Raw genomic sequence first — 63,829 nt, forward strand, 5'->3', positions numbered from 1 at the left:
ATTTTTGTAGCAAGAATGTCATCCACCGTCCTGGCACTTGAACTATTTACAGATCTCCCGAACAAAGATAATGATGTCTTTGCATTGTGACGTATGCGCATGATACGCGCATGCTTAACAGCGAACTTTTGGTACGCTTTTGGTACGCTTTTTTTTTTTTTTTTTTTTTTTTTTTTTGGAGCACATGGGGGGGGGGGCATTTCATCAACGAGTTCGTCGGAGGTTTCCACCGACAAATTTGCTATCAGCCAATCAGACGCAAGGATTTCAGTAGCTTTTAACAGTTGTCAGTGTAAATCACTTACAAAAAGTTTCATGAAACGGTCCCCGGGAAGTGGTCCACTTTAGGCTCGGTACAGTACGGTACGGTAGGGCCTACACTTTAGGAGCGTTCGAGTACAGTCTAGAATTTTTCATGTTCTTGGTCGAACCAAAAAAAAAAAGAAAAAAGATAGAGCTTAGTTAATACTATGAAGACATCGATAACTGAAATTTCATGTTTGATTATTGCGGATCCAGCATTTTCAGCATCTTCTTGAAAAATTTATGATCGACTTTCACCAAACTTGGCAAATTTATGGGGATATAATCTCAATTAATTGTTGAAACGAGTCCTCCTCCACCCCCCCCCCCCCCCCCGCGCACATAGACATAATATAAACATATCACCATAAACAGATGTCATCTTCCAAGTTTGGTGAAAATCCGTTTTGGAGTTTACAGGAAAATTTAACGGTAAAGGTTCATGAGCAATTTTGTTAGACATCGAGATTATCTATATATCATCGGTACGTAATACCGTTGAAGTAATGATACATGATTTTTACATTTCCCGGCGAGATGTTTTGCAATTCCCGGCGTTTTCACAAATCCCGGCGTTTTTACAAATCCCGGCTCCATGTGGTCACAGTTCATTATTCATTATTCATCATTCGTTATTAGTTCGTTATTCCGACGTTTCGGAAATACGAAAATAAAAATAAGGTTCATCTGAAACTGAAAAACTCTCTGTTAGCTGAGAGTACATTATTCATACTGGCCCAAACTCCTGGAACGATGTCAGAAACGCTTCTTCCATATATTCATTTAAAAAGAGCTTTTTATCCTTCAGTTGCAAAATCTATATAATTATTGCCACTTATTCTATTGCTACTATCACCAGACTGCTGTTATCACCGCTTTATCGAGATTTATCTCTCTTCGAGTCATTCCTGCAAATTTCTTTATTATCCTATCCCTCTTCATTTTGCACACATATTCATCTTCTCGATATACTTCGTTATGTAATTTACTTACTTATCTCTTTTGTAACCCTTGTTGTCAAATCAGTCTTGTCTCAAATTATAGCTGTAGCCATGTCAGTCTTGTCTCTTTTACAGTCATGATATTGGGCTTCTGAACCTATTTTTGTTCTGATTTTTTTAAAGAATGGCCCACATATTTGTCTTTTTCAGTGAATGCCGCCATTTAATTGTTTGTGCCTTACATATATTATGTTTTGTTGTTATGATATCATGTGAGTGTTACATATAGGCCTACTCTGCTCATTTCATTATATATCGTTCACATATTCTTTTATTACCAGGGGAAAAAAGAAGAAGTGTATGCTATGTTCTGTCGAAAAATAATGTCTTCATTTGAATTGGAATGAATCCTGTTTGGGGAGTCGTGCATTTTGACATACAGGTGCAATGCTTTGGAATGACCTTCTGATTTCATAGCGTCAAAACACGTCAACGGCTGCATTTAAGCTCGTTTGATCTGTTTGATTTGTTACGATGTTATTGCCTTGTTTTGGGTTGGTCATGTGAAAGGCACCCCAGTCTTACAGCGCAATGAGCATCAGTTGTTTATGGAATAGTAGTTATTATGCGTTTCACAAAAAGTAACTAGAAATTGTGTCTATAGAGATGAGTGGTTCATTATCTTGTCCATTGAGTATAATGGCAAGAATATTAACTGTAACAGCAGCAACGACAAAGAGAGAATAATGTTAAAACAATAATTCTATACAGGTCGTTTTTGTAACTAATTTCCAGAGCGGCAATATTCATATTGAGTGAACATGTTTGCGTAGTCGAAATGCCACATCTATTAATGTACACGGCCACTGAGATTTTATTTCAATATGGTCAACACCTAATTCAGGGGCCGCGGAACGTTTTTCATGGTTGGGGGGGGGGGGGGGGGGGGGGCTGCGGGACCTATGACGGGGTCCAGGTCAATGGTAAATCGGCCCTGAGCAGATTATTAGGACGGACCCCTTGGAAATCCATGGATGATGATGATGATGTTGTTGTTGTTGTTGTTGTTGTTGTTGTTGTTGTTGTTGTTCTTGTTGTTCTTGTTCTTGTTCTTGTTCTTGTTTTCACCAAGTGGAGGGGGAGGGGTGCTGCACCCCCTCCCCTCGTCAGCGGCCCCCCTTATCCACCACATTGGTAGGCCTAATTTTCGTAAAGAAACCGGGTTCATGTACTTACAACTTTAGGCTATGGACTAGAATTGCGATTTGTTTTTTCCCCTTCGATGAGATATTGTTCCATCTTCCAAAACAAGAAACAGGTAGCCTGCTATGTTCAAATAATACGAGAAAAAAAAATGGCAAGCACGAATATCTGAGAATACAATGTGCCTCGTCGCGTATTAACAGCCACGACGTATAAACCCCGTTTAGTTGAGGAAATTGGCAATCAAACTTCGCAAAGTATATATTTCCACGGGGTCGCTATTTTTACACCTCTGACATTCATGTTATCGCGTTCTCTATTGAGGTGCCGAAAATATCGGCATCGGAGCTTGTTTTTCCTGTGAAACTCCCGGCTCGAAATGTGTAGCTGTGTGTGATGTGAGGCCAGCTGCCTGTAGCGGCCTAAAACTGAATCTGAAGAAAATATTTTGGTCACGAAAATTATATTCCCAGTTGGGATTATTATTAACTTCTTTTTTTTCCTCGATGGGGGATCAGGTGTAGTTTCCTACCTCAACCTAATAGATGTGCACTGTTCATGTTCGTATATTGTGTTTATTGAATGATCGTAAGTGAGTATACCTCTCTCAGATTCATGTGCACACAGGCATATATATATATATATATATGTGTGTGTGTGTGAGTGTATATATATATATATATATATATGTAGATACATACACACACACACACACACACACACACACACACACACACACATATATATATATATATATATATATATATATATATATGTCACTTTAATTCATATGTTGATATCAGATTTTCAATATTGCATTTTATCACATGCATTAGTTCCCAAATCCTGCTCGAAACAGTCCCTTTAGCATGTAGGGTAGCACTGAAATGTTGATAATGAGCTGTATTAGAAAAGAGGTGTAAATAGGAAATCATTTTGATGCTTTCAACTTTGTAGTGAACATGTTCTACTTGGGTGTCAAAGATTTAGGCAGAAATTTATGCTTTGTCAGTTTTGAAATGTTCATTGATATCTTTATTTCATGAAGTGACGCACCTCAGTTTTTTGCTTTAAATGTAGTTTGGGAGATTTTGCTCCAAAATTCATATTCTGGAAAATATTGTGCATGCAGATGCAGGCAATAGAATTATAAGTACCTCAAAACGATCATTCTGATTTGGGAAGATATACTAGTAGTTTGTGAAAACATTTAGAATTTTGCATACCAGTAGTCAAATTACCATAATTGGATTGAGAGAGAGAGAAAAAAAAAGGAGTTTGCATCACCAGACTTAACTCTGGATTCTCTGAGCTTTTTGTTGATACCTAATGAATGTTTCCTCATGTTACTGTTCCTCATGCTGCTGTGGGCAACTGTTTTATCCATTGCATATATGTATATATCTGTGTATGTCTCAACATAACACACATAAAGACACAGACACACAGATATGTATACACTGCACCAAATTATAACACAATGTGTAGAGTTATGCATAATGTTTGTTAGACATGTTAACGGTTTGTTTCTGTGTTTTGTTTTTTTCTAAATAATCCAACTCAGTGAGGTATCAGACTTCTTCTTTTTTCAGTTAATGAGGGAGATATTTATGGCAAAGTACCAAAAGAAGAAAAAAATATGTTCCTGAAATTCTTTTCTTTCAAACTTCTAATGAAAAATCTGTTTCTCTGTTATTCCCCACTCATCCTTTTTCTCTACTCAAATTTTTTTTTTCACTTTACACAAAGTTATTTGAGGTTACACACTGATCCATGGATACACCTATTAAAAACAATCTATTCCACCAATCATATATGTGTATATATATATGTGTGTGTTTTTGTGTGTGTGTGTGTGTGTGTGTGTGTGTGTGTGTGTGTGTGTGTGTGTGTGTGCTATCACCACATGACTCACACGCCCATACCACACCATCACACTACGAGCTACACACATAAAAACAGAAATGCACATATCCACTCCCTACCTCTTCATATACATATAGGTGTTGGTTTATTATTTCATTCAGTGTGTATGTTACAGCCACAAAAGAAGAAAAAATAAAGAAAGAATAGGAAACATACAGATCAACAAACATGCTGGGCACAAGAACAAAAGAATCAAACAAAAACAAAACCCTACACAGAATAGTTTTAACAAGTATAGTGTCTAAGGAGTGACAAGGATTAATAGACAGGATTAATGTTCATATCAGTTTTGGTTACATCCAATGTCGGACAAGAAACCATAGTGCAATGACCATACTTGATTATATATGCAAACCATTTTGTCTTTTCCCTCAGTGTTTCTTGCCCTCTTGTTTTTGTGATGAAGTTTTGAAATTGATGCCAGGAAGTGTGCAGCATATCTTATTACATTTGCACGAATTGGGACCATTTTGAGCCAAAACCAACATTCACGACAGACAAGAAGACTCTTTCTAGAAAGGGATATCAATATCACTGCAACAGTCAGATCCTGTTCATTAATTTTTATATATGTTTTTTTTTAATCGAGACTGAACCTTGGTTTTGCTGAGAAGAAACTATCATAATGATGATTAATAATAATAATGATAATAACAGAAATAATAATTGCACAATCACCTTGGAGAAACTCTACATATGAATGACTTTACTACTCAGAGTATTTGTCCCCTTCACCTCTCCTTGAAATCTGTGTTTTTATTCCTTACAGCTTATTATACCATTGACCCTTTACCCAAAGACACTTTACAAAGATACCGTGCTTTCACTCAAACAAATACTACACCAACCACTTCTTCAGGTATACCTGCAAGGAAAAGAGATATCTGTAAAACAAGTAATTTTTGTGTGTACTTTAATTTTGTGAATTTCATTTCTTGTCTACATTATACTGCATTGGATGCCAGTGGCAATTCGCGAAAATTTTATGCTGCGAATATTTGCTTTACAGTACTAGTATGTGTTTTTCGCTTAAGTGAACACTTATCCTCACTTTACGATCACAAAGTGCATTTAATACCATCATGTTGCCCCTCACCCTGGCAGTCTGTAACTACATTTTTAGTGGCATCATTTGTGCTAAACAAAACATTCCCTAAACTTAAAATTGGTAGAATGATGTCCGCAGATATTTATTTTAATTTCCCCAATAATTCTTACAGTATCTTTGCATTTATTGATTAAATCTGAGGAATTGTCGCAATTAAAGATGTCAACTTTGAAATTGCAAAACACCATTCAAACATTTTAGGGTTGTACTGTGGCATTATTTTCATAAATCAAGGTAATACTTGCTAGTGATATCAAAACAATAAATAATGATAATAAGGAAAAAAATACAGTTGAACAAGTAATATCTTCCTAAAGATACTCATTTTCTGAAGTCAATTTATTCATTTAGACCAAAAAAAGTAATTTTTAAAAGATGCATCAAAACATGATAATCTAGAGGGGTAGAACCAGGTAACTAATTACCTGTAAATGTCCGTAGCTATCACTTTCTTCTTCGGGAAGTTTAAAGGAAGCCAAATTAGTTTTCTGGCATGTGTACCTACTTTAAATATTTACGTCAGCACTCTTTTCATGGAAACTGGAGAAGTACATGGATTTGTCATTGCTTGCTAAAAATACAAGAGAGAGAGAGATAGAGAGAGAGAGAAATAATGCTTCAGAGATGAGGCAACAGAGTTGACTATGGTGCCAGTTCTATGCTCTGGACGGTATATCATAACATTACGTAGATGAGACAGAATGGTTGAAAGCATTAAAGACAACTTTACCCCAGCTCTCCACAGTAAGATGCCCCATGCACATAAAATCTGGCCAGGATGTTGTTAATCACGATAAAAGTGAAAGTTAAACTCTCACACATTTGCTATTGCGTGCATGTGCACAAAACACACCAACACTACAAATGAGGGTACATACAAACACAGAAAGTACATTCATATATATATTTTTTTTCCATTATCTTTTTCTTCTTTCACTTTGCAACAGTAACATAATTTCTCAACAGCTCAGAGAAATACAACAGTAAATGTTTCAAATGATAAGTTTTCTTGACTATTTACAGGTAGACTTATTTTGTTTCTTGTCTACACTTCTGTTTCTTTAAAGGGGAAGGGGGTGACCAGCAAAGGACGGCCATTTTCATCCACCACCTTTGCGCTAATCTTCCATCAACCTTGTGACGCGGTGCACCGTATGCGCACACTTTTGTATGTACACAGACTCAATTTTATGTGGTGTTGACTGTTGCAAATGGTGATGACTTACACCACTACAGTGATGACAGTATGACTCCTTTTGAGAATTACTGTCTGGATACAGAGAGAATGCATGCAGGCGTTCATCACACGTGAAGTGCATGTCAGTTTTAATGAAAAAGGAAGACAATCGAAAAGATTGTCTCACTTCTTTAGAATGCCGCCTCAATCCTACTACAAATTATCATTTTGGTCAAACTCCTTTACAGACAGGTGATTTCCATGCATTTTTTTTTTAAAACATGGTTTAAAAAAAGGAAGAAACACCACAATAATCAAAATCAAAATCAAACAGCCATAATAAACCCACTGATACCACAACAACTTTCATATTCTATGCTCATCTGGTTTCTATACCAAATATCTGTTTGGTAAAACAAAAAAGAAAACAAAACAAACATCAGTGGCAGAGAAGAAATGCAAAGAATTACAACAACATGTGTAATAATGCCACACTAACTATGGGCTCTGTTATAATAAGTCAATGTGAAAACACTGAAAACATTAATGAAATAATACCAGGTGCACGCAGTTATGCATACCTCTGTGGCATGTTTTCCTGGAATTTCGTTTTCTACCCACATGGCGTGTCTTTATTTCCTTTTCTGTCATCGCCTTTCTGCAACTTTCTTGCTGATTTTTTTTTCTTTTTTCACCCTTAGAATCCACACAAATATACAATTTGTCATATGCTGTAAAAATAATGATAATCTCTCTCTATATCTGTACAAGCAAATACACGTTTTGTGATAAAATTAGAGCCATTCTTCCTCATCAAAGTCACGCACACGAATATGATCCATCTCCTCAGCACGCAATGTCTGCCGGCATAGACTACAATGTCGCAGTTGACACATTTATGGTCACGAAATGGCAAGTCAAAATGCAATGATTAAAAGCTATTATTTAGAAAATAATAATAATAAATCTGCATGTGCCACAGCAATACATATCAGTCATGGTACAGATATATTGCAGATGATGCTATATGGTCTAGAAATCATGGGAGCTAACACATCCCACCCAATTCTGCCACAGAATCTTCAAGATAAACTGTCACAGAATTCTGCATCCTCACCTAGTGGTAATAAGAAAATTTAAAAAAAATCCAATAAAACAATGTCACATCAAAACTGGCTACGGTGCGCAAAATAAAGGTCATTGCAAAACTTCTACATGATCATGCGAAACAGTGCATTGAGCTCCTGTGGATGCAGTGGGAAAAAAAATTACATTATTCATTTAGTTATGACAAGTGACCCTTTAAAACATGCATGCAATCTGGGTTCTTGTGTTCAGCACCCCTTTAGTAAATTATAACTGAACACACAGCCATTGCTCACTTCATGATCGACTAAACTGCCTTAAAAAACAAAGTGAATGAAAGAAAGCTGACGGAACTCGACCAACATTACACATATGTCATCACATTATTGCATGCATTGAAGGCTTCTTATCACCTTTTGCCTCTAACATCCCTCTAAAGACAATCTATGAACTCGTTGTAACAAAATAGTCCATCCGAGCCACACACTTTTATCACGGCAGAAGTGCAGAATGACGTCGCATGCTTTCATTTACAAAATCAGTGATTTATAGTGTAATATCTTGCATATTTAGACTTCCTCAACCTATCTGGAAGTATACAGTAGACGGTCATATCTCTTTACATCTAATATTCTCTAATTCATTCATAATTACATATCGGAGTTGCGGCAATTACATCCTTCATTAGTCTATCAACTTTTTTAAAAAGTAGTTCTGGATGGATAGTTTGCTGACTGGAAAGCAAAGTGGCATATATCTCAGATGGCAGCGAGAGAGAGAAGTTTGCTTCTCTGGTCTTCATTCACATTTTTTCTTCTCTTTTTTGTTTATCCATTACAGCTCCTATAAATATTTCATAGTACATTGCCTCAGTTCAGACTCCCTTCATTTACGCTACAGCCCAGTCACCTCAAAGTTACAATCCCCTACTGTAATCCATCACCTAAGAAGCCATAGCTATGCAGCGACCAGCACTGCTATTTGGCATGTCTCGCAAATTCCTCTGCGCAAAAAAAAAAGAAAAACAGCACCCCCGTCTTTTCAGGACAATCAACATTATCTACTACAAGGAAAACAAATCCCTATGTTGAAAAACAAAAGACAATAACAAAACTGTAATTACTCACATTCAATAAGAAAGCATGCATCTTTAAAGTTATCTAGATAGAATAGAGAAGAAACTTCACATAGCATATAAGTTGTATGAACTGTGAAAAAAGGCACATGATTTAATCACTGCCCTTTTATAGATAGAGGGCACTGTTCCACTTTTTAAAAATTCATTTATTCTCGATCCATTCGAATGAATAAGAAGTACATAGAAGCTTCGTGACAGTCACAGCTCTTACAGCCATTGGTAATTTGCTGAAGACTTTTAACACGACTACAACATAAACCAGTTATGTTTTGCCACAAAAATTTCTTCTCTCAGCAAACTTTGCTTCCCAATCTCAAACTGTCCATCGCATTACAATTTGCGAACTGTTTTAAAACCAACGATGTCTTGTAGACAGGGTGGCATGCCACCTGCTTCAAAACTTTCGCTGTCTCGCCGACCAGCGGGAGACCACAGTTGTCCCACTCCTCCCTTGCCGTGGGAGTCGGGGAGTGGGGGGAAAGGGTAACGTGGCGGGAGATGTCGATTCATTCACGTCCATGCGTGCTGTGCGCACCTGGGGATCCGACACGCTGTCACAAGGTTACGATAGGAAGTCGGCATGGTGGTGGTGATGCTGGGGCTGCTGAAGGGTCTCGGGCATGTCATCGAGGCTCGTCAAGCTGGAGCGGCGGCTGCTGTGCAGCGAGGTTGCCATGGGAGACTGGGAGAGCAGCGGGTCACCGGAGGGGGAGTCGGCATCGCTGGGCAGGTCATCCATGGTAGGCGTGGCCTCGCCCAGGGCACTGTAGTTGGCAGCGTCAAGCCCGTTTGCATAAGTACTGGCTTGGTTCTGCTGCTCCATGTGTTGCAAGTAGACCTGGTTGTCAGGCTGCAACTGCTGCTGTTGCTGATGCTGCTGCATCTGTTGCTGCTGTTGCTGCTGCTGTTGTTGCTGTTGATGTTGCTGCTGTTGTTGCTGCTGCTGCTGATCTGAGGGGTCAGTCTTGACTTGGAAGTCGATGTCGGAGCCCTGGAGGCGCATGAACTCCGCTGCGATGACCTCTGTCCGTGTGTCTGGACTGAGGGCTGCGGTGCTGATGTTGAAACGCTTGCACTGCATTTCAAGTTCCTGTGAAATCCAGGCACAAAATACGACATGATGGTGGGGTAAGAAAACCTTCCAAGTGTCATATCCAAAAATTACTCTTCTGCATTAACTTTTAATCTTAATATTGACATTTGTAAGTGTTCCCTCCTTCCATCAACTGAAAGCCTTTATACCTTTTTCTCTTCATCTCCTTTAAGTTTCATCTTATTCTAAGGCATTCTCTTCCTTGTATTTTAATTCAATGAAAAGTCTCCATACACTTCTTTTCTCTTCTTCATCTATTCCATAAGTTCACCTTTTCTCCAACTATTCTCTTCCCTACCATTTCGCTTGGAATCTTATCTATTATCCCACCTTTCCCATCACCATTATCATCACCATCATCATTATCATTGCCAGGACAACCATCCTCCAAGCCTGCAACGATGAAAGCTGGAGCAAATTGATTTTCATGTTGATGGTGACCTTAACAGTATGCTGGAGTTAAATCAAACACACTGTTGTATCTACTGATATTCTCACATAGATTTACATCATATGGACAAAAACAAGAAGAAATCTTTTGCTCTCTTCCTCCCTCCTCCCCTCCCCCTGCCATCATCCCTTTTTTTTCCCCTCCTCTGTCCATTACATTCCTTCCTCACCTGTATTCTGAGCATCATCCGGCGGTTGATGGTCTCCAGTTGCTTCTGTCGGTCCTCCACCAGCTTGTAGCGGTTCTTCTCCTTCTGCATCTTGCGGATGTACTCCACGGAAGACTTTAGGATGGTGCCCTTGTTCTGCCTCTGATCACTAATAAATGCACACACAAAGATAACAGACATTTGAGATTCATACGCTTTCTGTCCACTCACCAGGCTTCACTTGATTCTAGCACTTAACCCTTTCTGTGCCAGGGACTTTGGACAGTGTGTACATTGCTATGGAGTTTTCTGTGCTAATCACCACTCAAAGCTCACAAAGGCCTGAATTCACGAAGGTGGTACAAATGAAACCATGGTTTAAACCATGGACAAAAACCATGGAGCGCCAAGTGTCGCATGGAATATAGCGTTACGAAATTGGTCATTTCATCGACAAAATGACCGTTTCGTTAACGAAATCATCATTTCGTGGAGGAAATGTTCATTTAGTTACAAAATGTTGTCATTTTGTCACAAAATAATTATTTCATCGACGGAATGGCTGATTTAGTAATGAAATATTCCATGCGACACTTGGCGCTCCATGGTTTTTGTCCATGGTTTGAACCATGGTTTAAACCATGGTTTCATTTGTACCACCTACTCTATACGCCATCTATTTCACGAGTCTAAATTTTCGCGAATCAGGAATTCGCAATGATTGCACGAGTGGTTAAATTCACGATCGTGGAGTCTTGTACTGAATGGAGAAATGTACACGCATACATCACATCCACATCTGGATCAGAGTCAATATTTTCGTGTGTCTTTAATTTTGCAAATAGCACCCGACTTGCGAAATTTGCGAAAATAAAAACCTCGCGAAATATTTGGCATATACAGTAACCCTTTCTGTGGTAGGACTTCGGACAGTGTGTACAATGCTATGGGGTTTTCTGTGCCATTCAGCACTCAATGCATGTTGAGGCTTAACCTCCCTCATACAGTATGCCATAGCCTCGAAATGCTACTAAGCCTTACACATCATACAGCTGCCAGTGGAAGTGTACCATTTATCAGAAGATCACTTAAAATCTTACCGTTACCGGAGACTGTAAAATGTCTGTGCTTTGATATTTGCCCCTGTGAGTTCCTTTTCTAATCTATTCTATAATCTCTTTTCAATAAAAAGAAGGACCATCACAGATATTCCATGCCTCTCATTCTCTGTCTTCCAGAGTTAGAGCACATTGATTAAATGAGCTTAGTTGTGTGAACAACTTGCTCTGCACTGCAGAGTTGGCATTGCATGAAAACAACTTTTAACAGTATTTCCCAAATTCATATCAATCTGGCATGTTGAAGGCTAAAGTCAAGACACTACACCTAAGACTTTTGAGGCTACTTACAAAAAAAAAAAGACAAATAAATATATAGGTCTTTAAATCACAATCACTTTTCTGATGATGACATATGTGTACAATTACATTTGCAACCATAGCTTGATACAAGATGCATGCACTTAAAATATGTATGGGTATACAGGGCTAACAGCTACTTTTTAACAAATAAAGGACCTAAAAATGGTTGAGAACTCACGGATCAATGTGTTTGGGGATGAGGGTACCAAGTTCCTTGATGCGGTCATTGATGTTGAATCTTCTCCTCCTCTCGACTGCAAAAAGAACGTCACAAGAAAGATTTCTCGGTCACTTATGAGCAGTACAATGCCAAAGTACACAAATACAACTCAATTCACATGTTGCAAACTCTTGAGTGAGTCTGTTTACAAGAGTATCTCCTAAAATAATGCAACAGGGCCCCGTTGCATGAAAGATTAGATCAAACATACAGTGAATGTCAGATTATCAATCATGAGTCACTGAATGCTCAATTCTGATTGGCTGACAACTGATTAACATTATGTACCTTTGATTCTCTGACTAATATTTGATTAAATCTTTTTAGGCAACAGGTCCCTGATTACATCATCATACATGTCCAAATTTAGTCATGATTTCTTGGAACAGACAAGGCTGCACTGTGAAATAATTTCTTCACTGTGAGAATTTCATCACAAGGGGCCAAAAAGAAACTAATGTCATCATTACCATTTCCTGTTTGACTATCCCAATATCTCTTACCATTAATAAGACAAGATCCCCTGTATGTCATGAAGTTTGAGGACAAAAATGTCAATGTGATATGTGTTATTATAAAATAGGTTCAAGAACATATTCAATCACAAGCACTGAAATGAGTCACATGTGCGCTCTTCATTTTCTTTAATACTAACCTGCACAGGCATGCAAAAAGTGTGCAGTAAAAAAGCATACACACGCTCACTGACAACACAGTGTACATACTGTAGCAGTGCACAGTCAATCAGTTACAACCAAGCACTCAATCACCTTATTTACTGCTAAAAATTACCAAGTTAATGTTCAGTGTCTCTGAAACACTTCTTCGGACATCTTGGCATTTGAGCAAGTTCCAAGCTGATTGGTACTCTTACTCGTCCACAGGTAATTAACAAATACAGGGGAAACTCGGTATAACGAACACTGCTATAACGAGATATCGGTTATAACGAGGAAATTTTCTCGGTCCCAAATTTCCTTCCACACAAGTCTATGTAAAATGCTACTCTTATAGCGAGATCGGCTATAACGAAATAACTGCTATAACGAGATAAATTTTGTGACTTCCAAACAAAGAAAAACATAGTAAATCAAACCTGCTATAGCGAGGTAAAGCAAAATGCCTTCGGTAAAGCTTTACTTCGCCTGTGCTATCATCTTCTGAGATTGTAAAGCTTGATGCGCCAAAAACTGTCTTGTACACACATAATCATTTTCTTCAGTGCACTCCAGCTAGCACTGCATGTTGTACGTGTAAAGTGTGTGTGCACGCACACTGATACATGCAGAAAACGTGGTGGGACGGCCATATGTATACATGACATCATCATGACGTTTAGCAGGTGTGAGGCAATCTGATGCTGTGATTGGCCTTCTACTTAGGGAATTCCCCGTCTTCACACACACGCAGTCATAATGTACATACAGAATGTGTCACATACACACACAGCATTGTGCAGACCATATTCAAGCTTTCCACACAACACACACCCATACGATAACCACATACCAATCCACAGACGATCTTGATACAATCGCAAGCTATATATATTTACAAATTCAAACACCTACAATTAATAAGAAACATATTCTTGATATTGGATTTCCTTGGCGAAAAACATCTTCTTACCCATAAAGGTGAGTAATTCCCTCACACACAATATCAAGTTATCAGTATTGATTGAAATATGATGGGTAGTCCCACATGTGCAAATTAATGTCATTATTTTATGCCTTCTTTTATGTCTACTGATATAACGAGATATCGGCTATAACGAGGAAAATGACTCGGTCCCGAACATCTCGTTATATCGAGTTTCCACTGTAGTTCATAGGCCCATTTTATAAAACATATAATGCACAGGTTTAAGTTTGTGACATTCACAGAGATGCAGCTCACTCTTGGGTATGTCATTCTCAATGTCATGCAATCTATGCACTCAGCTGTGCCTCCGCATGCTGACAGCATTGTAAGTGCCCTCAAGTGTGCTACTACATCTCCACTAACGCACTCTCACCTGTGCATAATTTGTATACTGTATCTAGTGTGGTCCAATCTCTACCTTTCTATCTCTACTCTTTGTCCGTCTCTATACTCACTCATGTTGTGGTTGTCTTTCTTCTGCCGCTCCTTGGCGATGGCGCGGGCCTGCTCCTCGGAGAGCGGCACCGGCTCCTGCTTGACCTTCGTCAGCTCCGGCGGGCACGAGGAGGACTGCTGGTTGGTCATGAAGGGCGCCATCTTGTTGTTGCTGAACGGCGAGTCTGGGAAGTTGTGTGTCACAGGCATCTAGAGGAAGGAGCAAGATGGTGGACGGAACGAACATGTCAATACTCTACACTTCTTACACGCACTTGTCAATGTAAATCTGTTTACCAAAATACATGGCATACACCTACACATAGTCTCACATGAAGAGTTACAATCGATACTTTAAAATTCGCAAAATTTTAAAAAAATAAATAAATCAAATGAAAACCTCCAAATGGACAGTCAAACTACCCAGGTTCTGATCTATAATACTGTGCAGGATCATCTATATCAAATAGAAGCTGTAAGACCCTCTACAGCAACCAGCGAATACACTTTGGTTCAAATTACTGCCACATTTTCACAAAGATTCCAAAAGTGAGCTTGGGTCACCCTAAAGGGAAATAGATTAGGTTGAGCGAGTTTCCCCGCCATAACACTGACAAACAATCTCTGTATCAGCCTATGTGTATGTAAGTGAAATTGTTATGACTACCAACTTACTGAAAAAAAGAAAGAACTAATGATAAAATGTAACTAGAGACTTAGGACTTTACGATGCATCTAAAACATGCACTGAAGAGCATGTGCTAGATAGAACAAACTCTAAATGATACCATGTGTGTGTAGATATGTGTAAGGATACACCTTGCAGCAGCACAAGGATGTAACAGTGCTGAGATGTACGTATACCTCTAGGAAGATGCCGCTTCGCCTGCCCAAGGGCCTTGGCATTATTGCCTGAACACGCAGCTAGCACGGCCGACTTTGCAAACTACGAAGGACTTTTACTGGTGCCCACACATCAACTATCATCCGGACATTATACTGTTTATGCAGGTACTTCGCTAATGCTGCTGCTGCTGCAACCATCAATTATGTAAAACACACAAAATGGGCGCAATGAGAAGAAAAAAGACGTGTTACGACCCTTTAAGGTCATGCTGGCTCTACATACAGCTACAGGTGGTATCGGTGTAATCCTGAAGAGTGTTTCAACAGGGTCGAACAGGACTGCACACCTAGTCAGCAGTCGTGTGGACTGGCAACTACACATGTACCTGGAACTATTATGAGTGATTAATCATTAATCACACCAATAATCCCAGATATACATAAGAACCCACCCAAAGATTAAGACCCCTTCCCCCCCCCCCCCTCCCCCCTTCAGCCATACCACTCCTGCCCAAACAGATGGTGGCACGGGGCTTAACACCTTAAAACACTGAATATGTTTGCACAAGCTGTGCTAACTGCATGGTGACTATTGACATAAAAATACTTAATCATGGTTTGGAAATGATAACCAAGATGATTCCGAACATGTAAAAGATACCGGCATGTCAAAAGTTCATTTCTTTTAGTCTTTTCCCCCCCTTCCATAGGCATACACACTTTTTGTAATTCTACTCGGCTGATTCAGCCATTCCTTACACCTGTACGTACTGTAATATTTGGTATTATTCTCATTGTAGTCATGAAATCATTGTTTTTATCATTCTGTATAACTGATGTACAAAGTTCGTGGTTGATATTGAGCCCTTTTCACTTTCTTTGAATACACAAATAAACTACAAAACACTATATTCACGTCACTGGCTTTGCCTATTGCCTTGATCTGTACAAAATGTGTCCATTGGATGTAGAATGTATGGTACAAAGTTCTGTATACGTAAATTGCATCCACAAAAAAAAAGTTACAAGAATTTGTGCTCGTATGTATATCAATTATTTCAATGAACTTTTTTTTTTTTCAAATCAATTAATCATTATTATCATTTTTTTTTTCTTTTAGAAACAAGCCTTACCTTGAATTGGTGTGCCAAAGAGTATTTATGAATGTGGTACTTTAAATCTCATTGAGGAAGGGCTGATTTTGCTACAATACGCATTTCCCATAGACACCTGCACGAGTATGTACCTGGGACTAATGTTTAATGGGTTAAGAGTCTGTTTACATGTCTGAGCATGTACACACTATGCATGTTTGTCTGTGTCTGTGCGAGTTTGTTTGTCTGTGCCTCTGTGTGAGTGAATGTGTATGTGTGTCCGTACATCTGCATAGATATTAAGGTGTGCACATGTGTTGATGTATATTTGCTGACCTGTCTGTATGCATATTTGCTGACCTGTCTGTATGTATGTGTTTGTACATCTGTCTGTCTGTCTGTCTGTGTGCATGTGTGTATGTGTGTGTTTGTGGTGTGCAGGATCTGTACACGTCCTTCCTGTAGACCTGGATGCTTACTGTGCTTGGCATAGAGAGCTTGTTGGGATCTTGCAGGAACTGACTGAGTGAGTCGTCTCCAAGGGTGGACTCCAGATTAATGACCTCATCGAGGATGTCATCCACCTAAAAAAAAACACAAAATAAATTAACAAACAAATCAAATTTAAAAAATATGGAAAATGTATGTGCGAAGAACCCACAAAGATGAGAACTTTGATGGCATTGATGAAGATGCGCAATGTGATACACGAATGGAACAAATCAACGTGCAGTGCAGGCTATCTGAGCGTATAGGATTCCCTGATACAGGAGAAGGCAATATTCGTTGGGACAATACTACATAATTCATGTACATTTTCTGACTTCACAGAGCTTGTTTGTTAAATACTTGTTGGCATAGCATTGTGGGAAAGCAGATATTGGACAGAAAAAAAAAAACTTAAATGGTTATTTACGCGAGTAAAAATGGCTCTTTAAGCAGGCACATCACAAAATGAGAATCTACATCAATACAGTAAAACTTTTATTGCCCACACCATTTCAATATATCGTGTAAGCATGCTGAGCTTTGTGTGAACTAGGAGACTGTTCGAGTCACGGCTTTTCTTTCAAAGACTCCGTACGCATCTTAACACACACAGAATTCCATAACATATATATTGTCTCATATGATTTTTTTTTTCAATGAAAAAGACAGCCACCTTTCATGAATCTTAACCAACAGGTAGAACTCAATTCCTAAACACATACACAATCTTCATCACATCAATCGTCATCACAGATGTTGTACCTAATACATCTCTTGCACACCATACATCCCAACAAACCCTCATCCAGCGCACCTTGAACCAGGACCTATACCACCACCCTCTCTAACAATCAAACGGTACAGGTTCACTCTGATAAAAACACATCATATTCATGCTACACCACACAGCTGCGGTTTTGCAAGCGTACTTACAAAATGGTGCCGGTTGTACCAATTCATCTCCACTCTTGTCACTGCGTGGCCTCGAACCAGAATAATGAAAACAGCAATCCCCTATCCAACCCTATTACAAGCTCCTGTCTCTCCCCCTGTGAGCTGCTTCTAGCAATTAACTACTGGTCACGGTGTCTATACACTTTCGTAGTTTGGCCGCCTTTGGAATAGATCTCGTTATAAATCATTTTAGCACGACATCCTGTTCATTTCTTCTTCCTTTTCCTTCTGTGAGCTCCAAAGTCTTAAACCATACCTTTTTGTCTTTTTCACCACCCCCCCCCCCACAAAAAAAAAAATTATTCAAGATGATAACGGCCCAAGTGATTTGATAAATGTATTTTGCAGCAGTTACCAGCTAACTCCATTTCCAAGTCTTGCGTATCTTGAATACAGTATACAGAGTCAAAAAAGGGCTTTCATTGCTACACTTTGCACATGAGTAGAAACTGGTCACTCGGATTAAGCTTGTTCATTAGACCATAATTGGTAATGTATTCATATTTTATGCATGCCTTGTTCACAAAAGTTGCCCTTCACAAGCATTCTTCTTATACCTGGCCGTGCGCGAAAAAATTAGTCGTGTGAAAATATCCACTTTTACAGTATGAGAAAGGATTGTGGAACTACAAAAATTATTTCAAGAAGAGTAAAAATCTGAGAAAAGTACTCATTGAACAGAGCACACTGTCGCTACCACAAATGCACTCTTTGTAATGAAAACAAAGTAATGAAAACACTAGCATTTTTTAAAAGTACCGTCTTTGCATACTGAATCACACACACACACACACACACACACACACACACACACACACACACACACACACACACATAACTCATATATAATTCTTGACAAGATTTTATTTTGTAGAGGGATAGAATGGAAGTTGTACACCAAACATGAACATATCCTCTCTTGTTTCAGGGAAAGAAATTTGCATAATATACATGTATGTACAATACATTATGTCTTTTTTTCCTCATCAAGGTACCGGTAATCTCCTTGGTATAGTCGGCAATAAATATGGGCGGGGTGACAAACTGGGCGTCCTGCCTGACCGCTCAAATGGAACAGCCACCAGTGCATCGTGATTTAGTGAATCTTATGCCCTTCGGCTCGGATGAGCACAATATCTGGCTGGTCAGTGAGCATTTTCTCTCTTCTCCTGAACCAAAAAAATATATATATAAATGGTGTCGGAGGCCTGGGGATGGTCGCGCCACCACCACGCACAGCGCTCACTCGGTAAATACCCTGGAATGAATAGCAGGGGAGGGCTCTGGCGGGTGCATGATGCATGAGCGCAGTTCTGCGCAGTTCCGGACATCATCCGGTCGTCCCAAGATGACTGCATGGAATTCCTTGGCCCCAATTTAACATTTTTCATGCCAGAAATGGAATGTGGCCAGGATGTTAACCTCGTGAGTTGTGCAGCAAAGTAATCCTTTCCTGTTTAAAAGATGTCCTTTTCTCCTCTCCCCCAAAGATTCTGTAAATGAGAGCTACTAATCATGCAGAAAAGTTTTGATTCAATAATTTTCTGCCTCTCAATCTGGTCATAATAAAGATGAGAGTAAGTCCTTCAATCACTCCTTTCTCTCTTTTGAAGGCTCCCAGTATCTTCCGGTTGTCTCAAGACCATTTCACTAAATTCCCTGGCTTGAAGTTAGATTACAGCAGTTAGGACAAAGTTTCATAGCATGTTTATCTCAAATGTTATCGAGCAAATAATCTCTTCCTGTTTAGATCGAATCAAGAAATCTTAACCTTTAACAAACAAAAAAACAACGAACAAATACAAAAACAAAAGGAAAAGATAAACATCTCTACCACCCCCGATATCCTTTAAAATTTGACTCTGTGCAACCCAAGTTTAAAGCTGAGATATCTTCACTCAGATTACTTGACAAATACAGCAAGCATTGAATTGACCAGTGTTTTAGTAGTTGCCATAGCAAAAGAAATCATGGGCATATAAACTGCAGCAGGATTTGAAACCACGACCTCCTCAGAACCAGACAGGCACTCTTTCCACTAGACCACCGAGCTTCCGCCTGACAGCCAGTGCTGGTTCTAATCCTTACAGCATGCAGCGGGTACTATGTAATTACCAAAATTTATGTAATCATTGCATCATACTGTCTATATTGCAAATAGTTGACATATTGCTCTACATCAATGTAAATATGGTTCATACAAGGTTTGAATCCTACTCGAGTATGCATGCCCATGATTTCTTTTGTCATGATTTAACTATTAAAAATTTGGTGCTTAATAACATCGATGTAGGACAATTTGTCAATCAGTTGCAATAAAAAAAAAACTTGACGAAGGAATTTAATCAAATTGAATCTTAACTGTGGTCAGGAAACAAGTACTGCAAAACGAGGAATATTCGCGTGCATTTTGATTTCGTGAATTTCGCGAGCGGCAACATTCGCGAAATTAAAATGCACGCAAAAGTTCTTACCTACACAATATGCATTGGATGCCAGTGGTAAGTCGGAAAAATTTCATGCTGCGAGAAAGGCCGTCGGCCTCAATTCGCAAAATTTCATGCCGTGAATATATCGTATTTTACAGTATACTCTATGAAATAAACAAATACATCGCCCTATAACGTGTTATGCCCTATACAGCTTGCTGGTCACACTGGATTCAATCTTTTCGCAGAGAAAATTTGCACTAAAACTTCACATGACAGCAAAATGCCAATCACTGGCAATTTATATGTTCCCACACAAAGGAGTAGAACACATCTGGGCAAATTTGGGGGAGATTTACCAATTTTATTTTTGAATTATTGTTTGTGCATGGTACAGTATGTAACCTATTTCCTTACAAGACTGATAGTTGCAAATCAAGTTGCACGTCATGAACGACAGCCTAACGAATGTTACGTGAAAAAAAAAAAAACTTCAGGGACTGCTTTCATGCTGAATAAAGAGAAGAAAAATCCCATCACTATCTGCAGAAAACAGCAAAAATTAATATGAATAGATGCTCCTGTGATGTATCATCATAGATGGAGGGTGAAAAAAAAAGAAGGAAAAATCAGATGAGCAATACGAGTGAGGTTGAGATATATCTATTTTACTTGGTCAAAGATGAGGCAAGCTAATCTGAAATTTAATGAGTATTGTACATCTTGATAAAAAAAAAAATCCAATGGAGCTAAATGCGTGGTAAGGGGGGTCAGTGACTTTTGTTTGAAGCGGTGACCAGAAAATCCCATGCAGAGAAAGGAAGGCCATCCTTTCATGATCTCAATTAGGTTTGACGGTATTCATCTATCCCCTTAATTAGCTGATGCTTCACTGCCAGTCTGTGGAAATGCTGCTATGAATTTAAATGAGAAAAAAACAAACAAAAACCTGCCCCATTGTACATCTAAACAATGGCAGCCAGCCAGCATGAAACCAATGGGGTTTCGTGAGCATCTTCTTTTCTGATTCCCTACCAGACAGTGCATGTCTACACGGACGATGGATCGTTACACAAGTCGGGGAGACTGCACGCTCACTGCCGCGACCTTCAAGGGACTGATATTCACTATGATACAGTATTTACTGGCGATAAGGTCGCAGTGTTGTATAAAGAGCAGCTTTGATTATTATTATTATTATCATTCTTTGATACAGTAGGATTTTATGCCGATCAGAACTCTCTCCACTTTTTCTGAATTTACTGTTTTATAGCATGGTCTTATCGCAGGCAAATACAGTACACTCCAACACCTTGGATTTTGAGGGGGTAGGGTCAAATGAAAACCTTATCCCATCCTTACGATCTGCATTATCAATCACTAAAAGTACAGGATAAAGATTATAGCAGGTTTTCTTTTTTTTGTTGTTAAGACTCCACACTCCATGGCAAAAGTATCGGCCAGACTAATTCTCGATTTACCAGAAACGGAGTAAGAAAAGAAAAAGAAGTACAAAGTGGAAGGAAGTGGGAGTCATCGAGAGAATAGTCTGTATTTTAATGACAGGAACGCATCGAACAGGCATTACCCGAAAGGGAAAGTACGTTCAGTAAGAGAGAGAAAAGAGGGAGGATAGGATAACCATCGAGACTTTGCGTTCAGAAGCCAAGAAACTCGATGCACGTAGCTTTCCCTTTGCACATAGTGCGTGTTCACACTTGGTCAAGGCAGCAAAGCTAATTACGGGTCAGGGTCCACGCAAGATTTAAAAAAGAAAAAGATAAAAAACAAGAAGAAACTGAGGGGCCTTCAAGAACCCCTGTCTGTCTCACAACTCTATTTTAATTTCTCCTGCATGCATAGTTTCCTCTGTAAGGGCTGGTAGTTTATCTCAATGTAGCATGCAGCTGCTCAAATTATGGTATCAAAAAAACAATCCTGTGGTTTTTCCAAAGTTCATATGTACACGTATATAGAAAACTATAATTCATTTGAGACATTACAGATCTTAAACATTTTGGGCAGCAATTACATTAACCTAATAATGTATTAGAAGAAATTACGACCCCAAAAGCGCTTTACAGAAAAATGAGAAGTAGGAACAAGGTGAGCTACTAGTGGCTTTTACTCCAAAGGGAAATATACAATATTAGGCCAATGATAGTCGGACATGGCCAATAATTCATCAATATATCAAAAGGATGTGTATGCAGACATGAGTATATCAATTTTCAAATAAGAATTATAAATGCCCTTGAAAAGTAGACATTAATTGTGATTAGAGAAAACACAACTGGGGAAATCCTAGCAGACATAGCAATATAAGCTGTCAATCGGAAAGAGGGGGTGGATAGGAAATCTAAGGTATATTTATTAAGAAAGTGTTCCATAAACTTGAAATTTGCATGAAGATGCATTCGCTATGTACAGATGAGAAAGCCCATAATGAAGATTGATGTCCGTAAGGTTAACTCTAATAAGCTAATGAGAGGCAATAAAATGATAGAAACGAATTACCTTCCACTCCCTCATCTTTAGTGATGTCCCTCTCGCAGACTGTTCCCTCTTTGGCTCGTTCTAGCCCTAAAAGAACACTTTGGACGATTCTAGACCACAAAACATTGCCTTCTGCCGGGCCCAGACCAAATCCTATCTGGTTCCTGCAGCCAAACACCACTCATAATCAGGCTTCATTGCACATTTTCGGGCAGCATCAAGTAGCAAACTGTAAAATGGCTGCTATTCTCTCGCATTATACTCCCGAGGATATTCCACTGACAGTGGTCTTTGACCGCACAAAGATCCTTGATTCAGAATCCAGAGTCTACAACTATAGGCAAACAGTTCAATGTTTTAATTCTGTACCGCGCACAACGTATGCACACTCCAGCTTTATCCTTGGCAGTGTTTGGCAAATTTCCTCCCCCAAGATAATGAGGTCATGCCATCCAAGGTAATTTGTATGTGTGGATGAACAGAACAAACAGTCATGGATCACAAACATGCATGCACACATACACACACACACACACACACACACACACACACACACACTCACACACATATGATTTGACCCTAGAGATGGCCTACACTTAAAAGTATGTAAATAATCAGTGCCAATGACCCGATATAATCAGCAGGCTACCATCAAATGACCTCTGTGTGAGATGGCAGGATTCCAAACAACCAGAGTCTTCATCAACTGGTAAGATAAGAATTTCCATTAAACCATAACCCTTTGCAGACTAGTCCCAAGTATTTTCCGCATGGGGTCCATGGGGAAATACGTGTTGTAGAAAAATCAGTCCATCTTCAATGGGTTAAACAGGGTATAGCTGACTGATGCTATACTGCAGACTGCATACAATCAAACATGGATTCTACCAAAGATTAGATTGAAAGTTGTGATATTGCCGGACTTGCCCAATGAAAATGGCCCATCGAGGTCTTTGGACAGACCCTAACACTAGCATGATTTCTAAAGCTCCTGCACGAGCTACTTCACCTTCGTGCTTAATTCATCTCCTGCATGTTCAAGCAAAAAAGCACAGAGATGTGAGAGAAATGAAACATGGGTACGTGGATACAGAGATGAAAGACGGCGAGAGGGAAGAGGGGTATGAGAGAGGAAGAGCCAGAGAGATCGAAGAACCAAAAAAACTCAAAAAGAAAGGGAGAAGATGAAAGAGAAAGGAGGGGGAAAGAAAACTCCCCCATTCCCTCCTCCCTTAGTAAAGTGAAAAAGTGATGAAAAAAGAAGATAACATCGGAAAGAATGAACACACATAAAGAGAAAGAGAGACAGAGAGAGAGGATAATGAAGAAGAACAGATTCTCACCTCTTGCGATGTCGACATGGGGCTGTTCGGGACGCTGGACTGGGAGCCACTGATGCGCCGGTTGGAAGGCGAGTGGGAGTTGGCGGGCATCATCCCCAGCATGTGAGGGTTGGGCTTGTTCTGGTTGGAGAGGTACTGCTCCACCTGCCGCCGCTGGTTCTGCTGCAGATGGAAGCGGGTGGGGTTCTCCAGCTTGGTGTTAACCTGCAAGGGTAGCGGGGAGGGTGGAGGAGTGAGAGGGACGGATGGATGGATGGAAGGATGATTGGATAGACGCAGAGGAACAGAAAAAAAAAGGGGGTGGGGCAGAGAGAGAACACAGAAATGGATACTCCTGGTTAGTAAACTTACATATAGAACACAGTGATGCATTCAGAATAACCTGTAAAGTGAGCACAAGTGGAAAGTCACACAAATTTTTCAAATACCATCAGGCATCTCTGCAAAGGACCATGAAGGCGATATGTACACCTGTGTGCAATTTGCATTTACTCATTTTGTTTATGGTCACAGACATGACTTCAAGTATCTAAATTTTGAATTTCAATCCGAGATACAAATGGCATTGTTGCTTTACATGAAGTTATTACATGAATGCAAACTGACAATGCACTTGAACACTGAAAGAGAAAATTTGTAAAACGTTGACATTCTGTAAAGGAAGGTAAACAGTGAGATTAGTGTACGTGTGCAAGGAAATTTGTAATGCTACATCAAACACTTATGGACTGTTGTTTTTCGCGTTGGACTGACAAGGAGCACATAAAAACCTGTTCAAGTAACAAGAAAGGACAAAGGATAAGGAGGAAAAAGGCTCTGGATTAGAGACGGCCATGAAATCAGCAATAACTCTGGACACGGAACACTGACTGAAGTCCTGAAAACAGAATTGAGGGAGGTATTAGGGCTAGAAGATACGACAACCAAGTGTACCATTACCTTCATGACTTGAAGTCAAGACCAGTAACTGGACGATGAATTGGGCATCTCTGCTATTTATGAATATTGAGGGCTTTACTTTACCCCCCCCCCCCCCTCCAAAAGGGAAAGAAATGAGGGGAAAAAATAAAGGGGGATAACAGAATTCCTCGAAAAGTGACTATTTCATATTACCAGTTAACCCAAAAAATCCCACTTCAATATAATGTATCCAGTATTAGTGTTTACTTCCTTTCAGTATAACATATGAGTATTTCATGATATTAAAATTCGTAGTGGATGTAAACTTTCCCTTCCTAATCACCCAATCATAACAACATGTGGATCACTTCCGGTTTCCTATTTTTCCCCTCTTGAAAACGAAAGTGAAAAGATAGATGAACCTTCCCCCCGCTGAGATAACGGAAGTATCTAGAGTGATCCTGAACAGCAACACAGTGAAAGTACAATTGCACTTTTCTCTTCAGTATGGGGTGTGGTAGGGGTCTGGTGGCTACGATGGCTTTAGGGAAAGACAGATACTGTATAAACTTGTGGAATATAATTGAGCAAAACTTGACAGTGATACTGGACGAGATCTCAGGAGAGGGTATAGAGAGGAAGAAAACCTGGACAGACTGCGCGGAAGCCATACGTCGGCAGGCCCAGCTACTTTGACTACCCAGGAAGTGACAGATTTTCCTTTCTTTGTAACTTGAGAGATATTTTTATCAATCGAAGGTTGTCTGACACAAGCAATCAGATGTACAAGTCACTGACTGTCACTAAAAACTCTAAAAAGAACTACACAGTCTCAGCAATCAAAATAACCATAAAAAGCAGAGCTTTTCTTTCGTTCATTCAGGGATTCGCCCTCACTTCCCTGGTTCATTCGTTTCATTTCACTTACAAGGGCATTTACTGATTTTAGGGGTTAAAGTGCTGACGTGTTCCCAGTAGTAATTATGTCATCACTTTACCAAAGCAAGGTTTCATAAAAAGCGAAGCTTCTTATGTAAATGCACCAGGAGAAGACTTTTTAATGGGTATTACATAACAGGACCAGTACATCAACAAACATTTATCAAGAAGTAAAAGCTACATAAACGACCGTCATATTTCTCCTTCTGCATCCCAATTTGACGCGCAACGCTGAAAACTCCAGGCACAGCACAGCAAACGAGGGCAGCATGGAATACATTTCCACACTCCACGAACACTCGACTTTGTTGTGAACGGACGTGCTCCGCCAGGGAATTTAATTGAAAATGAGAGAACAGGAAGCGCACTGGATGCCTTTTGGAGACCGTGTCCCGTACCCACATTGCACCTCACTACTCTGCAGTTCCCGGCTGTATTTTTCCGCTGTACTCTTGTCATGGCCCCAAGGACACGCTGTTTACATATATCTTCGTCTGTTTTCTCGTTCCCGTGCACAGACGTCAATTTTCGCCACTTCCCAAGCACTTGTTTTTTCCTTGTCCCAGTCGCTGACCCAAGCCAATTACGACTACGTGGGGATGGACCTAGATAATTCTCGAAATGTCACACGAAGGGCACATAAAAAGGAACATCAGGAAATGACGAGCATGGGGATATGAAGGGGGGGGATTGTTCTTCATTAATCACGGAGGATGTACTGCAGTAATAACCTTTAATGCTACATCTAAGAGAAGCATAATTGAGCTTTTATCACTACTCTATTTTGTTTTCCTTTTCTTTTTCTTTCCAAAGGCTCATACCATCAGTTTTATGAAGAAAGGATGTATGTAAACTGTGGGAAAGACTTACAGATTGTCACCATGAAGGAAATTTTCTTTCGGAGGCGCTGAATCACAAACATCGTAACTGTCAGCGACACAATTAGCTTACGGGGAGCTCAACGTAATGACTTCTGACAGATCTTCCTGTGGTAGTCGAGGTAAAGACAAGGGCCTCCCTCTATAAATTCATCATAGTTTTTGAATGACACGCATCTCAATTCGGGGAATAAAACCAAGCAGCTCACGTTTGGAGTTCCACGTAGTGGCTCTTGATGCAATAAGTTACTCGACAATTACCCGACAAAGAAAACAAATGACCACTGAACGTCTTTGAATGTGGTATCATTCGGGACTTGCCCATGAAACCACCAGGAATTCATCCCAGAGTCACGGTGCGGTGAAGTTTGCTATTCTTTGCTCAGGAAGCTGTTAATCAAACTCCCTCATAATTCAACCTTTTGCTGAGCTCTCATCCTCTAGTGCATTAGGCTCTCATACAAAGAGAATGTACTAATTTATTCCTATAAACGAGTGAACATATTTTACTGAAAATTAATTCTCAGTTGTCTTTGAACAATGGCCTCATACCACTTAATTGCACTGGAGGCTGCAGAAAAGTTTACGGGCTTGACAGTTTAAAGTAAAAATTTCATGAAAATTTTCATCTTTTGAAAGTCTTACCGAACATGTCATCTCATCGAAACGAATTATTCTTACGATTCATCAAGTAAAAACATTTCTACTCTGAGGTTGAGGTATCTCATGGATACAAAATAATCTGGAGATGGGACATTTCACTGTCGGTGACAGCCTTTGTCCACCACTGGAATGTTGTGAAACTCGTGCACAACAAATTCACCGCTTCCTATGGTTAAAAATTCAAGGAGGGAAACAGCTATGTCGCAGCCTGAAATGGTGACTCACACACCTTTAGTATGCGAGGACATGAAAGCCGGTGGCTACTGTCACATGCGCAAGAAAGACTGTCTGTCTTGAATCAAAAGATGATTGGGGCAACTTATGTGAGCTCAATGAAACTCCTTAGAAATTCTTTCTTGTACATGCACAAAGGGCAAATCAGGAAAGATGTTGACATACAAAATTGTCATGAACATAAGGCTTGGGGCTTGATTACTGAAGGAACTATCTGAAACAGTGCCATGAACAGTGCAGCTACATTGACAAACTCGTACGAGAGACTTGTGAAATTTGATGGTGACAGCACCTCCAAATCCTCGATATCAAACTACAGGTCAGCCAGACTGTCATATCAGAAAGGGGGAGAGGGAAGAAATAGGGACAAACCACATCTATATAATCTGTTGCTCTTTTACAGTTGGGGTAGGAAAGGGGGAAACAAATACGGGGGGGGGGAGGGGAAGAGAAAGGTACAGTAGTTGGGTGTTTGGTTGATAAACTATTAAGGAGCACCCAGCTGAATCATACACTAGCACTCGCCCTGTTTGGGCAACATTGACACCTCTCTCGGCCCAGCAGACAATCACTTAATCCCCTTCTTCCTGCAAAAAAACGAATCAAACTCCCACCAGTGTGCCTTTACGAACCCTATAGTCAATTGTCATCTAAATGGTATCCACACAAACACACAAAGAAAAAAAATATGGCCTGAGCTGCTTTCTAACAGCATGAATCTCGTGCAATTTCATGCCTTTTCATAACTTTCTTTTTCACTATTGAAAATGAAAGTGCTGGGAATCAATTTCAATGTTACCAGAAAAGTAACTTTTGTAATGAATCAGCTAGTTGCACTCTCTGCACATAGGTATATGAAGACAAACATGAAATGGTGCTAAATGCATAAAGGCATGGCTAAATCAGTGTCCGATAGCAACAATGATTCGAAGTCCGCTGTGACATAGAAGAGAATGGTGAGATTACTGTGTTTGACAGTGTCACTATGCTCATAGATCAATTACAGCTACTGGACATGGGAAGCGGGCTGTTGAGGCCTTGGTGACCTTTTCTTGAACCCTAGCAGAGCCAGCTGGCCATGTGTATGGGTACAACTTGTTTTTTCCTGCTTTAAATGTTCCCATAATCCCCGGCATCAGTGACCTGTCCTGGCTTACGGCTCAGTCATCAACCAGTGTCTTACCATGCCTTTGTGGGAGAAGTCTGGATGTTCATCGGGCGTGGTTCTCAAGACGGGTTAAAGGAGGTCATAAGCACCTTGGTTATCATAATCCCCTCTCCTTCTTCATCACCATCATTATCATCCCCATTGCCCCCCCCCCCCCCCCCCCCCCCATAGCAAGACTGTCACAAAAGATTAATAAAAAAGAAAGGGAATGTGGTATCCTTGCCAGAAGTAATACCCTCTAAACATCGTCCAACCACACAATATGCTTACGGCTGATTGCCTCTAAAAATAGCATCACTCCGTTCAGAAATTTTGATGAACATGAGGGGGATAAAAAAGAAGCAGTAAAGGTCATGACCTTGATGTCATAATCTCATAGCTTTCTTTCCCTTCTACTGACGACTCAGCGTCAGAATCTGCTAAGTGACCGTGACATGATCGACCGCAGCAACGATAGTGGGGTGAGAAAACGGGAGACAGAAGCCTGCAAAGCGGGGCGTCTTGTCTCTCATAATGTTTTCTTCTTCTTTTTTTTTTTTTGGTACTATTTTATAAACTGTACAGCTGGCCTCTCAGCAATATACAAACACACTCATGTCTTCTAAAAACAATATTCTTGCCTCTTAACATCACAATTCACAAAGTCAACCAAAAAAAGGGGGGGGGGGTAGTCAATACTCTACAAGACCCTTAATCATGTAGCACCACACTCATCTAAACCTGATGTGAAATCCCTCCCATTCTGTGTGATTAGTATAACATCTTGGACAGCTTGCCAAAGATACTACTCACATTCTACCTGTCCACAAGATTCCACCAACCAAGTAGTACCTTATCAACTTTGTATGTTGTTGATTTTGGTAGAACAACAACTACAAAAAAAAAAGCATAGCATAACCCCAATCAATAAAGTTTCTGCTAGTAATGAACAAACTTACCTCAAATCATCAAATCCTCCCTACACTGAGTAAGAGCATTCTCAGTTCCTAGCACATTTACATGTGCAAGAAAAAGCAAGCAAGCAAACTAACCAACAAACAAAGGCATTCAAGAGAAGAGATGAAAACACTGAAGGACAAACTCCTGTCATGGTCAAAATAATGTTTTTTTTTTGGGGGGGGGGGGAGGGAAAGGGAGGGTTACCACTTGTGTTGCAATGAAGTGGATGAAAGTATCATCAAATTTTCATATGAGCAATTTTCATCCTGTTGTTGATTTTTAAAGCCTACTTTCATCAATGAGCTATCTTCAATATAGGCGCTCTTTATAATTTTTTCTATATTGCTTTTATGTTTCTGGTCATGAACACATTTTTGAAGGGAAACTGACAAGATGATCAGCTACAATGCATTTACCACAGCAAACGACAAAACTTGGGCAATTCATTGGAGTTCAACAAACCAAAGAGGGCATTCGGTCCTAAGTAAAGATGAACATGTGTATGTTTGTGTTCGGATTCATCCACGTACACACACGCACACAAAGCGAATAAAGAACTTATCAGTCACATCAATGAAGATCTTTGTGCTTCAAAATACCAAGAAGATTAAGTTCTGCAGGCAGGCAAAACAAATACTAAGCTAGCGGACCCCCATCCCTAGCTCTCACCCCCTCCCCCCCCCCCCCCCCATCTCACCACATGCCAGTCAACGGATTAGAGACAGAGAACAGAAAACAAATCAGTGTAAGTAGATTAAGGATTGTAAAGGGCTAAACATTCACAAAAAAACAATTTGCCCAAGAAACCTCAAAGAAGATTACACGTTTTAAGACATGACAGAACGCTGACGGTGGTTACAATGTCACGGTAGAGGCTGTGTCATTCACATCTATGACCGGTTCATAGCACCCCAAGTTACTTCCAGATTTTGGCAACTCTACGCACCCAGGGCAACCCTTAGGAGGTCAATGTCCTCTAACCCTCTCGCACCAAACCAGCACCGTGTCCTCGCTCACTGATTTTGAGAAGGAGTCAAGCACCTTCCGACCACCGTCAAACAGCTTTTGGACTTCACCAGTCTACACCAGGGTTCAGCCGGTCTGGTCTCCATTCAAAACGGATCGACTGTGAGTGAAATCCTGCTAGTAACTGGCAGCTTTGGGGGTCCAGACAACGGGCTTAGCTCATAGTCATCTTCACTTGATCCTCAACAAAGAGGAATGGCGGAAAGGGTAATGATGCAAAGACAGGAACATCACCGCAAGTGAAAGGAGGAGGAGAAGACGGAGAAGAGATGAGCACAGAGAGAGGAGGGAAGGTAAAGTGAAAAGATGAGTAGCGTGAGAGGAAGTGTAGAAGAGATGGGACACTTGCATATCAAAATGATAAAGCCCCACATCTCCCCCCCCCCCCCCCCAGAAAAAAACACTGGAGAAATGGTCTTTTAAAAGCAAGATATAAAATGCTCATCTGAACAAGCTGTTAAGAAGGAAGTCGGTCATTCACGTGGAGATGTCGTGGTCATACTTGGTCCACTGACCTTTTACTCCTCAACATAAAGGTCAATCCCTGATTTCTGATTTTAAAAGAAAAGACTTTAACCAAAACACAATTTGACAGATTTAAAACTCTGGACTTAATCCCACAATGCACCATAAACTCCCTCATCTAGCAAAATAGCCACCAGTACAACGCTAGAACCTAAACTTGTATTAATACATGTAGTAACTCTCTTCTCTTGGGCTTTCTCGTTTTGCAAGGCATGGAAGATTTAATCATGCACTAAACATTCGTGCTAATTTGTGATTTGCCATTTCAATAATAAAGACTTTACAGAAATGATAGCTTGTGTTCTATTGATAACAGAACAAAGTGTGGCTTGTCTGTAGAATTTCACATTATTTACCTTGCATGAACAAGTTGGAGATATCAAATTTATTTGTTACTTTTTTTTAAATGAATACCTATCTACAATTTTGACAGTGCTAGGGTGAAAAAAGGGGCGAGGTTTGAAGGGGAGTTGGAGAGAAAAAAAGGGGTAAGAGTATGGAAAGGGTACTGCGTGGGATGGCCAGCAAGGTTGTGGGAGTGGCCCGTTATGAAAGATCACATGAAACGAGACTTCATTCCACTAGGGTCATCTGATGCCAAAGAAATTGGTAAAAAAGATACGATGGGGCCTTTGTTCGTGGATATTCTTATTATGTGTTTGCTCCTTTTTGTTTCTTTTGCCCTCTTGGGGTACAGATTGGATGGATGGGGGAAGGTCGCTTCACCCCACTATTACGGGTTTAAAGTAAAGCCTTGAGCCAATGTCTGAGCGCAGTATGTCACATGTTCACTTCTGTAGGCATTTTCATTAGACAGGCCTGAATGGCCACGCCGCAAAATACATTTTCAAATAGAGACAGACATAAAGAAATGTGATGCATGCACAAAAAAGAATAAAGGGCTTCTTTCAAGTCATAATTAAGCTTCACTTATTTATCCAACCATACCTAAATAGACCCACCACCCAACTTATCCCTGGTGGTCATTTTGGATTATTTTTCAATTGGTCGGTTCATAAATACATATTTGTCTTTTTTTAGGGGAATTTTCAGTAATTTTACTGTTGTTATAAAAAGCATCAATTAAACAAGGACAGGCTTTGTATCTGTAATCGTCATTGCTCAACCTATATTTGCCATGAAAGTGCTAAGAAGCATTTCCATTTTTCTTTTTCAGTCTACCCTGGAAGAGAAAAAGAATTATCACCAGCACATCAGGGCATTCAATTTCAATCCCTGCAATAACGATGTTAAGAGATCATTCCAGAACATACATTAATCTGAATTCACTGCAATTTATCATTTACATAGTAATTCCTCTCTACAATATTTTTTTTGGGGTAAAACACAAAACTGTTTAGTCTGAGTTGGCTCACTCATAAACCAGTCACATCTTCTTCTAAAAATGCTCTCTTCTCTAGTTAGAATGTACAATGTAATATAATTTGTTTTTGTCACAACCTCCCTCCCTTTTCCAAATCAACGACAGTAAACTGCTTTGCCTCTCAGAGCCGCAGTATCATTTTTCTGTCACTTGTCAAGGTTCCGACATCCGTTGGCAGTTTCAAACCTGTCCTGGTGGATTTTCAAACAGACAGACAGCTTTTAGGGGAACAGCAAACATTGCAGCAGCGATGACTTTACATACAGTGTGCCCGGAGGAAAGATGGTTAGGGAGGGGGGAGGGAAGGGGGAGGGGACTCAAAGAAGTCGAAGCTTGCTCCTAAATTTAGACCAAACTCCCTCACTTAGGCCCGCAGGGACCCGCAGGTCTATTTCGGACTCATCATTCAGGACTATATTTAGGGGTGAGTAAATTCATGACAATTTTCCAAATGGGGCTACTATCAGTGAGATAAAAACACACTAGGGAGCATGCCAAAGAAAAGATTGGATATTGGGCACAGGCATACAATTACACACGATATAGGGAACACGGTAGGGGGGGAGGGGGGTGGGGGGGTAGAAAGAGTTTATGTGGTTACAAAAAGGTTAGGTAAGTGGGAGTGGAGGAAAAAAATTAGAGCAACCTGGCAATGAAATCACCTTTAAGCACGCTGGAGGAACTTGAACTCAGAGTCACCTTCGCAGAACTGCTCAACAAGAGCAAAGCTCTTATGTTTTGCTTTGCTTTTTGCCTGAATAGCGTTATCATGCCGAGAATCCACTGCTACAGTATGAATAAGTACAGCAAAATATGTTGCAGAGTTGATGCAGGCGAAGCAGGGAAAAATTATTCAACAGTTTGTTCTGATAATCATACTGGACTTATCCTACCATGGATTGACTAATTACTCTGATAAGTGGAAAGTCAAAAAGATAAAGGCACTTCTTCAGAAATATTTTGGTTTAGTTTCTGATTATCATGAAATCATAGTACCGCAACTCCATTGTATCTATTTTACTGGTAAAGAGCAAGACTGTTGAAAAATCAGAGTGGGTTAAATTTTGAGCAACTTTTATTCACAAATTAGCCACAATCTAATCAAACAGTATCCATAATTCTTCATGCTACATTCCAGATCCCCCTCACCCCCCCCCCCCCCCATCTTGCACAACCTGCAAATAAGGAGACACAGTTAGCTGAATATCCTTAACACATCTTCCTAATGGTGACACAACCTATAAATTGGTATCCAATGGAGGTACAAAGTTAATTTGTTTCATAAAAAGTGATTTCATCCCTTTGGGAAGTCTAAACAAAAGAGAGAAAAGACAGCATGGAGAGACCCCCCCCCCCCTTCCCATCAGCCCCCTCCCCTGTCTGTTTTGCCTACCTGCAAAAACTTTCAGCAAAAGGCACAGTCTCCCTCACCATCGCCTCATCCTGTTGCCAGGCAACCACCATTATTCGCACAACTCACTTGTGGCATAGACTGCCACGTCGGGGGCCGGAAACGCTCTTTTTTGTATGTCTATCTCGTTTCACAAGGTTTGCCCGTTGTTGTCAACAGCCAGAAAGCTGGAACCGCGCTTTTCTCCTTTTTCTAATGGCTGATGTCATCGCCAATTAGTTCAACAATGGCAAAGCCACACAAAGCAATGGCCGCATCCCATAATTCAATGGTGGGGAAAAAAATAAATCTGCAGGTGCTATTGTTAAAAACACCGATGAAGTGATCCATCAAGGGATGATTGGCAAGGCCATAAATATTGAGGTATTTTGACCATAACGTAAATAACCAATCTAACACACACAAATGATACAGAATTACAAATTGAATCTCATCCCTGGAGAAAGGGTGACCAATTAAAAAAATAAAAAATATGGTCATCAGCAACACCGCCCAACGATCAAAGATGGTTGAGTATTGAAAGACTCTGGTTTGCCCATGACACCACTATCTCGCTATTGCACCAACTTTACCCATGACATCCTTGCATTACTCAGGGGTCAGTTCGACCCTGCTACTGAACTTCCTGTTATTTAATTTTCTCTCCGCTGCAGCTACAGCTTGAAAAACCACATCCAATATAAGAGCACAACTGAAATGATATAATGCAGGAGAAAAAAAGACAACTTTCTACTACATTTGTTTAAAAAAAAAATAAGAAAAAGAAACCTAGTGAAATAGAAACTAAAAGAGTAAACATATCACTTTACCATATGTCTTTCATTTAGTACAGCTTTTTTTTTCACCATGAGCTTACTAAAGTTGTCAATGTATTACCTTTTGTACTAAAGTGGCACAGGAATGAATATCTAAGACTGACAATAGATATGTGCACAGTTTAAAAAAAAAACAACTGGAAAGAAGAGGAAGAGGGAGGGCGAAAGGGGGAAGGGGAAGGGTGAAGGAAATGGGGAGGGGAAAACTGATCCACAACTCTATAGCAAAGATTCTAATCAATTACAAATCTTTAATGACCACATAGGGCATTACACTACAGAAAGAGTGATCGAGACAAAAACACCATTTTCTTTATAACACGGCAGGCAGAGAAATAGTATTCAAACATATTTCCCTGCAAAAAAAAAGCTAGATATTTTATTGGTGCATATCAGAAAAGAGATGGTGGAAAAAATACCTTAAAACAACTTGACACATTCCCACTGCTGGCTTACTTCTGACACGTAATGGTCCGAGCAATAAAAAGGGATTTTTTTTCTCCCTCTCTCTACTCCAAGACTGAACAAAATATGAGTTTGTGCAATACACAATGGCTTAGGGTACGAATCAATCTTAGCAATAATAAGATAAGAATCTAAATGGCAGCACATGTACAGTGTGCACTAAAAAAAAGAAAGTGAAATGATTCATGATCTATTGCACCTATCACAAGTAACCCTGATTTACATCATATTTAAAGACCCCCCCCCCCAAAAAAAAAAAAAGACGAAAAAAATCTTAAGAAAAAAAAAGCTGAATTAAATGCAGAAAACTAGACCTCAAAGGTATAACTCTTAAACCTTAAAAAGCAAATGGGCTTTCTCACCTCCACAGGCCAATAGTTGTTACTATACCACATGTTGGCTGACTATCGGACAGGCAGGATAGTACAAAATTTGTAATTGGGAGCAGGTTCCACCAAGCAACAAGTCTCTTGCACGACAAATGCTGTGATCCCCCAAATCCCATCCATACCTGCTTATATATCAATCTTTCCACCCCCATTCAATTAAATTACACAGTTTTGTCTAAAACTAAAAGTCTCAGGAATAGTAGGAGGGGCATCCTGGGAAAAGATAAAAAAAAGAAGAAGAAGAAAAAAAAAAAGGATGTATGCATGGCTAGGTAAAGACCATCCTTAAATTGAAGACGATTCAATATTGCTATGCAAATGTAGCAAACATTCTGCATAGAACGCTGCCCTGGGGTTTCGTGGGCCGGTCCTGCATGGTTCACAATGTCCTTTCAAGATTACCAACCAGGCGTGGGTGGACGGGTGGTCAGCGTGTGACCACTGCAGTTGGGAGTAGCACACGCTAGCATCGTGGCAATGGTACAGTGCATGCAGAGATCTTTTTTTCCTCAAATCACCGTCACACACCAGTGAATATCGCCCACACAGCAAAAGCACTATGATTCTTAATCCAGGCAAATCCTCCTACCAGCACGCTTCAGGATACACATGTAGATGACTTAGCAGGATCATTTGTGGTATCACAGATATCCTAACACATTTTATCTTATCAGAGATTGAAATTCTATCTTTTAATTTCTTATTCTTTGAACGACCTTTTCAATAAATTTTACACTGGCTTTCAGATTCCTGTATATTTGATTTCTCTTTCCTACACTGGAATTTAAACAACAAAAAAAGTTGTAGCTATCAGACTTTATTCTTTGTCTGAAGTGCAAGCTGAGATAGTGGTCAGACACTTTCCTACACCTTGACAGATGAAGAATCGGGATTAAGGGAGAAAGGGATAATCTCCAAACCGAATTCTTTGCACTGGTTGCAAGGAAGCTTTAGTCCCATCTTAGGCATGCTCTGCACAGCACTAAAGAGATCATTGTCATGGATGACATCCTTGACTGGTCGTAGGTTTTCATGTCCATCCCCCCCCCCCCCCCCCCCCCCACGTTGGGCTGGCTTCCTGGATGGATTTTCTGTCTCTCTTTTTATGTTAAACTACATTGTAAAGGATTCCGTTTCACTAGACATCGGCCTGGTAAGGGTTGAAGAGTCAAGTACATGTGGGCAGACATTTGGACAACGCAGAATACAAGAAATTTCAAACCCATGAAAATCAACAGGTCAGGCATGGATATTCCTCGATGTGTTTGATTCTTGGTCCCCAATGTGAAGATCGAGCCATTATGATATGATGCTCAGGACTTCTTACATCTGCGGCCAGCCCTTAATCTCTGCGTCTCGCCAGGTGTTGCCATTTTGACGGATCCAAAATCGTTCGGGGGAGTCCAGGAAGAAGGAATTACGCGAGATTTGGAATTGTTATTCGTGTGCAGACACAGTGTCTACAGGCCTGACGTACCCTGCAAAAAACGGTGAGAGGGGCACAAATGCTGTAAAGGGACAAAAAAAAAAAAAGCAACGACAACTGCCTCTTGGTACAGGAAAGGGCTGGAGGGAGGGAGAGGGGGAGGGGAAGGAGTGGGGAGATGAGAGGGAGAGGGGAGGGGAGAGGGGAGGGGGAATGATAAGAGATTAGACTGTGGCTTGAATGTTGCCGATGCGTATGTGATGCTGCTCATGTGCTGTCTGGGGCTCAAGAGAACATTACAGCCGAGGGAGCAGCGGATGGAAGTGGAACATTATGTTGGTAAGGTCAACCGAGGGTCAATGTCTTCTTTTCACTTCTCATGGACAAACACATTTCAACCAGCCCCCCCCCCCCCTCACCACAACAATTTTGTTACTGACCCATAGTGCTCAGAGAAGATGTATAAAGCAGTAGACAATTCAACTCTCACAAAAGCAAATTTGTGGAAGACATGATGCGTAATCAATTGTTATAATTCTACTTTTTCATCATCGCAAAAGCCCAGCTTGATTTCTACCTGGCCAGATTTCATAATGCACTTTGCAATGGCTGCAACCAACAATAACTCTGGTTCATTGATGCAGTGGCTCAATGGCTGGGAAAGTATTGATGACTGGTGAGTATTTCAGTCATTGCCATGGCAACACAATCATAAATCAAGATAAAAACACATCCTTGCCTGTGCGGAACTCCAGAACTTTCAACAAATACCACAAAACTTAACATGGAATATTGATTGGGAAAGCCATACACAAAGTTGGATTTGATTTTTCTCAACAGTTATTTTTCAATCTTAAAAAAGGAAAAGATTATTACATCACTTCATTTTAAGGAGTTTTTTTCCCCAGCAATAAATTGACACAAAACTCAAACAGTATGATAAATATCACACAAGATTGTTTTTCACGAGTGCTTATCCATTCAGGCTTTCTATGACCTGTAAGAGTTTTAAAAGTAAACACGTAATTATCAATGTGTATAGATTTTGCATATCACATATAGCAGTGTGCCAGTACAAAGATGAGTAGTACTTCATATTCTTTAAGCAAATATTACAAATACTCGTAATACTACTATTTACACTAGTGGCACTCATACTGCAAGGGAAAAAAGTTATATTAGAAAGATTTTGTATTACAATTGTAATATCAAATCATATCATATCAAATCATATCATAAATCCCAAAATAAATCATGACTTTAGAGCATGATTAGTGCACAAAATGGTATCATAAAAAATAACAGCATGCATTCATTTCTTTTCCGTCACTTCTCATGACCTTTTTGACAAGTGCATAATATTGCTGTCGGCTAACAAATGAGAGTGATTTTGTACCTGTCTTGCATACATGGCTCTGATTGGCTGGCTGAATTTATTCTTACTCGAGATCCAACCAAAATCTTTTAGTGCCACAGATCACATTCTATGACTGAATTCGATAATTTAAGAAAATATCAGCCAGGAGAAAGTGAAATATGGAATCACAGACAGCTCCTACTAAACAACAGCAAAAAAAAAAAAAAAAAGAATTTGATATAACATACCAGTTTTATGTCTTAATTACTGAGTAATCTATGAACTTTTTTTAACTGGCCAACTTCCCTTTCTAAGTAGTATGAAGAAATGGCAAAAGAAGAAGTAGAGAGAGAAAAATGATAAGACAGACACGCTTCATCAACACAGCAAGCAATCATTTGTGAGCTAAAGCACCAAATAAACAAACATAACCATGACAGGAATGTTTTTGCACATTGCACATCCGGAAGGGTTGGGGGGGGGGGGGGGAGAGAAGTTATGAAAACAAAGTAAAACATAAACAAAATTGATGACTGATTGTGGTATCTTAAGACCGAATCATTCCACAATATCAAACACTTCCAAAGCATCCATCCATTTTTAAAGAGGAATTCCATCTGATCCTATGCTGCTTTGTCCGAAAACAGAATCAGAAAAAAACAATAACTTAAACTTTTTTTTGGGGGGGGGGGGGGGGGGGGTTTAAAGAAAAGGAAATTGGCAACTCTGTATGATCTACATGAAGGTGTTCAGCAGCTGTCAGTTTGTACACAGAAAATACCAATTTAGATTTTGGGGTTTTTTCCAAGAGAAATTTTCTCCAGACCTGTTCTTGGTGCATGTCTAGAGAAATACATTTTTTGTGTGTCCTCCTCAGTTGATCAGTGAATAAGTCCTGGCATGTGCCCACATACTCAAGAAAAATGAAATTAGTCACATTTTGTAGACAAAACAGACTGAGAACCATTACTTTAAGACAAAGAGATCATGCAGATATGTTAGTAGTTTATCTCAGTCTCTAGACCTTAACTGTTATGTTACTTTTTTTAAAGAGTCTGATTTTTTTCCCAAAATTTTTACTGATCTTCTCTGACTTTTCTGTTGTCATACAAAGCAACAAAATATCATGATGGATTTTTTTTCCTCAAAGGAAAGGAATGAAAAGGGGGTTAGGAGCATAGAGTTACTAGAAGCTACGAGGGAAGGACAATAAATAACTTGGAAGAGAAAGTGTGTAATTCTTTTTCAAGCACTTCATTTGCATGTGACATCTTAGAGATCTTAACCTCATCATCACAAGTCATTTAGAAAATATATGTAAAGTGATGGTAATGAAAAGGAAAATATATAAATCAAGCAAATTTCTCACTCCACTCCAATGAAATAATTTTGCAATAAAAATTTCAAATTTGTTCTAGGCAATACTGGTGGTACAAGAAAACCTGATGTGTATTTCAAGGATTAGCTGCCTGTTATAAAGCAGAAAAAACAAGCAAACACACAGAGAAAACAGACAAACAAGCAAACAAATGAATGGACAAACAAAAGCAATACTGTCCTCAATAACACATTAGCATTAAAACTTTGTGAATTCTGGCAGAGTTAAGACTAAGGAGTGTGCCCATTGAAGAGAGACAATAGAACCAGACTTTGTATTCGGTGTATTTAGGAAATTGCACGGCCTTGGTGCTTTTTTATTTGCTCACCAAGTATTATATTCCTTACTTCCGGAGAAGATGGACTGAATACGGATAATCCTTAATCTGTTCTGCTTGCGATGCATGACATAACTATCCTCTCTGTCCTCCTACATAAAACATCATATGAATGCCGCAATCAACCCCTTTCAACTGGTGTTTCTAAATAAAAATATATTTCTGACAACACACAGCAGTGTTTTTCTTTCTGACAACACACAGCAGTGTTTTTGTTGTCTTCTCTCTTAAACCTTGGACAGATGAAATCTATTTCTTTCTTTTTTTCTCTCTGGATCCCTTGGGTGCCTGATATACATACAACAAAATTTATACGAAAGAATGGTTGGATGTTTAAAAACAGCTAGAAATTCAGAACCCGTTTGAACGGCTAGGCATTTTATGGAGGACTAAATGCATACAATGATCACCCTTTTTAAAGCTAGCAAAGATGTTTACCCTTATTGAGGGGGGAGAATAAAATAGACCAAGGAAAGAGACAAACATGGAGATAGTAAGATACAAAACCAAACAAGCGGCCAGAAAAGTAGATACTTTGAATGGTAAAACTCACAACAAAAACTTCATTCTTTGGCAGATGACGACCACGTTACTAAATCTACAAATACAAGGAGTTATCGTACCTACCTGGCCAAAAGGTCTGTATCAAACTTTGGAAAACATGCATAACTGAGATGGTCAAATTTACCCACATCATTACATGAAGTTTATTTCTTTTACGTAGTCACTTAGACACTCAATAAGTAACTTTTTTTTTAAAACAAGTTTTGAAGTACAAGCTAAACTTTCATGCAATAATGGAAGAGAACCTTTCATCTTGATAACGTGTGAAGATCATGAGGTGTCACTAAATACATGTGTACACACAAATATATGCAAGCAGACGACTATATCTGCATCCGGCTGAGAAAGCAGAACAACGTGTTGCAAGTAAAGCAGACGGGCAGACCGGAAAAGTTGCGATAACACAAAGACATACCTGAGGGTGTGAATGGGAGCCATAATACGGCAGCATGACAGCTATTCCACCATACATTCTTGACGTCTCAAGCCCTACCAGCGAGCCGAATAACGCAGAGAATCACGCTTAGAGAAATGGCGGTTCAAAAACAATGAATTTACAAGGAACAGAAGCGGTGGACGGGCGTTGCGTTTCTCTGTACAGCGAGGATAGGCAACATGAAGGTTGGCGGATGATAGATGAAACAGAAGAAAAAAAACCAAAACCTTGATGAAATAAGTCGATGGAAGAACAAGTTTGTTTTGCTTTGTGTTTGTTTTGTTTTTTGTGAATGTAAAAGAGGAATGGATATAAAACCCCAGCTACCAGCGCCGGGTTGACACGATTGAATGAAGAGGGGAGCACCGCGACAGCGAGTGCTTGCAACAGGCTGCGCAGGAACACGGTCCCGACAAGCGCGGTTTGCGCCTGCGCAGTTCCCTCCCCCACAGAGGCACCAGAAATAGAACCAATGAGGTCATTTTCCTCCCCCTAAATTGCCCACTGCCTGTAGCGGCTATCCCTCTCTCCAGCGCTTTATTATTAGTGCCATTCTCCACAGAGGAACTGGGGCAAACTCTCATTTCCCTACGAGCCAATCATCAACTCCCAACCTGCGCGAAGGGGGTAGTTTGGGGTGGGGGGCTGGAGTGGAGAGCACCAGGCAATGTTTTTCTGGCAGGGCCCATCAACTTGTTTTTGGAAAAACAATTCAGGTACTCACAAAGCATGTTTTCCCTAGATTTGGATGGTCAGGGGCAAACAAAAAACATAAGGGAATCTCGAAATGAAGTCACCAGCCAATTCTGCACCAGCCTACAGACCCCTCGGTCGCTGTGGTCAAGAAGACATGGATGCCATCCATTGCGGAATGCCAACTAATGATGAATTTCACCTGTTTTTCTGTGTCATTTGTGCCCTCTCCAAAACGTTGTCCGTTTTGCGGGAAAGCATAAACAATTGAGCCAAAAATCTGTGCTAAGTAGCAGGCCGAACTACTGTCAGCTAAAAGTATCTTACATGTTTCTGAGCCAACATTTTACTCCAACATCGTATCGGCCTGTGCAAACCTGTAAGGTGATGTGAAATTCCCCACTCCAGTCCACTCGGAGTTTGCACTGCACCAACTTGATGTAACTCTGAAACACGTTTGAACACATATCTCTCATGACTATGTTCGCTTGCAGATTGGAAAACACAAATTAGAACTTGTCTATTAACATGGACGTTACTCAAACGCACTTTCAATCATGTTTTGAGTTGACGATTACCGGTAGGCAAGCATTTGAGAAATGTGATCAGAGAAGCTTGACTCAACCTTGCTTTATTGCTATAAGAAAACTGTGTTTAGTGTGATGAGGAAAATTATGTCTTCAAAAATAAAAAAAGATAAGTTAAACAGAATATTCTTCTCCACAGTTTTCTATAAATCATGGTCAGAGTGTGTGAATGAAATCCCCCTCCCCTTCTCAGAATGGTTGGACAATCAAGGAAAATTATGGCAATTTGAAAATATTACCTCGTCCATTTTATAATAATAATAATAATGATAATAATAATAACAACAATAATAATAATAATAATAATAATAATAATAATAATAATAATAATAATAATAATATTTTAACCATTGTCATTATATAAACACCATTCATTACCATTATCATGGTTATTTGTAATATCATCATTATCGTCACTATTATCATTATTTTTCACTACTACGATTCATATTTCTATTGATCTAAACACAAATCCGTCAACCCTTTGCAGCTAGATGTCCCATAGGACTAAGTTGGTCTTTGTCAAAGACACGCAAACAAAATACACACCAGGGGGGTGTTTCATCAATGTTTGTCAGTGCTGACAATTTCAGCAAAATCCTTGGTTTTGATTGGATGAGATGCTCTGGTCACTGACTGTTACTATGGTGATTGTCAGCGCTGACAAACGTTGATGAAACATCCCCCTGTTTGTCTGCAGTAAGGCATACAATGTAGTTACCGTCACACAAAACACCAACAAGAACACAGATGCAGACACAGACACAAACACACAGACACAAACACAGTCGCACAAACACAAACACAATCACGGGGGGGGGGGGGGGGGGGGGGGGGTAAAGTAGGGGAGAGTATTCCCCTCTTCTGAGTTCCTCCTTATGGAGTTAGGACTTATAATCCTGGTACTCCCACTCCCCCCCCCCCCCCCACCCCCCCCCCCACACACACACACACACAAACTGCAAGTTTGTCTCCTGCTACACGATGGGCAGCAAATGTGTGCAAGCGCAACATCACCACACAAGCTGGAGCTTCCACATACATATTTATAGCGTAGTAACCAATTCTTGAACATGAGCCAAACTTTCTCCATCTTTTTTTTTCCCCATCTGAATCAACAGACTCTTGCACAGCCTCCTAATGACACAAACCACAAGGACAAAAATAGCCACAGGGTACACTTAAATGACTGCTTACACAGTAGGTTGCTGCTTAGATAATCATGTCACGTCTGTATTGTATGTTTGAAGTTCTAAATTGATTTGTTTTTGCTTTCATATTTCAAGATTACATATTTGTCTTTGTTATTTCATTTTGCTTTTAAAGAGCTTGTTTAAAAAGATACAGACATACAGAAAAAGTTACTACTTCTCTGGATACTTCATCAGCCATTATACTGGTTCCCCCTCCACTGAAAAATGAACTGCACCATAGTGGACAACTTCAGTCCATACAGTATCAATTGTAAGATTGCGTCTGTGTCCAAGTAGCCCAAAGAGTCTAGGTAGCCCAATCAGCCTAGGTATCCCAGTCCAAAGACCAGAGATGCACATGGGCAATTCCGCGGTAACGGAATTACAAATCAGAGAATTTTGGCTCATATTCTTTCATGCTGTATACTGGATTGATTACTTTGCCTTCTCTTGATACATTTAAAAGATGCAGAGGCACTCACACTGTCACCCCAAATACAAATTTGTTAAATGTTCTCACTTGGTTGGTTACAAAGGAGGTCTATGTGCGATGGTAACGGAATTACCAGAAAATTGAGTCACAACTTCAACTCTGACTTTGGGAGTTGTTTCTCTGAAATCTACAACACATACACTGTAGGTTGTTGTCTGATTTCATCTTTGATTGTGTCAACTTCAATGTAGTTGTATTGTTTTTCAAATATTTCATCACATTTTCCCAGCAGCAGGCTTTTTCCCTGTAAAATCAGTGGTAACGGAATTACACAAATAGTAACGGAATTACGCCTTCTGAAATACACTGGAAAAAATACACATTCTTGGTACTCATGTATTCTGAAATGTCTTGATAAAGATTGTTTATGCCTTTAGCTATAATATAACCACTAAATAAGTACTCTCTAGCCTTTGACCTTGAACTGCTACAAGTGTATAGGTGCCAAATGAGTTTTTATTGTCAAAAAACATAAAATTTTCATGCTAACGACTGTGATTTGAAGTTGTAACTATGTCAGTCAAGATCTCGTAACTTGCAAGTACCACATCCATCAAAATTTGTCTACTTTCAAGTTGAGAATTTCACACTCTGCAGGTAAATGACATGTAAGGCACACGGTAACGGAATTACGCTAGAATAGCCCTACACAAGTACAATTCTATAAATCCAGTCAACAATACTCAAATTTTCTTGTATTTCTTTTGTTGATATCATGCAAGACAGATTTCTCTGTTTTCTCCTTCCTAAATATGCCAATAATTGATAATATGTGTGAATTACTTACAAGTATTGTACATAAATATTATGTGCACATGCACAAGAAAATAATAAAAAACTGTCCAGATTGACACTGAATTTAAATCTGAATCATAAAGTGCCGATTTACAGTGCAAGAGCACAGTGTGCAGCCCCATAATTGAACACAATGTTTAATATCAAGGATGAACACAAAGGATGCTTGAAACTTTTAATTTGTTAAGTGAAAAGATGCAGTTGGGGTTCAATGACAAATATAACAAATTATAATTCAATCATAAATTGAAAAGAAAATTTTCATATGATTATGGTACTGCACCAGTGCTCAATCGCTATTATTTATATGTTGTGGCTTATATTAATCACTAAAAAATTTTGTGACATTTTACTAAAACTGAAGTTGCCCCCTAGTATATAATGTAGTGCATAATTTGATAATTCCCTTAGTGTAAGTCCTACCTAAGCCCACCAAAATAAAATGAACTAAACTAAAATGAAATAGGATACAGCAAAATAACTTTAACAAACTACAACTTTTTGAACCATTAGAGTGAGTCCAACAAAATTCTCTTAATTCATAGAAAGGTAAGAGGGCCTCTTTTATCCATCTGCAGCTCACTGTAGTAGAGCCAGATTAATCAACCTGTGAATAATGTTAGTATTTACTTCTGACCAAATGACGTCTTCAGAAACACGACAGTGATTTGATCATTGACGGTAATCATGACTTGGCCTATAAATTTCCTACAAGTTTCCTGTCTCTGTCTTTCTTCTTTGACTGTGTCTATTTTCTCATCCTGAGTGTTGCCATACGAAGTGTGCATCTTCTCTTTTGCAGTAAGTTGTATTTTGACTGCCTGAAAGCAAATAATAAAATACACTGTAATCGCACTTGTATGAAAGGAAACTGGCTTGTACAGCAAATGGTAACATGAAGAGTAAAGGTAGAAGCAGAAGCCCACTGACTTTAATATCTAAAACCTTCTTAGAACGGGAAAGTATAGGCCTAAATGTTATATTTTAGACATGGCTCGACACTAACTTTTTTGTTTGGTGGCCCGATGGGGCCACCAAAATCCTAATATTCAAATTTTTGGTGGCCCGAGAGAAAAATTTGGTGTCCCAAAAAAAAACAATAAAAAACATTGAAAGTCCTTTTTTTAAAAATGAGTCAAATATTTAAGTTTTATGATAGTAAGAACTAGAAGTTAGACATATCTACTCATAAATAAACTTCAACAAACTTGCAACACTCACTCTCAGGCACTCATTCAGTCCTTTTCATCCATCCTTTAAATAAATTTAACTGCTAATTTCCGGCGCAAAAAGTTACGAATTTATTGACATACTTTTAAAAAAATTTTGGTGGCCCGAGGCGGGCCACCAAATTTGCCCTTTTTTGAAATTTGGTGTCCCGACTTTCATTTTTGGTGGCCCCGGGCCACCGGGCCACCGTTAGTGTCAAGCCCTGTTTTAGAGCTGTATCACAATTACTGACTGGCTAAATGTTCATCACAAATGGTGTTTTTGTCTTTATTCCTTTTAAAAAGAAAGGATTAAAGAACAAGGATAGCAAATGCTCTGTATCAAATGGGCATGAAAATCAAAATACATGTCTCTGTGGAGGAAAGATCTAAGAAACAGATGAAAGAAGGTCATAGTCATACACTTACCATTAAAGATAAAGGACTTGAGGATGAAAGGTCAGACTACTGAGTTGGTGATAATAAAGCCATTAGCATGTACAGACAGATCAAAGGTGTCACATTCAGTGGGCATCCCGTGTCAAATAATGACTTCTATCACATTGTGTATGATCCTTCTCTTAAATTCTTGATCTTTCCTCACAAAAATTATCATGTTCATTTCTCTCTGTCAGTAGCAGTGCTCTCTTTTCCTTTTAAAGAAATTTTATGTCCTTCCTCTTCTTTCTAGCCTTTGTTCAATTTATGCTGTATCACACCCATTCAATAGTCCCTCATCACTATACTTAGATTTTGTATGAAACCACAAGACTTTTTAGCAAGAAAATATACATTGATATCTCAGAATTCAGTATGATTTGTAACATATAAGAATGAGTATCTGTAGCAAACCTTATAAAGTTATCAGTTAGCACAGTCTCCATGTAGTTCTTGTACAATGAGAAAAGGTGAAAGAAGGGAGGAGACTTTCAGCACAAGAAGTCTTGTCAAGCATGTACCCTGATGTCAGGACTCACTGTCAGAGGCATCCAGCTACTGTATCCTAAGTCATGTCAGTGTATCATACCATACATATATTTCAACTTTCACTCCTTTACTGCCAATCACTAACACTGTTAAGCTCAATGATAATGCCCTAAAGCTATTTCATGAACAGTTCACGTACATATTGGCACAAAAGTAGGTTATGTCATTCTCTTCCATATTAGATGTGTGTGTAATTCCGTTACCATGTAATTCCGTTACCGCAATTACAGAGGAACTGAAGGAGATATTTCACAAAATGTTTTGTGAGTTTTCAGGGAGTCACATGTAGAGAAAAAATTTATAAGGGGAGAAAAAATCAGTGATTAGTTTGTTCAGGAGAAAACTTTTTTCAATTTTATGGTAACGGAATTACGTCAATTTGTCAGTAGATTTTGAAAATTTCTCAAAAAAATATCATAATGAGAGTGACTGACTGCTTCACAAAATGTGATTGTTGAAGCATCGGAAGAAAGATGTGGAAGTATGGATAAAGCAGAGAGATATTTAAGTTGTTTCATTTAAAATTTTCATTTAATATTGTAAAATTTTAGATAAATACAATAAATAGTCTTCCAACTTTAAAACTGTGTACAACAAAAACGAGGAAAGTTATTGGAAAAGGGTTTTTTGTTTCCGTAAATACAACAATCTGTCTCTATGGGAAACTTAAATTTCTGAGCATTTACTTAACTTTGAATTTTGCTGTTTTTGCCCTTCCCATACGGAATTGCCCACATGTCAGTTGGGATGGTAGCAAATCTTGTAGATTAGAGTCAGTTACAAAGTCATCAACAGCGCACAGTATGCCACAGCTGACAGCTAGCAATAAAAGAGTCCTGCATGCATGGGGCCCACTACTCATTTAGCATTGAGATGGGTGTCCATCTCCTTTTCCTGTGTCTGCGCGCAGTCCCGTCGGCAAATGTGTGAGGCTGGCCACTTTGTGTAACGGACTGTATTGAACAGACTGTGAAGATGAAATCACAAGCTGAGAGCAATTACATTGTAGTATCATTGGGGTGACCACTGACACCCCCCCCATCCCCAATCGTTTACCAAGACACAAATGCCACTTTCCTACACACATGGTACAGAAGCCCACTTACTGTAAAACAAGAAGTTTTCGTGAATTTCACAAGGAGCCAAGATTTGCAAAATCAAAATGCATGAGAAGGTTCTTGTCTACATTGTGGACTGAATGGCAGAGGTAATTCACGAAAAATGGCAGTTGGCTCCAATTTTGCAGAAATTTCATGCCACGTACCCTTTGGCGTTTCCCCCTTGATTCCTCGAAACGTAAGGGGTGGGCCGAGGAGGAGGAGAGAGAGGGAGGGAGGGGGAGAGAGAGAGAGAGAACAATTCAGAGAGAGAACAATTCAGAGAGAAAAAGGAAAGACAGACGCGCACCCACACACACATACACACATAAAGACAAATAGGCATAACAGGTTACTAATCAAATTACAGCACGGCACTGCACTAAATCTCTTTGTCTAATGCAGGGTAGAACACATCACGTGGGAACAGAAAACATGCTGTTGACTTGCCTCATCGTGAAACGGTGGTAAAAAAGTATCATACGGTTTGAAGTCCCTACCTCTTCAAAAAAATTATTTAGATAAAAAATTTCCAAAAGCCCCAGACAGGCATGCGTTAGGCCCTGGAAAACAATATAGCCAAGGTTGCCTCGTGCAAATAAATCTATTAAAAAAAAAAAACAACAACCCAAAAACATAGCCTTCATGTCTGAAGACTTCTTGTTGTTTTTTAATCTCCTTCAGCACTTCTATCTTCTACAACAAGGATACAAGGAAACAAAGTACTTTATTGTCTGTTAAAATGAATACCGAAATTCGCTCTCCACTGGCATAACAAACATGACAAAAACCAACCACATACGACATACATTGTACATATTGTACAAATTATTTAAATAAAAAATTTCCAATAGCCCCAGACAGGAATGCGTTAGGCCCTGGAAATCAATATAGCCAAGGTTGCCTCGTGTAAATAAATCTATTTAAAAACAAAAAACAAAAAAACCCAAAACACAGCCTTCATGTCTGAAGACTTGTTGTTTTTTAATCTCCTTCAGCACTTCTGTGTTCTACAACAAGGATAAAAGGAAACAAAGTACTTTATTGTCTGTTAAAATGAATACCGAAATTCGCTCTCCACTGGCATAACAAACATGACAAAAACCAACAACATACGACATACATTGTACATATAATCATAATAGTATATCACAGCCCAACAAAAGCATTGCACAGACAGTGTCTAATATAAATAGAAAATATTTATAATTCATCTAAAATGTCTACACACACACACACACACACACACATGCACTCACACATGCACACTCTCACCCACACAAGCTGTTTTCAATACAAAGCCTGATTACACATCCTGTGATATACAATGTATGTGAAACATAATATCAAACAATATAAATTATGAAAACATGTAAATACTGATCCTCATCCTAGCTCTGACATTCTAATGAAAAAGGGAGTTTTTTTCCCCAAAATGATTACTATTGCATCCTGATTGTAATTATCTCTTCTTCTTCTCCCCCCTTCTTTCTTTCTTTTCTTGTCATGTGTCTGAGGAAGAAAGTTTGGGGTGAAAAAGCTGCGAGAGGGGGATGGGCTTTTAATCACGACTTCCCACAATAAATGGAAAGTTTCAATGTTGAGAGGAAGTTGTTGGTCTGCTCCTGTAGTATACGCTCAAGATAGCTGTTGGGATCCCTCAAGGGGTAGACACGTCTGTTGTTCACAATCTGTCCATCCGTGGGGGGGGGGGGGGGAGGGGAGTTCTTGTAACTTTTGAGAGACAAGTTGTGTCAACTCCATCCAAACTACCTGATTGTAGACAAGGAATAATTCCCTCCATCTTGCACTGTGAATGGTATGGATTTAAGATCAAACAAGTGAGGGGAAGTTTGCTCTACGACTAGGTGTACACACATACAGAAACAAGCATTGACTTAACTGAGGGAAGGGGCAAGTGACATATTCTGAGAATGCCTTCTTAACGATCTTTTTTTTTTTACTTTGATTTGATGATCAAAACTCTCTCTCAGGGAAATAAGCTACAGCATGTATAACTTTTTCTGAACTCTCTCAATGGTTCTGTATGATCTGCAGAATACAGCTCTGCATTCAAAGGACCTCTTCAAGGACCACTGCCGAAAAATACGCACAGACATCGTACACAAACATGGTGCCCATCATACTGGCAGGGTTAATTCTGCTCCTGATGCTGCTGCTCATAATAGCAATGATGATGGTGATGACGGTGATGGTGGTAGTGATGGCCATGACAATGATGGTGATGGTAGTGATGATGGTGATGACGATGGCGGTGATGGTAGTAATGACAATAGTCATAATGATGATAGTGAAAACAATAATATTAGGGTTAATGAGGAAGAGGATAAGAGTAATATGATTGTGTTGACAGCAGTTGTGCTCAGTATGAATGAGCATTAATTATTGAGACAAAACCTTGGTGTGCATGGCAATGACGTAAATACTCATTCACTAGTGCCTGGGAGAGCCAACTGTATCCGCTTGAAGTCAAATACAAAGTCACATGTTTAAACACCCTCGCTAATTTAGAAGTTTATGTGGATATTATTGCCACTAGAAGTGAGCTGGATAATCTAGAACATGTAAAAACCCAAAACACAAATACAGGAAAACAGATTGTGAACATCTTGCCCCTGTTTTTTTTTTTTTCTTGATGTTGCTTATCTTAAGTACTGCGACTTTCTTGACATTTGTCACAAATAATAAGATGATAATGCCTCTCTCTTTTTTTTTTTCTTACTGTAATCATTCTTGGAAGTGTAACTTTTCTGATAATTTGTCGCATTACGGGGGAGCTCCTGTCATTACATATTGCGTCTCCCCAAGGACGCAGTACAGGAAACAAATTATAGTCATCAATCCAGCACTAATTGATTTCCTTGCAGCGTTTTATTTCACGGGCTACTGGGACAATATCCCCCATCCCCCTCATCCCCATCCCGTTTCCCAATAAAATCATCTTACAGAAGCCGAAAACCTGTTGCAGAATTTGCAGAAGACCCAAATTTAGATAAACATGTTCAGTGCCAATTACCAGGGTTCCTGTTAAAACACACCAATAGCTGTCTGTTATTTCCCCCTTTCATACACAGACAGGGCAAGACTTTGCTCCCCATTTTTTGGTAGCCTTTCTCTTTCCTTCATCGAATTCCTCAAATGTGTCCAGATGTCCGGCATCGCAGTGGACACGCTATAATTTCATTACGCCTTCATCTTAATCGCGCCAATATCCACTGCTATTTTTAGTCAATTCAAAATGTCTGAATGTGGTTTTGAGCATATCAGACAAAAAGGTGGCGAACCTATGGGGCCCCTGATGCAATCTGCATTTTACTATGACACAGACCACCAGCATCCCTCAACATCTTCAACCAAGACCATCATGTCTATTTTCTCCGCCTGAGCCACATGATCCATTCCCCTTTGGGAACTTGTGTTTATCACTTACGCTAAAAGCACAGATTTGAGGTAGCTGGGCTGCCAATCAGTGACTAAATGACACTGATCCCAGATTACATCGTATTTGCATCACGCTTAAATTGGTACCACGGTGACTTCTTTATTCCCCCAAACTAGCAGACATATTTTTTACCTGCAAATTTCCAACAAGTCTCTGGAAGCTTCCAGCGGATTATGAAGCACAGCGAAATCATGAACACATGTCCATAAGAGACATGTGTGAATGTCGTGATGTGTGCCCAAGCTCTGCTGGGATTAAAGAAATGCAGGGGGAAAACATGCACAGGTTCATACTGATCCAAAGAGTAGTCTGCTGATGGAACTGCCACTGGGCAAATTTGAGCAGACATCACTTGCAATGTCAAGGGGGTTTTATTAACACTTGCAAAAGCACTTGCTCATGAACGTCTTTATTCGGAACACGTTCCATGCTTATCAGGTACATTTGTAAGTCTGAAGCACACGTTTTACCCTACAGACACATTTCTCGAGTCATGTCTGGCCAATGATGAAGGGCTTTTAACCAGTCGAGTTTACTTCAATTTCAGTTGAGATCTGCAGTCTGAATGGTTAGTCCTCTGAAACACAAATAGTTCAGAGGTGGAGTTCACCTTGATCTTGTATTTGTACTTCCACTATGGTGCAAGCAAACACATACAGACTCTTCCATGCATGCATAGTAAGAGTTAATTCTTTATTCCTGTTCAGACACATCCAAAACTACCAGTTTTTGAGAATCGATTCTTGCCATGCAATGCATAAACCGTTAGTTCTTGAGTACGGACAGAAAGAATCGTAAACTCTGGCCATACGCATCGCAATGCGAAAATTAGTCTAACTTGATCTCTTTTGTTTTTTTAACTCCTGTGATCATTTGCCCCACATGGCACTTGTGGCTTGCACTCAAAGTACATTCTCAGTTGTTTCAATCCCATGATAATTAACTGGCTACACTAGGTTCATACGTCTAGGTTCACACTCGGGTGCCCAGAGTTGCGCCCCATGATTGTTTTAGGCATTTGCATCCTGGGAATTCAATGTTCTTCCTTTGCAGACAACAAATTCATTTGTTTGTTTTTGGTTGTGTGTGAACAGAAGCATTTAAATCAATTTCAGATCACAATGCAAAAACCGTTAACTCCCACGTGTGTAAATGAATGGGGCTTTTTTGAAGATAGCTCATGAAAAACATGACACAGCCGTTGAATGGAATGTCACCTGCAGCTACATGTGTACACTAGTAGTCAGTGATGACACTCACTGCAATCTGAACACTCCATATACAGGTACTTATAACCCTATACATGTATGTATAGAAATGCACTCTAAAAAACATGATTAAAACACAAGACTAGTTCTCCTGCAAGTCTGAAACCCCTTGTGGTGCCTTATGAGAAGTCTATGTTCCATTTCGTCAAATCAAATTTCCCAGTGACTACTGATGGGCTTCAGGTTTCTCAAGTCGCAGTTTGCACTGGAAGGGAAATCACCACAAATTGGGATAACAGACAGGGAACCATCTGCTTGCTGGGAAATATCAAAGATTAGACATTGGATTTGACGAGCAAAAATACTCTCTTTCAGGAGCATTCTACTTTAAAAATAATTTGCTTCGAAGAATGGATTAAGTCCTAATTGAAATGCTCTGCATAATACCACTGTAATACATGAAGGCACCAGTACACCTCTCTGTTCAAACTCCAACGAGTTTAAATCAAATGGTAGATTAGATGCATGGGAATAGGAACATCATTAGCCAACCTGGCCATTAAGTCTTTATCTTTTGTACAATGGAAGATGGGACAAAAAGTCACATTCACTGAACAGGAAAACCCTCGTAAAGTTTAGATATTCAACAGTTGAACGCACAAACACTCTTCTTCAGAACAGCATTTACAAGGGTTATTTCAAAATCCCATGAACTTATTTCTCCTTTGTGTGTGCGTGTGTGTGGGGGGGGGGGGGGGGGAGGAGGAAGCGAGTGTTGTTTCCTGCTATAAAGTTGGTGGAGGATGAAATCTACAAAACGATGTGTGCAGCCCTTCACCATGCGGACCACTTCCGAGAATAATTGCCCGACGCCTTGGCCCCCGCGGCAAAGCTACGCCGATCTCCCGACGGCCTAATTGCAGACACCTGGCTTGTGTTATAACTAACATCGGACTGGGCTAGCCGCCGAGAGTGCGAAAAACAGGCGCCCGTGGCACACTCTGATGCCCATCCGCTCTGGTCAGGATGCCGAAAGAGATATTGAAGCAGTCAGAGGATAAGGAGAGAGGATATCGGCGAGAAACAAGTAGGGATATAGGATGAGGATTGGTGAGAGTCTAGCTCACATAAATCAACTTAGTTTTGTCATTTTACCACATGGGTATTGAGAGAATCATGGCACACTCTCTAGCACGAAAACCATAATCACTACTGCAAGGACAGACAGAGGCTGCGTTTATCTAACGTGAGAGAGTGAGTCACGTTTCAAAATGTGTTTCAAATGGCATTTACGAATGTGGTTCAAAATGTGATACTCGGAATGCCGTGTTTTTAAACCATCATACAATCACGATTCGAGTGTTGTCACTGCGCAGTTACTTTGCGCCGTTTGACCCGGGAAGTAAAGGTCAACTGTGTACCACTAAACATGCCTCATCGTTCACACACTAATAGTGAGTGAAAAACACAACCAGAAACAGCTGAGAGTTGACCTTAAGATATAAACGTGCTTCAAAACGGCATTGCGTTTACCTACTTGCAGAAAGGCGATCGTGGTCTCAAACACGTTTCAAAACACCCTTTGAATGGCATTCCAAATTGGCATTTCTAAACACGTTTGAAAACATGGTTGCATTTATGTAACGCCCCAAAATGCCTCAAACACATTTAGTATCATGATTCTGCATTAAAGATTTTTTAGATAAACACATCCAAAGTCGAAAAACAGAAGTCCATCTGGAATGTGATGCCCTATCAAAATAGAAAAAGAAATGTGAATATATTCAATTTAGATGCCATTCACTATAAACCGTGAAACAAAGAGATACCTTGTTGAAGAAATATAAAGTTTGCATCCAGAAGTATTCAGGGAGTAAAGAAATACTTGAATATGCTTGGATCGTGCCAGTAATGATGTGGTATTTGGGTTCAATGAGTCAACTCTAATCATCACATCTAGACTTTGCTACCTTTGGAGCTCAATCACTAACCTCATAGATGGACAATTTAGACTATCAAGCCATACGTGTACATGTGCACAGCCTTTTACCGCTTTAAGCACAATGCACTGATTACACGAACAAATTAAAGCATACGAAATGAAAAAAAAAATTTTATCTTTTTAGCTTCCTGCCAGCATACGATATGGTGGTTCCACTTGTATTGAATGACACTTACTGTTTTAGTACTCTCTTTTTTTTCTCTTACTGCCATGTCTAGTTAGAAATTGACACACAAGTGGGATCGCGGAGTGGTGTAACACTATCAGGGCCGTACCTTGAAATAGTACACGGACAATTAATACATCCACTAATTCAAGGTCAAAATACATGGGATGGATATGGAGGGGGCCCCCTGCAACACCGCAAGTCAACTTTACGATCAACATTACCTCAGGAGGGAAAACAGACGGTCGAGAGACTTAAAGCTCAGTTATAACACTTTTGCCTGCATTATGAATTGTGTGATAGGTATTGTACATTAAGGGAATTTATTCCTTGCCGGCATTAAAACAGAGACATGATATATACATGTGGGGTATTGGATCTTTGCTAGAAGTACAAGTCATACTAGCAGTTTATGATATATTGAGCTTAGCTATGATGGCAGATATCCAAAATAATGTCTATCCAAAATTTTATCCCCCTCCCCAAAAGGAACCAGCCAACCAAACAAACAAGCAAGTAACAAACAACACCAATAATAACTGTATACCAAAAGATACTCTCTCTCTCATCATTTTCAATGCAGATTTTGTTTTCTGGCAAGTACAGTACCCATTAACTTTCACTGGCTGTGCTAATTTCTTCAGAAAATTTGAAAATAAATTTGAAAAAAAAAATTGACCTTGCCATTAAAAAAAATATATATCTAATGATTTCTTGCAATAAATTCAGATGTCCTGTTTGAGAATTACACAGCAGCAAATATGATTAGAAGTTGTGTTGACTATGATAGCAGCTCAGTAATTACATGAACATCTCAAAAGTAAAAAAAAAAAAATCTATGTAATGAATAGAACACACCCTAAATTTCAGTACAGAATTCAACAGCCAAAGACAGACATTATTAAAAACATGGGTGATGTTGGGCTCAGCAAGTATTGTAGTTGACTAACGAAAAACAATGTTCAACAAACATACGTTGTATACAAAAGATACATGTACATATAAATGAATAAAACTTTCTTTGCCTAACATTTCTGACTTGCTGTCATTCTGACCAATGTTTCACACTTCAGCAGAGATTCATTCTACTGCCCCCCCCCCCCCCCCCGAAAAAAAAATGTTGTGACCTCCTTCCACGGTAGAAGCCCACAGAGGGCCATCTTCTCTTTATCTCTCCTTTGCCGAGCTCCCCCCTCTATTCTGCCCACCTGACACCCCCCTCCTCCCTCCCCCCCCCCCTCCCCCTTCAGCTATTCTGGTCCCCCTCACATCTCCCTATCTCTCATTAATTTCTTATCCCCGGGTCTTTCACAAACAAGCTTTCCTCTCCAATGCGTACTGGATTATTGATATATCCTGTTTTTTACGAGAACGCTGATTCAGATCGGACGGACTGAACTTTGTGACCCCCCTGTTACAGGATTCGCGCCACCTATCCAGTAGCAAGCGACAACGATTGGGCGGTGACGTCACACCCAGCCCGCACGTCAGACAGACAGCATCTCGCGTCGAAAGTCAGGGCGATAGAATTTATTTGTTTACAGTTACCACGGTAATTAACTATTCTGACGTATATGCTCCCGCACCGATTGCCCAGCCTTTATTTTTGTGGGCGTGGATATGAGCTGTCTTGTTCAATCCGAACTGTTACCACTGGTCTAAAGGAAAACATAATTTGATCACAATAGTCTTCAATCAGAGATTGTTGATTAACTTCCAGTGCCTAATTGGGTATCCCATCTAGCATCGTCACTTCCGTCAGTGGCGGAACTTTGCGGAAAATTGGGCACTTCCATTAGTCATGATTTTGGCACTGTTTGCAATCTCAATTTTATTGCATATACTGCTCAATTCAGGTTCACAAAACATTTACACAAAGAGGGAGAGAGCTCTAAGTGTAATGCACAGACGGTTAAAAAAAAAAGTTGCAAAAGATTAAAGGTCAAATTTAACATCACTACAGCAATGGATGCAGCATCGGGCATTCACTTATTAATGTACTCCGATATGCAAGTTTTTGTTTCTGAAATAGAAAAAGAAAACAAAACATAGTTTTCATCTTCATGTGATAGCCCGTCCTTGCCCCATAAATTGTGATCTGTCAGTGCCTAACCGTATCGCTCAAAAAACCTACAAAACAACTCTGTTTGAAGCAGGCAAATAAAGAAAAAACAAAGGAAATACAAAAAGAAAATGAAAGTTGTTGTGGAGACTAAGTCCTTGAGAGCCCTTATACAGAAGTCACAAACAGCATCCTCACGATCAAGTTCATTGGGAGGAAGTCTCATTCTTTGGGTCAGTGTGAATGGAATGCGGCCAGCACAAAGAATGCCACCTATGCAGCAAAGGGATTATAGCTTATTATATTGCCATGATTAACAATGAGCTTTCCATTGACCTTGGTAACAAGGCCCTACATGCACAGAAACTCTGCGAGTGCTAATGACCGGCTGGTCGGCCTGTTGTCGCGGGGATTACGTGGAGCAACCTTAACCCCTCAGACACCAGAGAGGGAACGACTCCTCTCCACCCATCCCCCTCCTAACCCCGCCTTTAACCAAATAGGTGCCCACGTGCATGCTACATGTCTGCGCAGGCCTTTGTGGGAAGGGTAGGCTTAAGACCGTGGGTGCAGCTGCAATTAAACCAGGAGGAAAAGAGGAATTAGAGGGTCATTTCCTTTTGGGGGCTTCTCTATGTCGCATCCCATCAAGGCCCGGAGCGGACCTTGTGAAAGGCATCAGCTGAGTCTGCGGGCAAGCTACAAAAGACACTTTCTGGCCACCGGGATTAAGCTGGAGCAGGGCCTGACTCAAGGCGGGGGAACAAAAGGAGGTTGGGGGTACAGGGCGAGGTCCGATGATGAATTCTGGACCCCAGTCCGTCGGCATCTTAGTAATCAGCATCTCCTTACTCCACTTTTGGCCAAGATTGATCAAACCGCTCATTCTGGAGTCCAAGCCTCCCCCCTCCAGAGAATCCTGCATGCACCGCCGGACACCGCACCAGTCTTTACCAGGCTGGCAGGGTGCAATACTCCACTCGACGGAATAAAACTGTCTGAAAAATTAATTGCAAGTACCACCTTGCCAGTGCAATGACATAATTCATCTCAATCACTGAATTTCAAAACAATTAAGTTTTGAACCTTGAATACAGCACACTCATGCATGCATTAGAAGTGAGAAGTTCATGATTTTTACACCTTATAACTCCTGCCTCTCCACCACTCCAATTCTGCTTAAAATTTGGGAGCATTTGGCGAGCTGTTGTGGGTTTTCTTTTCCCCTTCACGCAGAGCAATGTGCCAGATCCGACTTGTGAATATTTATAAACTTACAGTGTATCTTTACAATGCATGCCACACACACTGGATATACAGACACAAAGCTAACTCTTGTTGCATGAATCAAATTAATTAAAGTTACATAACTGGGGCTCAAGCCAAAAGGGAGAAAAAATGGTGCAACCTCACCAACGAAGTGTCAATGTCCTTTGTTATTTTTACTTTCACTAAAGGTTGTCCTCAGTGGTTCCATGACATTTGCTTCTGCATCAATCGCTCCCATGAAATATCTGCACGGTAAGCCAAACATAAATTTTACCCACAAACATAACCCTAACCCTAATCCCATTCCTCACATCAAACTAAATCTAAAACCTTATCACAACCCTAACCCTAACCCTAAGTCTTTGGAGAAAATAAGTCCGGAGCAATTGTTGTAGGACCAAATGTCATGTCACCATCCTTAATACCTTGACAAAGACTATTCCACTTTGTCACTGTCACTACTTCGACCATCGCAGTTCTTGTTTGAGCAAACCTCATCAGTTTTATTTCATTTCTTCTTCACCACGGCGAGGTGATACTTTTGTGTTTTTTGTTTTCAACTCAAAGTTTGTGTGCCCATTTTGCAAATCCAGAAAATTAGATTCCTTTCATATTAAGCTGTAATAATGTAGAGGTAGGTAGTTCAGATTTTTCGTCAGAATAATAAAACTGGAAACTTCTTTATGATGGAGAGGAAAACAATACTATAGATTTCCAGTGAATTTACGGACCCCGGAAAAATTCCAACTGTTATGCTCGGTATAAAAGGGGAGCATATTCTCAAGTGACATGGGGTTAGTTTTCCATTTTTGTTTTTAAAAACCTGTCAGGTATATTTCCATAACATTTCATGAACGATATTTGGAGCCATTATTCTTCAACCATGCAAAATTTTTTGACGTTTGCAAAAGGAATAAATTATCTTAAAACAAGGTGTTTGTAAAGATATCTGCTGAGCTATCGAAACTTGAGGTGAAAAACCGATCATTTGCTCTTCACAAACTGACAAGAAAGACAGACATGGGCCTAATAATGGTGAAGTTTATATCCTTGAAAACTTGTTTGGTCAACATTGCGATAATAAGTCTGGAAGCGAGGGGCAGATATATGAAACACAACTGTGAAACAGCCATCACAACTGTACTGAAGAGATATTTAAGTTCCGTGCAGGTTTTTTTTTTTTTTTTTTTTTTTACATATGCCCGTGTCAAATAAGGCTCTCCCATAAATCTGGGATGAAGAGCTTGCTGATGTGAAATCAGCCCCTAATAACTTGTTGACAAACTATAAATGTATTTGCCACTTGGGTATATATTTCAAAAGTTGCAGATCACACGTTTACAAAGTCCATACGAAACATGCAAAACATTGAACAGCCCACGATAGTCATATATTGCACCTTCTCTCTCTCTCTCCCCCTCCCTCCCCAGAGAAGGAAACCATTGCTCATTCCGACAAATTCCCCCAAATCTGGGCCTAACGATAGGAAGGTCAGAGTCATTACAGGGCACTAATTAAGCAGTTTGAGGGCGAGACCAAGGTTGTGGGTGTCCAATGAGCCCCTCATTTTTTTATTTCTCTCTTTTTTTATTTACAAAAATCTGCTTGGATGACCTTGACATATGGGGAAGTCGGATTAATGTTACTAGGAGGAGGAAACATCAGGAAGTTGGATTGCTTCTAAGAATCGACAGGTCTTCTTCACTTGCGAATAGCTTCTCAGGTTTCTTGATGTTGTGCCAGAGAGATTATGTGGAAGATTATCAGAGAGAGAGAGAGAGAGGAAGGGGGGGGGGGGGGAATAAAAAGCTCGTAAACAAAATGCAACATATTCAACTGGTATAAGTTACCAATACTTGGAATGATGAAAAGACAGCATGAACACCCATGATTTTTGGAAACTCAAACCTCACACTACACGAACATAGAGTGCAAGACAACTTCAGATTTCTCCAGGTAAAAGATGTTGTGACATTGGTTATAGTCGCACTTGCATATTAGAAGTTGATATGAGATCTTATATGTCTTAGTTCAATCAAAGTTCTGCCATTCTGGTTTTGTATGATTTCACTCTGTTGATTTTGAGCCAACTTGGAAAAGTTGAGGTATTTTCAACAAAACTAGTACCTGCCATTCATATAGTACTCATCTTGGCCTATTTTGAAAGATCTTTGGCTTTTGATTATGAAAAAAGTGGTAATCAGACAAAAATCAGACAAGTTGTTGGTTTTTTTTCTTATGAAAACTGAGTGGAGATTATAGCCAACTAGAGATTACCTTATATTTCCTATTTTTCAAAACTCTATGACATCCAAATCCCTTGCATGCTTCTTCTCAATTTTTCACTGATTTGATTCTGAGAACTTTTGAGAGTTTACCATGAGAGCTTACCATGAGAGTTTACCATGAGAGTGACTCATAATTACAAAGGTGGTTGGGTTTTTCTTGGCATGTTTTCCCCAACAGAGGGCAGCATACAGAAACTTTCACTGGAGAATTGCTCCTGGAGGAGATTCAAACAATGCTTTAAATCCTACGCAGTAGCTTCTGGATTAAGGGGGTGGGATTTCATCCGCCTCAGCAGATATTTGCAAAGCATGTCTACACCCCCCTCAAGACCGCAACACTACCTCCAGAAAAGCATGCTCATGAGTTGTGCAGCCAACCACATCCCATCGCCATCCGCATGGACAATAGTCATCCCTTCCTCTGCCAGCAGGGGGCGCTGTTCATATCTGGCAAACACACGGCACAAAAACTACCACTAGTGAAAGTCATTTCCTGTAACATGAACTTTCATAATAACAGCGAACTTTTCACTGGGGGGTTTTCGTTATTGATGGTTTTTTTTTTTTTTTGTTTTTTTTTTGGGTGTTTGTTACTTTTTCTTTTGATTGCCCTTGCACGAAAGTAGAGCCGGAATCTGGGAAAGAGACCACAAAAAAAAAAAAAAAAAGTGCTGGGCACTATCCTGTACATAATGTACTTGTATTGTGGTCTCGGTGCCACGTAAGATTCGATACCGGTATGGAAGCAATCAAGTGTATGTGCGCTCTAACTGGAGTCCACTGAAATGCAGGAACACGGGTATTACGAGTGTGTGAATTTGTTTTCATGTGCCTGAAAGGACCCTATGTGCTCACCCCAAACGGAATACCACCGGCAATAAACTTACACTACATTACAGGGTCCGGTCAGTCAGTCCTGGTCTAGTTTTTAGTCATTCAATCCAGCTATTTGCCACACAGCAGTTTTTGTCTTTTCAAAGCAACAGCCTGATAGTGGTAAAAGAAGCACCAACGTGCCAACTTGAAAGCAATTCACAGAAGGTCCATCCCTCTTTTCTGTTTCTTTTTTTGTCTAGCACTAGTATGAAGCACACAACCGGTGAACAAGTCTGTTCCAATCTCCATAGTGACTGCCTCTATTGTGAAGACTTGTTTATGAGACATTGTCCCCGATATGTAACCTACACAAGTGGCATATATCATATCGATACTAGCAACCATCAACAGGAGTATGTTTGTTTTTATTTGTTGATCACAGTAACCACTGAGACCAAAAAACAAAACAAAGCAAAAACAAACAAATACAATTACATAAAAAAATTAATGGCTTTGCCAAGTTGTTGCACTTGAAGCTCTGTGGTTATGCCTAGGCATCATTAAACTCTGTCATCTTTGTCAATTAACCATCAAGATTAAAAGTATATGATTTCTAAACTTTCTTCACGATCTTTTACTTCTACCCCGTTGCTCTGTGGTTATGTCTTGGCATCATTAAACTCTGTCATTTCTTCAATTAACCATCAAGATTTAAAATACAAGTGAGTGATTTCTTTACTTTCTTCATGATCTTCTTCTTCTTGTACTCTCTTGCCCCCACCCCCACCTCTTTATTGGTCACTTTTGGATTCAGTCTATGTAGCCACTGAAGAAGGAAGTGAATATTCATAATAACATAGCAACTCAAGGACAGCCTCAAGTTTCTTCTGAATGACCAGGCTAAGAGGATACTGGAACACACAGAGAGTGCCTAATACACTGTGAGCACCCTCGGTACCCCAGGTGTGAGCACCCTCGGTACCCTAGGTGTGAGCACCCCCAGTACCAACCACTGAATAGCCAGAGCCACACCAAGCTCTTCCCAATCGGAACTACCCAGGGGGCCATTGTACAATTAATGCATATTACACAAGGCATTGGTACAAATTATTCACCCGATAGTAACTTTGGAACTGTTAGACAAAATCAAGGCGGAGCTGAGCATGTTTCCAACTGTTAAAAAATTGCGGATGATGGATATTCTATCAACGCCTGATGAAGCAATGTGCATTATTTGTTTTATAAGATGGCGACATGATTCAAATTCCACAGCAGCCATTTTCACGATTCCCAGGCCAGCTCCAACTCCAAGATGACTGATTTACAAAAGACAACAGAATGCACTTTCTCCTTAGACTGAGCATAACTTGCATGTTTCTACATGTATGTAATAGCTTTTTTTGTTAATCAAATCAGTAACAGTGAAACACATCATGCTCAACTTAGCAGAAGGTGCATTCCAATGTCTTTTGCTAATCATGTTAGTACTTAAAGCGGTGATTGAAAGATGATATCACCAGCAGAATCTTTGACTGTATTTTGCTGGCATATCCACATAATCTGAAGAAATTTGGTAGAAAAATAATTATGAAATATATATGGCACATATTTAGACAATTCATTTGGCCACATACAATTTTGTAAGTGATAATGAGGGAAGGTATCATGAATCAACACAAGTCAAGACATATAATGTATTATATAGGTCCTTTGTGTGTAGTGTGTGTTAAAAGCCTCTCCTGTATTTTAAAACTACTAAAATACAGTAGCACTGCCTGGCAAGCACTTATCAGCATATTTAACCCTGTACATCTATTCCTCATTTCCCTTCAAAAAGGTCATCTAGCAGCACAAGCAATTGCCCTCATAGATACATCGGCATAATTAAGTACCAAAAATGTCAACCCCCATCAACAAAACTTTCAAACGAGCTGAAAGCAGGCCTTACATCAGCAGCCCAAAATACAACAAATTACTCCACGAAATTCCTTTCTTTTTTTCCCCCATTTTTTTTTCTTTCCTTGTTGCCCGCCCCCAGTCATGTGATAGTGGTCACAGGACCATAGAAGAGAAATTAAAAATAAAGCCAAGTCAATTTTTTTTTTTCTGTGTACTTCCGCTCAACAATATCACTTTTGCTCTGCAATGATCACTATCTGGTCATCGCAAAAGGTCAGACAAAGAAGACGATCCTCCTTGTACCAATCTAAATATGATGCTGCGTAAGTTATAAAAACAGAACAGTCCCAATTCCTTTGTTCCCCACACTCCTTTTTGAAAACATAATTCTTGCATCATTTGCCCGAAACATCAAAAACAAATG

The 63,829-nt window shown here is 39.7% G+C and overlaps 1 protein-coding gene across 1 annotated transcript; it reads right to left on the reverse strand.

Moving 5' to 3' along the window:
• Window positions 1–4,970: 4,970 nt before the first annotated feature.
• LOC139742944 (microphthalmia-associated transcription factor-like) lies at window positions 4,971–55,117 on the reverse strand. Its single transcript, XM_071653452.1, has 8 exons — window positions 55,112–55,117; window positions 53,742–53,920; window positions 23,946–24,279; window positions 16,714–16,818; window positions 14,315–14,504; window positions 12,174–12,249; window positions 10,596–10,743; window positions 4,971–9,972 (listed from the first exon to the last, which is right to left on the reverse strand). Exons 1-8 carry the CDS (start codon window positions 55,115–55,117, stop codon window positions 9,445–9,447), a joined length of 1,566 nt encoding a protein of 521 aa, XP_071509553.1. The 3' UTR covers window positions 4,971–9,444.
• Between the last annotated feature and the right edge of the window lie 8,712 nt (window positions 55,118–63,829).

The sequence above is a fragment of the Diadema antillarum genome, unplaced genomic scaffold, assembly GCF_040938485.1.
Source record: "Diadema antillarum isolate AM-2024a unplaced genomic scaffold, OU_Dant_1.0 seq00001039_RagTag, whole genome shotgun sequence".
In the NCBI taxonomy this organism is placed as follows: domain Eukaryota; kingdom Metazoa; phylum Echinodermata; class Echinoidea; order Diadematoida; family Diadematidae; genus Diadema; species Diadema antillarum.

What these genes read in the sequence shown, in the direction of transcription:
- LOC139742944 (XM_071653452.1), bottom strand. An exon ending in GAAAGACAACCACAACATGA is followed by an intron (nt 12,250 to 14,314) that starts GTGAGTATAGAG and finishes TTCTTTTTGCAG; the next exon opens with TCGAGAGGAGGAGAAGATTC. An exon ending in ATCCCCAAACACATTGATCC is followed by an intron (nt 10,744 to 12,173) that starts GTGAGTTCTCAA and finishes TGCATTTATTAG; the next exon opens with TGATCAGAGGCAGAACAAGG.